Source organism: Chenopodium quinoa, unplaced genomic scaffold (assembly GCF_001683475.1).
Source record: "Chenopodium quinoa cultivar QQ74 unplaced genomic scaffold, ASM168347v1, whole genome shotgun sequence".
In the NCBI taxonomy this organism is placed as follows: Eukaryota; Viridiplantae; Streptophyta; class Magnoliopsida; order Caryophyllales; family Amaranthaceae; genus Chenopodium; species Chenopodium quinoa.
The window spans coordinates 9,755,587-9,827,275 of record NW_018744239.1 but is presented as its reverse complement, the minus strand read 5'-3'; the positions used below and the strand labels follow the sequence as shown (position 1 = coordinate 9,827,275).

The window sequence follows — 71,689 nt, the reverse complement described above, 5'->3', positions numbered from 1 at the left end:
AATCTCGTATTTGTACTAATTTTGGCTCAAGAACCCAGATTTCGACCCAAAAATAGTGAATTTTAGGGGGAATCGATGTTCAAAATCGTTTTTAAAACTCTTAGGGGCTGTCCAGAAGCTAAAATCCACCCAGAAACATTTTTTGAGGGGTTTTTCGTTTTTGACGAAAAAAATTTAAATCTTTAAACCTTGATTTTTTATGGCATGTTAATGTTAGATTATGTGTATGGTTACATCATTAATCTACTGCAATAATAACCCTTATTAAGCAAGTTTATGAAGTCATATTTGGTGCTTAATTTGGTGAGTTCATTTTTCACATAAACTTGTAATTTCACATTTTTGCAAATTAATTGCTTCAAGTGTGAATGTTTATGATGAATTTGTAATTTTGAAGTCACTAAAAATGATAAAGATTCAATCTTTAATTGTTTATTGGGTTGGAACTTTACTTTCTAAATTCCATGCTAAACTAATTTTGGATTTAATCATTTTGAGTTGATTTAAGTCTAAAAAGTTCAAAACTTGTTATTGAAATTTAATGAATCTTCATATTGGAAGATGTAATTTTTCAAGTTTGCAGAAGTTATTGTTGGAAATTTTTCATTGGATGATTGTGTTTATTTTTCCAACCCCTTTAATTTTGTCAAATCTCATATTAATTTATGTATGGTTAAATTAATTGCGAGATAGCCCTTCAATTTTGTAGCACCAAGATGAACCAAAAATAATTTAAAGAATGGTTCTTAAATTGATTTAGGCTTGTGCACTAAAATTGAATTTAATTAAGTTGGACTCAATTTATTTTAATTTTTGCTCAAAATTGGTTCTAAAATAAATTTAGAATTAATCTTAATATCACACATAAATCGGGATTAAATCCCGAGCTAAGAGAATGCAAATCGAGGCAAAGACCACCCAAGCACACCTTTCGGCTAGCTGGGCTGCTCACGCAGCCCACATGTGGCTGCCAAGGTGCATGTGTGGGCTGCTCATGCCTCGAAGGTGCGCTAATGTGTGGTATGCTCGAGCTTGGTGCTGCGATGTGGGTGCGTGGAGTGCGGTAGTGGGCAGCACAACCCCGCACACTCTAGGGCCTTTAAGGCCATGTCTTGCTTGCATGCAACCACGCTGATGCGACCAGCATTACACAATGCTGTCAGCCACTCCCAAGTGCTTTGCACAGCAAGGGGTGTGCGAGGGGTAGCAGCCACGCATGGCAGCCATGCTTTGGTGCCTAGCGCACCGAGCCTCGGGATTTGGTACTAGGCACTTGGGCATCGTTGGGCTATGTGTTTTGTGATTTTTTTCCATTTTAATTATTTTATTATTTTAACGAGGCTAGGGCTCGGTTTTGCCGGCACTTGCAAAATAATTTGGCAAAATTGGGTTAACCGGCTTAATTAATTGGATTAATAAAGTTGGATGCGGAATTTAGTAGGAGCTTTGTTAATTACTTGAGCTAATTTTATTGCGTTTAATCACATAATCGGTTAACAACTTTGACTAGTTTTAAGTAGGTGCGTTAATAGGATTAACCACCTAAGTTAGTTACTAGTTTGAGCGTGTTATGCATTGTTACTTGTTTTACATTGTGAAATACATGGACCATTCACATATAGTGAATGCATGAATGGAATGTGTATTGTATCACAAGTTTCGTGAAAATGGCAACAAGTGGCGCCCGATTAGGATAGTAAATACGGACTGCGATCCTTATGTATTTTTGTAAATCTAAATACGGTCTGTGTACCGTTGCGTAATTTTGTACCTTAATATTTAGATTATTCCTTGTCAAAATTACTAGTAGTTTTATAATTGGTGGAGATGTCTCGAAGACGGCGTTTCTAAGAAGACAAGCCAAGAGGATGGAACGAAGACCCTTGAAGACTCAAGAAGTCATGCTAGTTGCCAAATGCATATTTTTCTTATGTTTTCTATATATATAATTATGTTTATATATGAATGAATGGTATGTTAGATGCACGTTTAGGATTTCAAATGTTGCGATGATTTATTAAGTTCACTTAAATCAACCATCATAGAAACCCTAGGTCCCTATTAAATTGAGCAAAATTTGCCATTCCAAGAACAACACTTACCGAACTAATGCGCATAGTGATGGGTTATGCCAAAGAAAGGCATCACTATTTCCCTAGGAACGTAAGGTATACTAGGTATACAAGTTGATCTTGGTTAAGATCAACAATATCAGTAAGGAGCCCTTAGATGTCGTGGAAATATAGATAAAACGTCAAGGAAGCATTAGATGCGACGTTTTATCGAACCAAGAGTAGCTTAGAGCTATTAGCAATTGGATTGCTTACCCTAAAATATTAAGTGTTAAGACAATCCAAAGCATGCTTAATCACTTTTTGATTTTTGGGATTTTAGAATCGTTTTATTCTCGCCTAAAAGGAAAAAATATTAATGCGTGGATAAAACGCTCAATAAGATTGAAAATTTGCATGTATGCTTTAAATTTCAAACTTATTGGTTTTATGAATGGTTTTTCATTGTAAATTATTTCAATTGTAGAATCATGTCTGCAACTAATAACAACAACTCTATGTGCCCGGAACTCCGCGACAAGTTGGCTTTTAGCCTAAACTTGGTCAACTTCAAGGAATGGGAAGAGGAACTCCGGAAAACTCTTTGGAATTGTTCCATGGAGTACATTCTTGATACTCCCATTCCAAGCTTCTTCTCTAAGGGAATCATGAGTGATGAAACTCATGATGCATCGTCTTTCGATTGCAAGAAAGTCTCACGACTAATGGCTAATTCCATCCCGGAAGAATGGAAGGAAAAGTTCTCCTCCTATTTTCCGGACATGTTCCTCAAAGCACTTGGAGACATTGTCAATTTGAGAGTCACCAAGAGTCTCAATGGCAACTATGATGGACTCGTGTTTGATGTGACTAGGTCACTCTCAAACATGAAGATAAAGCCACCGGAAGAGGTTTGCCTTGCTAAGGAGAGGTACCGGCTTTGGTCAAGGGTTTACAATACCAAATTGAGACCCGGTATGCCCCTCCAACCTCATGTGATTAGAATGACTAGGCTCTTCAAGCACATGGAGCTTCTCGGAATCCCGTTAGAGGATGAAATGGCGGGTCATATCTTGCTTGCCTTACTCCACTCGGGCTATGATGCACTTAGGTTGCATATTTAGCTGCGGCAAAGGAGTCACACTCTTTAAGAGATATGGTGCAGCTACTTTGACAAGCCACCTCCTATGGAGCAACCAAAAGGCCCTTGAGAGCAAAGAAGGAGTTTAAGAACAAAGCGAAGATGTGATGCTTCTATTGTGGTGGGCAAGGTCACTACAAGAGGGAATGCAAGATCTTCCAAAGGGATGAGGAGGAAAGGAATGTTTCATCTACCTCAAGTATCTTCATTAACACTTTTGTATAAAGCTATTCATAGGTATTGGATACCATGTTTAACTCACTTTATGCTCCCATTTTCAGGGACCAAGTGAGAAGGGCTTCACAAGTGGATGTGCAACTACGAGCGGAAAATGAAAATGGTCTTTCCGTTGTGCTTGTAGGCACATTATTTCTCTTTGGCTTGTAATGAACTAATTCTTGTTTATTATTTTTTGAACATATTTTGATCTATGGCGTTGGACGCCGGGTTATTTGATCACATGACTATAACAATGGTTGTTTTTGAATGTCTTGCTTGTATGTTCTATTAGATTACAATTTTTATATGTGACTAGACAAATGTTAATGATACCACCAAAAGAGCTAAGACCATTGAGTCGAATCAAACCTACTTGTGGCATTGTTGTCTTGGCCACATTAACATCAAACGCATCAAGAAACTTCTTCATGAAGGTATTCTTGACTCATTCGACTTAGAGTTGTTTGAAAATTGCGAAGGATGTTTATTAGGCAAGATGATAAAGCAACCATTCTCCAAGTTAGGAGAAAGGGCTAGTGACTTATTGGGCCTTATACATACGGATGTATGTGGACCAATGAGTACACCCGCAAGGCATGGTTATCGATATTTCATCACCTTCACAAACGACTATAGTAGATATGTATATGTCTACCTTATGTCGAACAAATCTGAATCTTTTGAGAAATTCAAAGAGTTTCACAGTGAAGTGGAAAATCAACTAGGAAAAAAAATCAAAGCGCTTCGATCGGATTGAGGTGACGACTATTTGAGCAACGAATTCAAAGATCATCTGAAAGAAAATGGTATTCTTTCATAATTGACACCTACCGGAACTCCACAATGGAACGGAGTGTCCGAGAGGAGGAATCGAACCTTGTTAGACATGGTCTGATCAATGATGGGTCTTAGTGATCTTCCTATCTCTTTCTGGGGACACGCACTTCTAACCGCGGCACTAACCCTGAACCGAGCTCCGTCAAAAGCTATCGAAAATACTCCATATGAATTATGGACGAAGAAAGCGACACGGTTGTCTTTTCTTAAGATTTGGGGTTGCAAAACATATTTCAAGAGATTAATTTCTGACAAACTTCACCCAAAATCAGACAAGTGTTTCTTTGTAGGATACCCAAAAGAAACTAAGGGGTATTACTTCTACAACAAATCCGAGAACAAAGTGTTTGTTGCTCATGATGGTGTCTTTTTGGAGAAGGAACACCTTTCCAAAATGACAAGTGGGAGAAAAATCGAACTCGATGAAGTCCGAGAGGACGAGCAACAAAGTCAACCTGACAAAACTGACAATCAAAGTGCTTTAGAAGTAGCTGTTGACATTGGTCAAAGTCAAACCGACAATGCAAATGCTCAACCTATTACCCTGCGTAGGTCGCAACGGCCAAGATCTCAACCAGAAAGATACCTTGGTGTTGTCTAAACCAAAGATCAAGACATCCTAATTATGGATGGAGATGAGCCAGCGACGTACAAACAAGCTATGACGAGCCCTGACTCTGCAAAATGGCAAGAGGCCATGATATCCGAGATGGACTCCATGTTTGAAAATCAAGTCTGGGACTTGGTTGATTTGCCCGAAGGTTATACACCTATCGGTTGCAAATGGATTTTCAAGTTGAAAACCGACAAAGATGGAAATGTATCTATATACAAAGCTAGATTGGTGGCAAAAGGTTAGAAGAAAATTCACGGCGTTGATTATGATGAAACCTTTTCGCTAGTCGCCATGCTTAAATCCGTCCGGATTATCCTAGGAATTGTCGTATATTATGATTATGAAATATGGAAAATCGATGTCAAAACCGCCTTCCTTAATGGGATTTTGGAAGAAACTGTGTACATGACACAGCCGGAAGGTTTTGTTGATCCAAGCAATGCTGGGAAGGTATGCAAGCAATGCTGGGATAGATCTAAAAGGATGATTGGATTGAGCCAAAATACTTATATTGATAAGGTATTGGCACGATCCAACATGGAAGGGGCCAAGAGAGGGAACCTACCCATGTCACATGGCATAACTCTCAGCAAGAAGCAGTTTCCACATACACCTGATGAGCGAGAGAGGATGAATCAGATTCGATATGCTTCGCTTATTGGATTGATCATGTATGCCATGATATGTACTAGGCCGGATGTATCGTATGCCTTGAGTGTTATGAGCCGATACCAATCAGACCTAGGAGAGGCGCATTGGACTGCGAAAAATAATATCCTAAAGTACCTAAAAAGGAATGAGGATAAATTCCTGGTCTATGGTGGAAATAATGATTTGGTTGTTGAAGGTTATACCGACACAAGCTTCCAGACTGACAGAGATGACTCCAAGTCGCAGTCAGGGTACATATTCTGTCTAAATGGAGGAGCATTTAGTTGGAAGAGTGCTAAGCAAAGAACAACTGCAGATTCTAAAACTAAAGTCGAATACTTGGCAGCTTTAGAAGCAGCTAAGGAGGCAGTTTGGATTCGTAAGTTCATTGGTGAACTTAATGTTGTACCCTCAATCAAGGGTCCGATAGACCTCTATTGTGATAACAATGGAGCTATTGCTCAGGCCAGATGCCAAGGGAACATCATAAGGTCAAACCTGTCAAGAGGCGATTTCATGATAAGGGAATGGAAGTCCGAGGGTGAAATCAGAATTTGTAAGATTGGAACGGACGACAATGTAGCTGATCCACTCACTAAACCTTTGCCTCAAGTGAAACGCAACAAGCACGTTGAGGCAATGGGAATTAGACACGTTGGAGATTGGCTTTGATTTCCCTATTCATGTGTTTTAATTAAATTTGAGGTTTTTAATGTAAAACACTATGTTGAACCATTCGTTTTTGGAGTAATTTAATTTTTCTGCAAAATTACTATTGCTCCATTTCTATTTAATTGTGGTTTAGAATTAAATAATGAGTCCATTCGATTTCTGAGAATACTCAAAACAGGGTATCAAGAACATGTCTTGGATAAAGAAACACCTGTTAAGTGAACATTGAATATTTCAATCGAAAATTATCCCTAATCGAGGTCATTTAAATGATGGACGATTAATGACCACTTGAGATTATTGTGTAGTATGATTTATAGCACCGTTTCTTGTGCTACAAGGACGTGATTGTCATAAATCATTTGCACATGTATTGGTTTGGAACTATACCGGATCGACCTATGAGAATACTTTAAGAGATTTAAAATCTTCATAAGTATATTTCTCATTATAGCTATCGAAATCTTTTTCCTCGACCATGAGTATTGTAAGTTCTCTTGTTTGAGTACTAGTCCATTTTGATGTTGTCAAACTTTTGCCGTAAATGGGGATTATAACGGCAACAGTCGGGCAGCTAGGTCCTTTTAGTAAGGGAAGCTAACAATACAGGGAATGTTCCCCTATTAATAATAGGGAACATGTCTTTGTTGTTTACAAGGCCTCTCGAAGAGCGAGACTGTGAAAATGCATGGTCGTGCTCAGATGGATTTTAGAAATCATCTGCTTATTGACAGTCGAACTTGAAAATCGAGAAACACTTTTGGGCGTAATAAGGATGACGAAGAATCTTACCTTATAGTTCATGAAGAGACATTAAGTGACATAGGAAATGGGCTATACACTAACTGCATGCACACTTGTCCGGAAGGACAAGTGGGATATTGAATGAATGGTGTCCTTCCAACAAGTGTATTATTCCGATAGAGGGTTCAGAATTATTAGAAAGCTAATTATTCAGTGAGGTCAAGTGATCGGAATGTCTAGGTGGAGGTCGCTTCCGATCTGTAATATTAATATATAATTAATATTACAGCTTAATCTTAACTGAACCCTTCGGGTCACACCCCAATCAAGTAACCGATCCGAGGCGACGAATCAATCCGTAGGATTAGATGAGTCAATAGAGTATTACGAATAAAGACGTCGGATATCGAGCTTAGAGCGTCAAAATCGAGTGTCGTAAGTCGAGTCGAATTTAGATTTCGACGAGACGAGAAATCAAGCAAACGACAAGTTCTGGCTGGGTTGTAGCCTCGCATTGGCCTAGCCATGAGAGTACTAGGCTAGCATAGGGAACCAATCGCATCGCATGGCTATACCGCAAGCCAAGTATGCATGTGCGTGCTAGGCTCGCTGGCGAGCATGCTTACGGGGTTGGTGCGCCTAGTCGCACGCACGCTAGCTCCAACATGCATGGCAGGGATAGTCAAGGCCTTAGCAAAGGCATCAAGGCCTTGGCAAAGGCATCAAGGTCTTGGCAAAGGCATCAGGCAGCTAGCGCTGCAAGGGCGAGCATCACCCCTCGCAAGCAACGCACCAGGTGCTAGCGTAGCACGCTGGGCATCGCTAGCGAGGAATGCACCCAGCAGGAGCCTGTTAGCAAGCGTGGAATGCGTGTTAGGCTGCTCGTACTCATTGCTGAGCTAGGAGCGCCCAGCATACGCAACGCAGCAGCAGCAGCAGCCCGCATAGCATGCGTGGCCTGCATGCTGTGCGCATGCATATGCGGGCTTGCTGGCAAACCCAGCCATGGTGCTAGGCGCCAGCGAGGTAGCCTTGGCAGCCAAGGCAGGCTACCAGCCAGCTCATGCGTGGCAAGCTCACACATGGTGGGCACCCGATTTTTGGTGGATTACTTGGGGAACAAGGGGAGTTTGGTCCCCCCCCCCCTTATGGTCCTCACCAAACCCCCTTGCTCACCTCTTAACACTTGGCGTTTGTTGATTCACTTGAATTTTCAATTTGATTTTGAATTAAAATAAATTGAATAAAGTGCATTTTTACCAACTCTCCCACATTAATGGGAGATTGGAATTCAAGGCTCCCTTCCTTATAAATACCAATCATTTGGGATTGGGAAGGGACACTTGAGTTGTGAATTTTAAGGGATCTCCAAGAAGAGAATACTTTAATTCTAATACTCTAAGTTTCTTGGTTTAGCCCTGACCCTAACCTTCGGGGTAGGCGCCGTTCGAGTCGGGTCTCGAGGGTGAGAGCCGTGGGAGGCTTGCGCATTTGCGGAGCTAACGCTTTCAAGTACGAGCTCCTAGAAAGAGTGAAGCACGCGTCAAGGGTAAGATCGTCTTTCCTTCTTTCTCTCTCCTTGTTAATTAATTAATATGCATGTTTAGTTACATTAATTTGTGTGCGGATTTTGGGAGGGTTTCATTCCGCGTAGTGTCGGACACTATGAATCCCAACACATTGGTTTTTCAATCCAATATGCCTCATATTTGTGAACATTACTTTCATACAACGATACTTCACAAGGACTAACATTATAGCGTGAAACTACTTGTTCAAGTCTATGTTGTCGCATCAATCGGGAAGGACAATAAAAAGTCAATTTTGAAAGGCTAGGAACACAAAAATATAGAGTCTCATTCGTCCCAACCATCTTAGTAAGCCTCCACCAAGGGACCACCCACCTAATGGAAAATTCCCTCCTTGAAAAGAACAGCTTCCAGTCATCATAAGACATGTTTGCAGAGTAGTTTTTCTTCCAACGAACAAGATCATTGGGACCATATTTTTCAATATCGTCGGGGGCTTCAAAAAGTCCTAATCGTTCCATCAACCAAATCTGCAAAAAAAAGAAAAAAAAAGAAAAAAAGAGTAAAAAAAACGCAGATGGTTAGTATCGCATTAAAAAATAATTATTTTTTATTCAAAGATCAAGAATTTTATTTTTTTTACCTGCAATAGTACCAGAGAGCCCTTCATGACGAATTTCCAGTCAGATTTTACTTCATCAAGATATAGGCATAGGGGATCTCCTAGATTCAACATGTTCAAGCACAGAAACTAGACTAACATATCCTACTCTACCGTTTGCAAATAAAAGCTTGTTAAACATAAAAAAAAATATAAGCCCTTCTACGGTATGCATGATATGATTCAGAGATAGGGTGATTAAAGTATAAATTTGCAAGCTTTTCCAGATCCACTTCTCTACCACATACTATTTTATTTAAATCCGCGCCTGTCAGATTTAGATGACGCTCAAAATCATGGTAGTAGTACTCACGCAAAGTGGGAATTGCAACAAGGACTCTAGCAGGGAAGCCAAAAATAGCACCAAATTCTTACAGCAGAGGACAGATTTCATCATAGTCAAACTTGAAAAAATGTGTTTCTGGACTCCAATATTCCAAGGCTGCTCTCAGAAAATCATGTTCAATTGCTACATGCCTTAATTCTAATAAACCTCTGACAAAGATAATTCTAGCTCTCTTTTCTCTGCGTTGGTCAAGGAATACGACTAGTCACGCATTGTATTATCAAAATTTTGCGACATTATTATTAAAATATAAAATTCTAGTTATTTTGCATTTGTAATTATGCATATCACGGATTATTGGTCGTAATTTATAGCCAAAAAGAGCCGGAATCGAGGAAATTTTATCCTGTTGCACGCGCAAAATCACCGCAACACGGAAAAATTACCGCGTGATGGTAAAATCTGCCGTGTCACGGAAATCCTTATGTGACGCGGCGCTAAAATCGACTCAAGTTTTATCCTTGGCCTTCTTATTCCGGATTTTCTTTTGCTTTTCTTATCCTCCGTTCTCCTTGACCGTTTTAAATTGAAACTCTTTTTTCTCTAGCGTTTTATCCCAATAAAACTCTACTTTTATTTTTAATTTTTAGGGAAGTTGTAAAACTTGTCCCATTTCTTTTTTATTTTTAATTTTTTGGGAAGTTGTAAAGCTTGTCTCATTTCTTTTTTATTCTTTATTATTTTTGGGGAGGTTGTAAATATTGTCCCATTTCTTTTTTATTCTTTTTTATTTTCGGGGAAGTTGTAAAATATGTCCCATTTCCTTATTCTTTTTGGGGAAGTTGTAAAACTCATTACATCTTTTCCGTTTTTTCTTTTTCGCGAGAAGGTCGGTACCCTCCACTTATGAAAAGTCACGGAATTTTTTCTCACATCGTTAACCATACACAATCACACACAAATATTCACAAGCACACACTACATACACATTAAACAAATAAATTAGTGTCCAATGCATAAAGTGTGAATAAAATCTACAAAGTGAGTCTTGATACAATAGTAATGTCAAGTGTCATCAACAAGTATATAATGAAACCCCTCGGTCAAAAATCTCCAGATCCAGAAGAACTAGGTACAAGCTCCGGATCAAGGTCTCTGCTGATAAGGAAAAGGTGTGCCGAAAAGTCCCTCCACCATCCGAGTACAAGGAGTCATGTCCCTACTCGGCTTCATAGCTCCTGTAGAAGTCAACGTCGAGGCAGGCCCTGACCAACCGGTGAACTGCATATGCTGAGATGGCTGACTCCAAGGCATAAGCATCGTCGAAGGAGGCATCGTCCCAAACACCAGAACTGAGTGTAAACCCTGATCCATAGGTGAAATGGTTGGCCTAAGCATAGGCTGTGAAGGCTAAAACGGCTGAGAAGGTTGCGGCTACTGCCACTGAACTTAAGAATGCCGCCGGATCTATGGGGATTATCGGCGATGGCTAGGCTCTCCCTTGCCCGAGCCTCCATGCCTCGGACGCGAATGAGACCTCTGCCGCTCCTATGAGACAAAAATGAGAAAATGATCAGTAGTGCAAAAATACAAACATGAAGATGACAAGTGAACATACCTCATAGACGCCATCCGGACTACTCTGACAGCTCGCACTGATAACTTGCTATTTGATATGATTTTAGGGTGTTTTTGAACCTAGTTTACTTTATTAAATTTGTGTTTTGGTTCACTTTTACTCTATTATTATGCAATTTTTGTGTATCCTATGCTTCACGGGTTGTTAGTGTTTTTGTCTAGATTCTAGGTTCAAAGACAACCAAATGAAGCCCATGGTTACAAAACCGAGGTTAGAAGCAAGAAGATGGTAGAAAGAAGCCAAGAAAAGGAGCAATATAGAAGAAAAGATGGAAAAAAAAGGGGCTTAGAAGACCCTGCACGGCCGTGCCAAACCTTGCACGTCCGTGCAGGGGTGCTCTAGAAAGTTGCAACATTCTGCCAAGGCCTGTACGGCCGTGCTTAAGTTGGCACGTCCGTGCAGAAGAGGCTGCACGCCCGTGCCTTAACTGGCACGTCCGTGCAATATTTCAAGCCTAAGCAGTAGCTTCTGTCATGCCCTACACGGCCGTGCATAAGGCAGCACGTCCGTGCAGCTTGGTCTGCACGTTCGTGCCAAACCTGGCACGTCCGTGCAGACCTGCAGTCAAGACCGACTCTTGTTTTCTCCATCCTTTTTATTTGGGGGTCTTATAAATACCCCCTTTTGGCTCATTTGTAGGAACAGGCAATGTTTTTAGAGCTATTTCTTAGTTTTGTAAGCATAGAACATTAAATCCTCAAATCATTAGTTAGTTCTTAATTATTAGCTTGGAATTATTCAAATTCAATCATTGTGGAAGACAAAGTCCACCATTGTTGCTCACTTTGAAGCTTCATAGTAACAATTTCTTACTTATCTTTTCTACTTCTCTTTACTTTGTTGTTAATTATTTGCTAATTCTTGCATGTTTAGATTGTTAATTAGCTTAATCCTTAGTTTGAACTTGTTCACGAATTGCTTGAAATCTTTATTTGCTTTAACCTCCATGGATTGTGAGTAATCTAATTTCTAGGGTTTGGGCAAAACCCTCAATGTAGTCACTAATTACTTGTTGCATGTAATAATTGGGTAATTATTGGGTGTTAATTAGTTGAGCTTAAGTGGTTTAATTGCTTAGTTCTTGTATATGGCCATTGCTAGAACTATTTATCCAAGCTTCCTCAACGAAGGATCGAGAGATGAACTTGAGTTAGCTCCCTTATGCTTGATTGACCCGAAATGCCATGAGAATAGGAATTACCGGTCAAGGGAATGTTTTTGTCATCGTGATTATGCTTTAACACTTGTTTTATGCTATGTAACCACGAGAGTAGGTTGTATTCATGATTCAAGTAATCCCTCTAGATTGAGAGAGTAGTTGGGTGCCTTAGATGACTTCCCCTAATTTATACCATTAATTTACCTTGATTGTTGCATGCTAATTGTGATTTGTGATGAAGTTGAGTGGTATAACCCGAGCCCTAGATTCCTCTAAATATTGTTAATTTCCTCTAAGATTTAGTTGAATTGAACTAGTAAAAGTTACTCAAAACCAACCCAATTTAGAATTCATTTAGCTTATTTAAACGGTAGTACTCGGTGGTTGATTCAACGCCACTCTTGGGTTCGACCCTTTCTTACCCTTACTATTGTTAGTGAGACCAAGATAGGAATTATTATCTTTGGTAGGCTCGACGACGGCCTATCACGCACCACGTCGTACCTTGATGATGCAATACTTCATAGCATCAACAAGCTTCATCATGCCCATCACATCCGGACGCGTAACCTGGAAACAAAAACATTAAGTCAGTAACAAGGAATAGAGTCAAAGTTGTATCCGAAAACTTACCAGATCCAACTCTTCGGGACAAGACTCTAGGGCCTGTCTGTAGCCCTCCAGCATGTCAGCGATATACTCCTCGACCATACCGATCGGCCCCGGGTAACGGACCGACTGAGATGGAATCTCGAGTCTCCCCCTACGACGAGCAGTCACCTAAAACATGATTGAATAATCAAGTTATCGACAGTTCAAAAAGTGACCACAACAAGAAAATATTCCCAAAACTCAAACCTGAGGAATACGTGGTGGTGGAGCCAAGTAAGGAAAAAACTCCTCAGAATAGTCGGCATCCGTACGCACAAGCTCTCGCCAAGAGATCTGAAGACGATCCCCGCTATGCACGAGTGACTCCAACATATCCGCGTGCAACTCGACGAAGGTGGAAGCACCGGCACCACAAAACGATCAGTGTTATGCTGACGAGTCACCCACTCCCCCAGATACCAAACAAGACGTGAAGTGCCAAAGAAGACAGCACGGTACGTAAAAAGTTCCAAAGCCTCTGGAGGACCATCAAGGTTGGTCCAAGGACGATACCGAATCTCGATCAGAACCTGAAAAGGCAAGAGAAACAGGGTGGATACTAAGGTACGGTGTCATGATAAGGAAAATAGACTGTAAAGTCGATCCTTATACCAACAATGGAGGTACCCCGACGCAATAACCCTCGGAGGCTCGCCATTGACTCCACACGAGACTCGCCCTGTTGGCGCTAGCTGAGGTTAATAGGGAAACCGCGAGCCACTCCCCAATGCCGCCAAGGAGCTAATCCCGGAAAATACTCGTAGAACCACAGTTGCAACAAGAGTTATCTATGAGTTCATGAGCCAAAAAAGTAAAATCAAAACACGAGAAAAAGGTTATCACCTCTACGACTCTCCAAAGACCGCAGACAGTGACCGAAGTCTGATCGCTCAACTGCCGACAGCCCTGACGCAGTGACAAAAGCAAATCAGCGTATCCCAGGCCGGCCCAACTATAGGAGCCAATCTCAGCAATCCTGACCAAAGACGGCAAGTAACGAAGAAGTACGCAAGAACTCTTATCAGGAGAAAGAGTCCCAGAGATGAAGATCAAAACAAAAACCACACTCGCTGCTCGGGTGTCGTCCCTGCAATATCAAAGCGACAGGCTAGAACGAATGCCCTAGCCCCGTCGGCTGACTCTGAGCGCCACCCCGAGGCACCGGCTAAGTCCTGATAACATAAACAGTGGGGCCTAACAAAGCCTCCACATCACTCAAAGCCCAAGTAAGGTCAGGTCTCCGCTCAACACGTTAATCAGTGAAACGCAGGCAGCTAAAAGTACTGAAGTTTAGGGGGGTCACTGTCATCTCCCCCCAAGCAAAATGAAAAGTATTGATAGTATCCCAGAAATACTCCAACAGGGCTCGAACAGTAATCAAACCGCAGCCTTGGGGGCTGCGAAATCCAGAAACCGCTGAGTAGAAATCACCTAGACCTGTGGACTCCCACAAAGTGTTAGTAGCATGATCTCTTGTGATGCGACTGTATGACCGGGAAATCAAATCTTTAGCCCCCGAACCATGATGGCGAAGCACAACGTCAACTAATCCAGCGAGCAGACAGTGAGAGACATGGTTCTCACGACAGAAAACCAACTCCTCCGGTGTCCACTAAGGTGGAGTCCACCTACTCCGGCTCGTAGAAGGTCGGGACTCAGACTGTGAAACCTCGTCCTAGTCCTCCTCCTCCTCAGGTGCTGAAGGAGTGTCCTCTCAGTAGGCTTGACGCTGGCCACGAGCAGAAACGTCCTTGTCTCGTCGTCTAGGCATGCTATTTGGTTCAAAAAGAAGTAAAAATCTAAATATTTAGCATCATTTCCTAAGTAATTTAGTCATTTGCTCAAAACAGCTTAAAGCTACATTTTTCGTTATACACTAAAATTTTACCTCATGGCTAAAAATTAGCAAAATAATGGAATCATTTCTAGTACTTAGTTTCTCCATGACAAACTAATACTATAGTTTGCCTAGCCACATAATACTATGTTCTCCATGACAATGTAGTACATGTATAAAAACAGAGCATGTTTCAAAATGGCACAAAAACAACAAATCTGCACATCAAAGCATGTTTTACAAGATCTACAGTAATTACGTTATCATTTTAAGTGCAAAACAACAAGAACAACATGAAGAACACCATTCACAAACAAGTGGTGCCCAAAAATGGTGATTTGTTCATTTCTTCACCAAATTAAGCAAACTTGGTCTCAAATTGCTCACAAATCAACATACATGAATATATTAGCAAAATCATAGCTAGAATTTCAACATAAAAGCTCAAAATCGAAAATCCCTAATTAGATTTTCTAGGCTTTTTCGCACAAAAATCGCCATTTTCAGCAAGAAATCAACACAAAGTGAGAAAAACTTACATGGATTTATGAAAAGATGCGAAAATGAGAAGCTTTGCAAGAAATTTGAGCAAATTTGGTGAAGATTTGAGTGAGAAATGCTTGAAAAATAGTAGCGGCAATACGGAGAGCTCGAACAACAAAAAAATGAAGGAAAAATGAAATCGTCGGGCTTGGTTCGAATTTGAACCAAAGCCAGACTTTCCGTGTCACGGAAAATATACCGTGTGACGGAAAAAACTCGCATGTCACGAAAATATTCCACGTAGCACGGCAAACCTGCATATCCTGCAATTGTTCAACGAATATTCCTGAGGTTCTTTGACCAAGTTTGAACGAGGTTTCGCAATATTTTGGCTGAAAACTCACGGGAAATTCTAATTGACATTTAAATGGTATCAAAATTACCATTTTTCCCCCAACAAATATCAAAGTCAAATTTTCATCATTTAAAGCACTTGATACGGTCGAATATACTCGACTTGAAGGTCTCAACATCAACAAAACATATTGCAACCACTGTTCGGATACAATCGGACAATCATTGACAACATTTATCAAACACCTAGTGACCATCTCCCAAGGCGTGGAAGGTTCACGTTACAAGGTTCTCGAGACACGAAGACTTGTAATTTCTCATCATCAGACAAACTTTTCCCGAGGCGTGGATAATTGTCGGTCGTTGCATACTTCTCATGGCGTAGAAGTCGACGATTTTGTCCTAAGGCGTGGACACTTAGTGTTATTCCCGGAGTATGGAATTTCACTTGTGAGCTACTCAAGTCGTAGGCGCTCCCGATAGAGTTCCCAAGGCGAGGAAACTATCGCATCATCAAACAAGTTTTTCCCAAAGCGTGGAAAATTGTCGGTCGTTGCACACTTCTCGAGGCGTAGAAGTCAGCGATTTTGATCCCGGGCGAGGAAATTATCTCATTGTCAGACAAGCTTTTCCCGAGGCGTGGAAAATTTTCATCTAATATCGTCTAACAGCATTCGCAAGGCGTGGAAAAATATCATAACAATCTTCATCCGATGAATTTCTCGAGGCGTAGAAAACTACCAAAATGTGTTTGTTTTCATGTATTGGTGTCAGATACGCATTCTATCTCTTCATTCTTTTATCTGTGGAACTAACACTTTTCTGCAAGTATCGGCGTATACAGAGTGATTTAGGATCGCAGAACGTCTTAAATCATTCTTCGTCCATATCGTCTACTTTGACCATCATTTTTGAAACTGACGTTTCTACAAACTCAGTCAAAGTGGGGGCTTCTGTAGCCATCTTAAAATGTCTCCCCAAAACCAAACCCGGTGATGAACAACCTTTCACCGCCATTATTGTTCGGGTCGAGTATTTAATCTCGGGAGTGCTTAAAAGTCCACATTTAATCAAACATAAGCCTGCAAATCAGTTAAACAACAGTCCAAACATTTATGCAAACTCAGTCCAACTCTCATTTCAGCCCAAAGCCTTTTGAATTCATTTCATGTTGAGCCCGATTAATAAAATAACAAAACCCTAAACCTGAAATAAGCCCGGAACAGCTGAAACAACGCCTAAATTTCATGTACTTAATGATTAAGAAATAGGGTTAAAATGAATTTGGACGAAAATCTGGAAAACAGATTTGTCGTGTCACTACAAAAATGTCACGCAACGGCAAAACCTGCCGTATCACATCAAACTGCGCCGTGTCACGGCAAATCCTGCCGTGACGCGGCAATTTCTATGGTTCCCTCCGCGGCGCATTTTATTTTTAGGGTTTCGTGCATCACCCTGTTCATTTCCTTTATAAATACGAGGCTGATTTCTCAGTTTTGGGGCACCAAATTATTCTCTCTTCTCTCTCTTATGCTCTAGCCTAAACACTAGCCTACTGTATTCTTCCACCATACATACCCTAAGCACTCCCCAGAGTTCGTACTTTACCCAAAGTTCCACACTTAAACCAAGGCGTGAAAGGTAAAACTGTTTGAGGGTTTGGCCTCAAATCAACAACTTTAATTTAATTTAATTTTCATTATTGTTTATTATTTTCCTTGAAGTTACTAACGAGTTTATTATTTTATAGTTGCAAGAAAACGTAATCAAAGTAAGGAATCATGTTCCTTTTGTTCCTTTAATATTTCTAACGATTTTTATTATGTTTTTCATGTACTAATCGTTATTATTATTGTTGAATTGCTTCCAATGTTAATGATGATTTTATGATCACCACATTGCATGTTTAAAGGAATATGTAATTGAATATAATGCCTAATAAGATAATTTGGTCGACCGGTTTAGGTTCCTTTTTAATCTTGTTGTTTAATCAAGTGATCACAATATTTTAGATTTATGTGTTGCATTAACATTCAACCAATTTAGCCTATAATAGTTTAGAGCAAATTGAATCTTTGTTCGCATGCCTTTGAGATTGCAAGAATACTTTTCACAATAAGAATCGAGTAGAGCCCAATACGAGCGAACGTGACTCCATGATTCGCTTCGTACCATCATCCCGATCCTCCTTTCGTGGTTCCGAACCATATGGAGTTAGTAATCTCCTGGATTATGAATGGGGTGTAACCTTCACGGGGCAATCGGTGTCCCTTAATCGTGGTTGCCTTAAATGATCTGTGAACGGTTTACAAGTTCCTTAAAAACTTGTTGGCGGCTCCCTACTTTATTTGTCCCTAATCGTTGTCCCTAATTGTATATGTCAATTCCCACTTTCTATGAGTGCCAAGCATATTCACAACATGCTTAACGTAGGCGCGCTTCAAATGACGCCTACACTACTTATGATAGGGATTCTCATGTTTCTAATTTTGATGCAAATTGTTAAAATTTTTCTTCTCACTTTTGCATGAATTCCCTTAATGTGCGTAATGCTCCTTCTGATGAATACAACATGCATGTCAACCCCTCCCCCTCTTATGCTCATTTTCATGAGGCTTGTGCTAATTTTGATGATATACAATTTGATTTTGATCATGAACCTCAACCCAATAACATTGATGCCCAAATTCTTGCCCAATTATAACTTCTCTCCTAACAAGTCCATAAACTTCAAGAAGAACAAAAATTAAGAGAAGTGAGACTTACCCAAGTGATGAGTAAGTGACATGATGTTTATGATAGTGAAGCACCTCACTTGGAGTTTGAGAGTGTTTTTGAGGATGAAATGGGCCAAGGTTGTGAAAGTGGGGAGATTACTACTTGTGGAGATTGTGTGTTTGAGAATAATGAGAGTCATGAGCTTTTACCTAGTGTATCCATGGTTGATTCTTGTGCCTCCAATGCAAATAATGATCTCATTCTTTCTCTCATCAAGCTACATTGCCCTTCTCCCCATTTTCACCCTCTTTGAGAGCAACCCCACCCTATGGTGTGAGTGAGGCATCTTCTACGGTGGTTGAGGATATTTGTGAGGACGGTGAGAAATTTGAGGAAGAGAATACCTTAGATCAAGGGTCGTCTTTGGTTGAGAGTGGTTGTGAGTTGAAGCAAGGTGATGTGAGAGAGGCTTTTTGTGAGGCCATTTGCCCTATTCCTCATTCTCATACTCCCTTTTTCTTGGAATCTTGACCTCATCCCTTCTTATCCCATCTCTCTCCCTTACTTTCTCAAACCTTCCCCTCCCCTTGAGGAGCCTCGTCTCCATTAATTTCGATGTGCCTCACACCTTCCCTATTGAGGATGTGAATATTCTTGCCACCCAAAAATATTTTCATGAGGAGAGTTTGCTTTTATCTTTCTCTTTCTCCCCCTCTTCTTCTTATTTTCTTGTTTTTGATTTTATTCTTCCCCTCTCTTGGAATTCCTCTCCTCTTTTCCTATTTATGCGTGCACTAACCTTGTTGCATGCCCCCCTCCCCTCATTTGCATACTTATTTTCCTATGAAATGTGTGGTAGTGCATTTGACAAACTCTTGAGATCATTGCAATATTATTTACTAGATTGGTCTCGCTTGGACGTTAAACAAGCATTTCTCAGGAAGTAACCCGTGTTTTATTGCTTTCTTTTTATTTTCTTTTCGTATAGTTTTTGTCTCATGGACGTGTTTGTGTTTCTTGCTAGGTACACAGTTCGATATACTTTTGCGTATTTGCTTGGGTCAAGAATCAAGGAAGATCTACTCTTTGGATTTTAAGACATAATTTTCGAGATTGTGGCTCATATGTGGTTATTTTGGGTCTTTTTGAATGCTTATGCAATTTTTCTCAAATCCGGTAATATCCTTATTTTTCCCTCTCTCTAACTTTTTGTGGTTTGAGGACCATGTGTTGGTTGGTTGAATATCACTTTCTTTTCCCCTCTTATGATTTCTTTGGTTTATGTTTTAGCATGTTGTCTCATTCAAGCTTGTGGGAGGGTATTCTATCATGTTTGGTGGGATGTTGATTCATATATACCATGCACATTTGTATATGCATTTCCAAGTTCTTTATTTTGAAAAACTCCAAAAAGATTTTCAAATCCATCAAGGCAAATTTGCAATGTGTTTTGTTTTGTTCTTGCTTTGGACATAATACTTTTGGACTTGTGTTCTTGAATGCTTTTCTTCCTAAATGGTAGGGGTTTGCACGCTTTGAGATGTCTTGGGTTGATTCTTGGATAGAGTATGCTAAGGTAGTTGGTTAAGAACTTTAGGATCATGAAGCTCTAGTCTACTTGCTTGTGGTAAGAAGGTGTTGCTTCCTATAGTTAATTTGAAGCTAATAGTGAGTTTTTGCTACAACCATGTGAGGTTACATTTTTCTAGCCTTCTACCTATATTGCATGATCATCACATGGATCCTTGGCTATCGCTTACTTTATATAGAACTAGTATTTTATTTCCCGATATCGCGACTGAACCATTTGGGAAGGACAAAGGCATTTTTTCAGGGTGCTTTATTTTCCTTTTCTAGGATTAGATTTTATATTTTTGGTTTTGGGTTTACATTTGCCTCCTTGCTAATCATTTGGGCCTTTTACCTTCTTTTCTAGCCATATCTCTAGCTCTCTAGCCATTTGTTTCATTTTTTTTTCCATTCTTGGTTTTTGTGAAGCAATTGGTCCTTAGTTTGTTAGAGCTTATGGGAGTGTAAGTGCGTTTTTTGGTTCTCTTGCTAAGCAAGCATGTGTTGTATGTAATATGTGAATAAAGGCAAATGCAAGTTGAAAAAGCCGTCCATAGTCAAAAGAGGCGAGGACAAAGAAATTACAAATGCTTTGAAAAAAAAATGAAAAGCACACAAATATTTTGATGTAGTTATGATTTCCCTAGTTTGGAGCATTGAGGACAATGCTCCATTTAAGCTTGGGGAACGCATGTCTACGTTTTTTGTATATATGTTTGTGACTTTGCTTTGAATAAGCTTGGGGGTGTTGGTATTTTTGTTTGAGTTTGGTGAAATCTTGATTATGATGTTGAGTATTGATCACCCTTTGCTTCACAAATTAGGTGTACCACCAAATTTCAAATTTTAGCCTACCTTTATCTTTTTTGCCCTTACGTTACAATCCTTCAAAGACCTTTTGACCCTTATGGTTAAGTCACAAGTTGGTGGAGGGAGATAGGAGTCAAGCCTATGGAGTGGGTTTGCATAGTCAAGATGTTGAGGAGCCCTAAATCTCTTCTTTTCTGGTTCCTTCGAGGAATCATTGAGATGCTCACTAGAGGTGGATTTGAAACTAATAGGGAGAACGCGGTAAGATTTTTAGGGATGAAGGTGAATTGTGTCTTATTAGTTCTCTATGCTTAGCATTTCTTATGTTGCAATCAACCTTGGACATCCTTGAGCGTGCACTCCTCTATTGTTTAGAAAGACTTGTATTCATGGGTGCTTGTTTATTTGTAAAAGTCCATTAATGAGCATTTGTTTTCTTTCTTTCTCTTTTTGATTTTCTTTTTCATGTTTTGCCTTGTTTGTTTGGTTTGTGAGAGTTGTGGGTTAACCTCTTGGGAAACCCTTACGAGAGCATACTCGTCCTCTAGGGCGATCTAGGGGTTTGAATTGCTAAAATTGACTGTGATTCCTACAAAAGTGTGTTAGTGTACATTCTTACGCTTTAGTGTGCTAGTCTTGCTTGAATAAATCATTCTCCTTTTCTCTTTAATTGCTAAAATCATTCTTACCCTTTAGTGCGCGGTCTTCTAGGTGTTTTTCGCTCCTAATTTTCGGTTTCTCTCCTTTTTCTTCTTGTATTTTAAATAGGGGTTGATCCTATTTTTGAGGAAGACATTTTTTGGACAGTTTTTTACACATTTTCTCTCTCCTCTAATTAGATTTAGGGTTAGATTAGGAGTTTCTCTCTCTAGTTTAGGAGTAGTTTTAGAGAGAGAAAGCTTGGGATTTCAATGGAGAATTGAGGGCTTGAAGAAGCAATTATGTGGATTCTCTTCTCAACTATTCAATGAGCATCTCTAACTTTCTCTCACCTTTATTGCTTTTTTTAATTCTTGTTTTTACTTAATTCTTTGTTGATTAGAGAAGATAATTAGATTTCTTGTTTGATTCTTGCTTTAATTCTCATTTTACCTTGTTTTCCTTGTTTTCTTTACTATGATTGCTTAGATTTTGTTCTAGGGAAATGAATGAATGTTATGTTAATGAATTGAATGATTGATTGTGATTTGTCTGCAATTGATTCTTGATTATTGTGTGTGGATGATGTTTACATTGCTTAGAGTCTTTTTTGCTAATTGATTCTAGGTTTCTAATTGTGCTTTCAATCACTTGTGCGGAAGTGAGTTGATTGAGAGCTGATTTTTCCATACCTATGTTAGGCTAGTTGCACAAGAGTGAATTAGCTTAGTAGGATAATTAGCATGCTTAATTGCGCGGGAGGGATTTAAGTGTGTTGATTGTTCCTAATTGAGATCATGATCATCTAATTGCAATTTGTTGTTGAATTCATTAATGTAATTGGATTCTCCTTTCCCTAGTATTTTGATGATTGTTTAAAGTAGTGTTTTAGTTGTTCCTCTCTCTACCTCACATTCCTTCCTACTAGTTTAATTAGCTCATATTAATACACTTAGTCCTTGTGGTTCGACTTCGAACTTGCCTCTATGATTTCTTAGTGGTTAGTTAGGAATTTATAAATATTATTTGATAGTAGACGGTTAGTCGACGACCTAACCATCACCTACTTATCAGGCTGAGGGGCGGTGGTGCAGGTGGGGTGTGTGCGCGGAGGGGGGGGGGAGGTTGAAGGGAAGGAAATAGATTAGTGTAGGCATCGTAGGAGTTGGATTTATCACAAGTGAATGTGCTTGGCTATTGTAACATGTGTAAACACCTTTTAATGGGAAATAAATAATCAAGTGTTCCTAATTAATGACATGAATTGGATGTTCATTTTATTCGATGGGATGTTCATTCTCAAAAAATTAAAAGTTCACTTTCATTTACCTTATCTAGGGGTGAAAGTAATTTGGATAAAAACCGAAAACCGATCCAAACCGAACCGAAATAGCAATTCGGATCGGTTTTTTTCGGTTTTCGGTTTGGATCGGTTTCAAAAAATCAAAACCGAAATATTTCGGTTTGGATTCGGTTTTGGGCTTCCAAAAACCGAAAACCGAAAATCCAAACCGAAATTTATGAAGCCCAAATATCCCAGCCCATTTCTCCTACCCTACTTATATATACTAAAGCCCTAAAATACTCCTCTCTTATCCCAGTCTTTTTTTCCCCTCTTCTGCGGCACATTCCTCACCAAACCCTAATCCTCCAAAATTTCCCCATTTTCTCCCTCACCACCTCAGTAGCTCCGACCACCACCTTCCTCAGTTCGCTCACCACATATCCGGTCAACGTCTATCACCATCAGTTCGCTTGTGTTCGTGGCTTCTTGCTCCCGCAGTTCTCGTTTCTCACCGCCGCTTGTGTTCGTGGTTTTGTGCTCCCTAAAATTACCACCAGTTCACCGCCGCGGCGCCGCTCGTGTTCGCGTTCCCTCACTATCTCCTCTCACTCAGTCATTCAAGGGTAAGAATTCTCCTTTTTTGCTTCTCTTCTTCTTATTAATTTCACTTTCGTTCTGTTAATTTCACTTATCTTTTCCTGCTTTTCTTCTTCTTAGATGTGTACTCATTTCCCACTTCTCTTTTCAAGTTTTCATTCAATAGTTCTGTTCTGTTTGAATTCGTTAATTTTTTGTTCGATCTGTTCGAAATTGGCTAATATGATGACATTGATATGCTATAATGTTTAAATTGGCGACATTGATGTTTTGTTTGTTTGATTATATTGATTTCCTTTTCTTTATTTATATATATTATGTAACATGTTTATTTTTTTTATTGTTAGATATCGTTGAGCTTGATTGTTTGAAGCTGCCATGTTGAAGAAATGAAGAAGTTGCTGCCTGCCATGTTGATTCTAGCTGCTGTCAATCTACCATATTGATTTTAGTTGATGTTATTATGGTTTTAGCTGCATGTAGACTCATTGTAGACTGTTATTCCATTTTAAGACTTTTATCGTGTTTGTAATTTTATTCTAGTGGCTGTACAAATTTTTTTATTATGATTTTCCCTTAATTTGGCAAATTTTTGGCTTAAAGACCAACTATTGTAATTCACCAATTTAGGCCTACAAAAGGGCCAAAACAAACTTCCGATTAAAAGCCCAATTTTAAGGCCCAAATCAACAGCCCAAAAAAATTCGGTTTGGATTGGATCCATTTTTCAAAACCGAATTATTTCGGTTTGGATTGGATTGGATTGAATCCAAATTCGGTTTGGATTCGGTTCCAAGAATCAGAAACCGAAATAATTCGGTTTGGATTCGGTTTGGGGTATAATCCAAACCGAATACCGAACTTTCACCCCTAACCTTATCAAAGTAATAGGTTTTTATTTTTGTATTCATGTTATATGATGTTCATCCTCCATAATTAAATGTTTATTTTAATTTAATGTTACATGATGTTCATTCTTACAAAATTAACAATTCATTTTCATTTCCAACTAAAATGTATTTTTGTGTTTCTCATTTTTTGAGAATGTCCATTTTTATGTTAAAGGATGTTCAATTGACATGTTTCATTCACATTGACAAATTGAAGCTGAAAATAAAAATTGTAAAAGCACAATTGGAAAAATTGCAAAAAATATAAAGGCATATCAGATTATGTTAATATGATATTTCTCTTAATAATTACAAAATGTTCATATATATTAAATGGATTGTTCATACGTATTATATGTAATGTACATCAATGATATTTAATGTAAATAGGTATAATATAAAGACCTTGAGTATTTTGAACAATTTTAAAAGATAGTATCAAAAGACAAAAGAATACCAAAAGAACGACTACATAGCATGAAAATACAAAATGTTCAACAAAAGGCAGACAAAGATAACGGATGCAGTGCAAGTAAAGGAAACTGCTCAATTGAAGTTGCTAAATAAATTATTATATTCATTGTATGTTAATTTCAATTTTTAAAATAATTATTTCTTCTTATTATGAGTTTCTTTTCCATTTAAAATTATGTTCATTATTATTTGATGATATATTCATTTCAATTTTCAGATATTCATTTTCAGTTTCAACAAAAGACAGTCAAAGATAACGGATGCAGTGTAAGTAAAGGAAACTGCTCAATTGAAGTTGCTAAATAAATTATTATATTCATTGTATGTTAATTTCAATTTTTAAAATAATTATTTCTTCTTATTATGAGTTTCTTTTCCATTTAAAATTATGTTCATTATTATTTGATGATATATTCATTTCAATTTTCAGATATTCAGTTTCAGTTTCAAAACTAGATTAGTACCCGCGTGTTGCACGGTGGTCGTAAGTAATTTTTTCATATTTCTTTTATATCTTTTGTAGTTAATAACTTTTTAACATGACTTGTCTTTTTTTTTTTTTGTATTTGTAAAAATAAAGTTTGTTACATAAATATATATATATAAAAAAAAACGTGTACATTCTTTTTTTTAAATGGTTATAGTTAAATGCTACATCATAATATTTACTATGCTATTGAAAATATACTAAAATGATGGTTAGACAAAATATATTTAATATTGCATTATCTAATGAGCTTATACATTTAGAATGGAAGCACAACAATATTGATGTCAAAGTCAAGTTTCGGATTTTTAGTTTTATACTTGATCCCAGCCGTTTTCTAGCAAGTTAAATGAAAAGGCAAAAAAAGTAAAAAATAAAAATTAAGACATCATATATAAATTTGGAGGAAAATTTTTTTAATAAGAGTTTGACACATAAGACATTATAGAAATTGATGACATCAGCATGTTTTGTTTTAGTAATAGTTAATAGATATATTTAATCACAAAATATTTTTTTTTGTATTAAATGTTTATATTTCAAAACGAGGGACCAACTAAATTTGGCTCGATGCCTTGTCGGGAGATTACGCAAATTTTTAGCTGGTCTCAAGTCCAGGCGATTCTGGCTGGTCCCTCATTTTGAAATTGAACATATAATATAATAAAAATGAACATTTTCTTGCTATAGGATATTTATTCTTACAAAATTAAATGTTCATTTTCATAATATCAGATGTTCATTCTTATAATATTAATGTTCAAAATTTGGCAAAATGTTCATTCTTGTAATATCAGATGTTCATTCTTATAATATCTTATATTCATTCTTATAATATCAGATGTTCATTCTTTTAAGGCTAAATTAGAAAATAACACCTGTTAAAAGACCTAATTTTGTTTTTAACACCTTAAGATTTCGAAGTTTAATTATAACACCTGTTAAAAAATAAAAATTTTGCTTTCACCACCAGATAACAGAAACTGTGACGGAATTTTTTGGTGGGGCCCACATAGTCGTTTACCCTCCAAATTCCATCCCCTTCAATTCGAATTTATCTTCTCTGTCATTTATTACCACCCAACTAATTTTGCTTCATTGAATTTCGTCTGCAAATCTTGAACAACCAAAATTACTGCGAACATTCAAACCCTATACTGATTATTGTGATTGAGAAATTGAGTTGGAAGAGGAGGTGTCAATATTGGAGCGAAACAAGTCAGCGAGATTCCGTCAGCCATTTCCAACATCCAAAAAGCTTGGACTTTTTCGTGGATTCTGACAGCAACAGGAGTAAGATTCCGATACAAGTACCTTTCGAACCCTTTAAGGTAGTTTTCAACAAGTACTGTGTGCTGCATTATGCCATTTGTGTGGGTGTAGTAGGGTAATTTGGGAAAAAAAATTAGGAACCCTAAGAACAGTAAAATGGGTTAATTTGTAATTAAAGTTAAATTTGATTAAATTAAGTATGATTTAGTGTAATGTGTGAATTATTTAGTTTAAATCATTGATTTTATTGACTGTTGACTGGTTTGTCATTGTGTTGGTTTAAATATGTTTGATTTTGTTGATTAAAGTATTGCGGTTGACTGTGTAATGGGGTTAGCTATGTTGGGTTTTATTGATTTGCTTTGCATTTGTTTATTAGGTAGAAAAATGGCCGACAACGAAGATGGATTAATTGATATAGTATTTAGAGTAGGGGGTGCTTTTGTTACTAAACAAGTGTCAAAATCAAAGCATTTGCTTTGTTGGTGTGGTGGGCTATGTTATTGGAGGAGGGATGTGGTAGTGGATAAGATAGATTTGCATTATTTGAGGGTAGCTGCTGTGCATGGGTTTGTGAACTTTAATGTCCATGTCCCACCTAACTACAGACTTTGGTATAAAGAAAGAGGTAGGACCTTTAACACAGGGAGAAGGGAGTTAGTAAATGAAGAGGAAGTGAAGGGGCTGCTGGAGACAGTGAATGGGGAAGGGTATGTTGAAGTATTTGTGACTGCTAATGAAACATTAAGGCCCATACATGAGATCCAGGCCCAGTCCACTCCAGTAAAGGCTGAGAGAAAGGGGAAGAAAAGTTCAGGTAAGCCTGTTGTAGTTAGGAAGAGCCCAAGAATTGACAAAAATGAGCCTAAGGTGAGGGAGGGTGAAGAATCTCCTAAACCTAGATCTAGACAGGGGATAGAAAGGGTTGAAGGGGTTTCTGCTGAGATTAAGGGGGTTCCTGGTAAAGGGAAGTTGTTGAGTAAGGGGAAACAAAAGGGTAAAGATAAGCTTGAAAGGGGTTCTGGCAGTGTGAAGGTGTTGGATAAGGGAAAGGGAAAAAAAATTTGTAGGCAAAGGATTGATTTTTGAGGATAGTAGTGAGGGCAGTGAGACTGGGAGGGAAGATGATTTTTCTTCAAGTGATGGGAGTGAGATTGACATAACTTGGGAGCCTGGAGAGGAGGAGTATGACAGTGGGGATGAGAGGTGGTTTGTGCAGAATTCTGAAGAAATTTTAGCTAAGGTAACAAGAAGTCTTGGGAAGCAGTTTGATGTACATGATGAGGGGGTTTCCAAGGATCCAAAGGCAAGGTTGACAGATAACTTGGATGTGAATGAGGTACAACTACAAGAAGAAATTGAGGGAGAATCAGATGACCTAAGGAGCTTGGATGGTTCATCTGATGAAGAGGACAAAAGTCCATGGTTTAATGACAAATCTGACTTCTCAAAGCCTGTTGTACTTGTTCATAGGCTTAGGTTTAGCAATGCTACAGTGTTGAGGAAAGCTTTAAGAGTGCATGCCATACAGAATAGGTATGAGTACTATTTTTTACACAATGATAGTACTAGGATTACTATTCAGTGTAGGAATAGGTGTGGGTGCAAGTTTGACACAAAGACAAGTAGGATGCCTTTGTGTATATGCAGGGGTGGAGTGAAGTGTAGTTTCAAGATCCATGCTACTAAGTTAAAAAGACAACAGACTTGGCAAATAAAAACCATGAAGTTGGAGCATAAATGTGTGAGAAGCAGGGAGAACAAGAAGGTCACAGCAGAGTTCATTGCTGAGAGGTATCTTGAGGATTTCAGAACTAACCCATCATGGAAGGTTAAGCAAATCAAGGATAGGGTGCTTCATGACTTGGGGGTAGAAGTGACCTACTACAGGGCTTGGATGGCAAGATGTAGAGCTAAGTTGATCATTTTTGGTTCAGCAAGAGAGCAATATGCTAGGGTATGGGATTATGGGAAGGATGTAATGAAATACAACCCTGGGTCTGGTTGTAATGTTGTGATTGATGGCATTGAAAAGCCTGAGCCTCCCTTGTTTATGAGGATGTTTATTTGTTTAAGGCCTTTGAAGGATGGGTTCTTGAAGGGTTGTAGGCCAATTATAGGGGTGGATGGCTGCCACTTGAAAGGAGGTTATCCAGGCCATATTTTAGTTGCAGTCTCCAAGGATGGGAACAACAGCATTTACCCCATTGCTTGGGCAACTTGTGAGGTTGAAAATAGGGAGACTTGGGTCTGGTTTCTGGAATCCTTGATGCAATGCATTGGAAGTGCAGATGGGGCAGGCTTCACCTTCATGTCAGACAGGCAGAAGGTAATATTGTTTTGATTATTGTAGTCTTATTTTCTGTCCTGTTCTTTATTTTTTGAAGTGTGACAAGTAATTGTTGATGATGTTAAACAGGGACTGGTTGAAGCTCTGTCTGAAGTTGTGCCTAATGCAGAGACTAGGTTCTGTGTTAGGCACATTTGGGCAAATTTTAAGTTGAAGTTCACTGGATCAGTTTTCAAAGAGCTCTTTTGGAGTGCTACAAGAGCAACAACATTTGTAAGTCTCTAGGTGACCTTAAATTATTTTGAATAAGTAAATGCATGATATTGTTCATGTTCATGTACCTACTTCATGTAATAATGTTCCTGTTGTGTATAAAAGCAAAATAAGAGCAACAACAGTTGTGTATGTTATTCTTTCATGATAATGTTCCTGTTGTGGTTGTAGGTTGAGTTTCAGATAGCCACGCAACAGATTAGGGAGCTTGATGAGGATGCTTACAATTATTTGGAGAACATCCCCACTCATCACTGGTGCAGACATGCATTCAGTGACAGTTGCAGGTCCAACATGTTACTAAACAACATGTGTGAGACTTTCAACTCTGTTATCAGAGATGCAAGAGACAAACCTATCCTCACCCAAATGGAATGGATGAGGAGGTACATGATGAGGAGAATAATGAGAAGTGGGAGGACTCCAAGGAAATCACAACCAACATCACTCCATATGTGCATAAGCTATTTCAGAGGATGAGCTATGTGGCTAGGAATTGCATAATTGAAGCTGCCAGGGATGACACTTATGAAGTGCAGCTGAATGATGACCAGGTTCTAGTTGACTTGCCAAATTGGTCTTGTTCCTGCAATCACTGGCAATTAACAGGCATCCCATGTATTCATGCATTTGCATGCATAATGGATCAGAGGGTTGATGCTGAGCAGTTTGTCCACCCCTATTACACTATGGACACTTACAGAGCAGCATATGAGCCTGCAATTCAACCTATGCCAGGCCCAAAGCATTGGGAGAGAGTGAACATGAGAGAGCCTCATCCACCAGCATTCAAACAGCAGCCTGGAAGACCTAAACAGAAGAAGAGGAAGCTGGAACCTGGGGAGGGAACATCTGCAACAGGAGGGGAGCAGGGAAGAAAGAGGAGGAAAAGTCAGTGTAGGATTTGTGGTGGATTTGGCCACTATCCCAAGACTTGCAAGGGTCCACATGAACCTGAACCAACTGAGCAGAGAACTGCAGGAAGGCCTCCTTTAAATTCACCTTGGGTAGTTGAGCAAAGGAAGAAGAGGGAGATCAAAGCTGCTAAGAAGGTATGCTGTTGGATTTGTAACTTTTCTTTTAAAATTTGTGATGAAATTGGATGTTGATACTTGTTTATTGGTATTTGTGTTTAATAAACAGAGTGCAATAGGGGTTGGTCCAAACAGCATTGGGAATAGGACTTTTCCCCAAGAGCAACCTGGCTGTGAACCATTGAGTAAGAGGAAAGGTTCACACAGTCAACAAGGGCAGCCACAAGCCAAGCATCACACCACCCCCTCTTCCAGCCAACCTGAACCCAATGCTACTGGAGTGCAGACAAGGAGGGCTAAGCTGCTGACTTCCAGACAAGGAGGGCTGACACAATGATGTTTGAATTGTTTTTCTGAACTTTAGTTGTTGGTTGTATTTTCAGAACAATCAGTTGCAATATTTGTAGCTTTACTTTTGGGTATAGGACAAGGATCTTGTTTTGTTAAATTAATACTTTGCTTTAAGGCTTTACCAGCCAATTTTGTTAGGCACTGCAACAACAAATTTGATCAACAACTTAAATGCAATATCAACTACTTAGGTACTTACTTAATTCTTTGCTTTCATAATTGTGTACATTAGTTTGCTTGCAATAGTGGTTCACTGCCACTTATAAATCATTACATTACCATATTACTGTTTCATGCAATTACTAGCATTACAAGTTATACTTAATGCATTACAAACCCCCTAATAAGAAGGATCACTAATATGACCAAACTAATCCCAACAGCAAGACTAAGAACAGAGTGATCTGATCTAGCATCCCTTCCATGCATCTCTCTGTTCATCTTGTTCCTGTCAGAGTTTAAAGCCTTGCATTTCATTTTCAGCCTGTCCACTTCATTCAGCAAACACCTCAACTGTCCACCAAGATCATCAACTTCCCTCTTGTAATCACTAATTTCCCCCTTCAACAGTTTCTTATCTAGCAACAAATTGTTGATCACCTCTGTTTGCCAGGCTGTCCCATCTTGTTCATCCACCCATTCAAATGCTTTACAACCTCTACTCTCAGTTACAGGATCGTAGAACTTGCATGTTCTGAACTTACGACCAGGGTTCTCCCTTGTCCAACTGGTAAGCTTTGCAAAGGGAACACCACATTTGCACTTCTTCTCCTTTGAAGGTGAGAAACTTGTAGAAGACATTTCCTGCACCAATTTTCCATCCATAATAAGCAAAACCATTCGTACTATGAAAAAAATACAATTGAACCAAGGGAATTAAACAGTCACTCCTACAAATCAAAACCCCCAAATTATTTCTACAATGAACCCTAATTTCATTTTCTCGCAAATTACAGCACAATTAACACACAATGAACCCTAACTATTTACGAATTACATGACTATTGCCAGATACGACCTGAATTATGCATTTAAGTCAACAACATATAGATTAATTTACGCCTTATTTTTGAAAGATAAATTAGGGTTTCTAAAGTGCTATTGACGCAATTACCTGATTTGATATCTACATCCCCCAAACAATGATGGTAAAATCAAACAATTTCGCCAATTTGTTAGTCAGAATTCGCAAAATGTGAAGCAATTTTGTGTAATCAGCTCAACAATTCTACATTAGTGAAGGATGTCGTAACTATATATAGCAGTTTGGAAAAAATAGCCGTTATTGTGGGCCCAGCTAACAGATCCTCTAACGTTGTTCCAATTTAGGTGGTGAAAGCAAAATTTTTATTTTTTAACAGGTGTTATAATTAAACTTCGAAATCTTAAGGTGTTAAAAACAAAATTAGGTCTTTTAACAGGTGTTTTTTTCTAATTTAGCCTTCTTTTAATATATATATTAAAGTTCAGATGTTCATTCTTAATGTTCACAATTTGGCAAAATGTTCATTCTTGTAATATCAGATGTTCATTCTTATAATATCATATGTTCATTGTTATAATATTAATGTTCACAATTTTCATACTATCAAATGTAATTAATTAACCAAAATTGAAAATGTAGATATAATCAATCAAAATTGCAACGAAATTTGGCAAAATTCCTCCATAATAATCAAATAAAATTGCTACAAAAAGTCTAGCTTGTAATTAATGTTGATAATTTAGAGTGTCGGAGTGGAGCGTTCGCCCTACGGAATCGCGCTCGCGCCAGCTAGGCGCGACCCGCGACAAAACCGCGCATAAACCGCGAAGAGTTTCTGGAAATCTGGCAATTCTTTGGAGGAGCACCCGCTCCTCCAGGTGGCGCACCCGCGCCACTATTAGGCGCGGCCCGCGCCTAAATCGCGTCAACTTTCTGGAAAATCAAAAAGTTGGGATTCCAGAAGAGGAGCGCCCGCTCCACCTTGAGGAGCACCCGCTCCTCCCGGTGGAGCGCCCGCGCCTCTTGCCGTTTTGCGGTTTTATGCGACGGTTGATTCTATTTTATATAGAATTGGTTTTTTCGAAAGAAGAGATACAGAACATTATTCTCTATTCTTCTCCCCAAGAATTCTCCATATTTTCTCAAAATTTTCTTGCAAACTATTTTGAGAAAACTTCTTGATTTTAGTCTTCTTTGTGATTCATTCATCGATTTTCGATTCTTTGTGCTAAGAACGGAAAGAGCTGTCAATTGTATCTCAAAGGGAATTTCCGGATTAACCCAAGCACCGTGTGGGGGAAATTAATCCCTTTAGTAAAGTATTCATACGCCTTTGACAGTGTATCAAGATCGAAGTCTTAAGGGGCAATTTGATTCTCATGTTCATGTGTGGTTCTTCGGCTTGGAGTTTAGGCAAGTGTAATTAATCTTCTCACTAGTGTTTTCTTTTGAAATTTCTGTAATTTCTTAGATTGTAATACTTGATTGGAACACCAATGTTGTGTTTGTTTAATTACATTACTTTGTTTTGTAATTATATATTTAGGTTTTATTTCCCACACATTTTATTAAGTATTTCTTGATATTATAAGTGATTTCTAGTTTGAAGTTCACTGTAAACCTAACAATTAAACAATTATGCTACTAGTACAAAGAAAATTGCAAAAATACCGTTTCTTCTGAGGTTGTTTTTCATATTCTTTAGATGTTGCTCTACTTTCATCTCAAATATCCATGTTTATGCATGTCATTTTGATCTCTAAGCTTTTGTAGTTTGATAAATTATGGTGGTTTTGAGAGGAAATAGAGAGAAAATGATGGTTAGAGAGATAAAGTGATGGGTGGAGAGAGAAAATGGGTATGACAGCTTTTAAAAATGAAAAATGGTTTTTTTTAAAAAAAATTCTTTTAAAAGAGGTTTGTATTTGATTTGACAACATGTGACTTGCTGACGTCACGCGTGCGTCTCATTGTTGTTGAAGCAATGAACGGTGTCATTTCGAGCGAGGGACTATATTTATATAGCTGGTCTTGAGACCAGCTAATTACTAATTGGGGAGATTAGCCAAAAATTTGCGATTAACAAGAGCAAGATTTGGGCCTGAAGGCACTATCCATTACATCAAGCTCATAGAAATCAACTCCAAAGCCTAAATCACCCAAAAAAAAAAAAAAAAAAAAAAAAAAAAAAAAAAAACCCTTTTATAAATGAACCAAAACTCAGAATTAGGGTTTCGTCTGCGCTCACCATTCTCGCGAGTTCGCTCGTCTTCTTCGCCTCTTCACCACCGTCAGCAAATCTCCAAAGCTCGCAATCATGGGGTTAGTCTCTCTCTCTTTCTCTCTCCTCTCCAAAATGGTGTTGAATTTAATCGCACCTTTAATCCATTTTCTTGCTTTATTGTGCTTCAAAATTCTCTTTTTGTTCAGCTGTTAATTTGGGGATTTATATTTTCTACATTCATTTCGTAATTGGTTTTATTCATTTCATAATTGTTTTTTTGTTACATTTATGATGCTCATATGGAAAAAATTATTGGGGTTTTATTATTTTCAGATTTGCTGTATTCAAGTACATTGGAACATTATTGTGTTTGTGTTAGATTGAAGTAGTAGTAATTGAAATTAGGTGAAGATTGATTGGGAGATTATTGGGTTAATTACCTGAGTTTGACAAGAAATTTGAATGGAATTGTAATGTGAAATGGATTATATGTCTGGTTACTGCGATAAGATTGACAGTTGAGGTTGCAATAGTTTATTGTACTCGCGGTGTATTGATATTATCATAAAATTGGAGCTTTGGTTGAGAAATTTATTAAATTTGATAGGCGTAAGATTTATGGAAATTAAAGTAATGTGTTTGTTGAAAACGGAGCTGTTATCGAGTGAATCATCTAATATGGAAAATAAAGTCATGTGTTTGTTGTAAACGGAGTTGTTATTGAGTGAATCTTCAAATATGGAAATTAAAGTAATGTGTTTGATGAAAACGGTGTTAATGGAGTGAATCTTCGCGGTGTACTGATATTGGAGTTTTGGTTTTGCGATTCATTAAATTTGATAGGCGTGAGATTTATGGAATTTAAAGTAATGTGTTTGTTGAAAACAGAGCTGTTATCGAGTGAATCATCAAATTTGATAGGTGTGAGATGTGTCGAAATTAGGGTAATGATTGTTTATTTGGGTCGGATTTGATGTAATGCTTGGGGAGTATAATTGTGTTGCTTTTTTCTTAATTTCAATGGCGTTTTCTTTCTTTTTAACATTGGTGAAATTGTTTTTGTGCAGTAAGACACATGGAATGGGAGCTGCGCGTAAGCTGAAGTCCCACCGCCGAAGGCAAAGGTGGGCTGACAAGTCTTACAAGAAGTCCCATCTTGGAAATGAATGGAAGAAGCCATTCGCCGGATCTTCTCACGCTAAGGGCATTGTTTTGGAAAAGATGTAGGATTATGTCAGCTCTCTACTTCTTTTGATTGTATATGCTTTTTTGTATGAGAAATTAACCAAAGAGTTTATGATGCAGTGGTATTGAAGCTAAACAGCCCAATTCTGCTATCAGAAAGTGTGCTCGTGTGCAGTTGATTAAGAATGGAAAGAAGATCGCTGCTTTCGTTCCCAATGATGGTTGTTTGAACTTCATTGAGGAAAATGTAAGTTCTTTTTATGAAAATGTCTGCAACCATATTGCACTTACTAGTTCATAAACTGCTTCTTGGTGAATTTGCTGTCACTTGGTGCCTTTTGAGACAAATTTAGTGGTAGCTGCTAGTTATTTTGACTATGAAATCATAGTGAGTTGTAGTGTAGGAGCATGATTTTTTTTTTTTTTCTTGTTTCTGCTTTCTGCAACTGCTTATGCATTAAGGAGGTAGAGATGATAGTTCGAAAAACTATATGTGGCAGTGTTGGTTGTGTGGCTGATTTGTATGCTGGAAACAGAACAAAGATAAGGTTGATTGTGGGGAAAACTGGTTTTGAATCAGAATTCTATTATTGGGGCCTTTGGGGGATTAGTGTCTTAAATAACAAAAACTCTAAACAACTCCAGTCATTAGTTTTTTTTAGAAATGATGCCATTTGTTTTCTGCTGAAAACTATTTGTAAAAATACTGGCATCTGATTACTGAAGGCTTAACGTTAATAATGCTTTCCTTGTATTATGAACTTTTGCTCCCAGTTTGTCAAGAAACATGTAAAAACATGATAGTGTGCACTCTTTTGGTGCTGGTTTATCTGATGCTTCTGCCAGTACTCCTGCATTCACTCTTGTGCAGTACATGGTGCAGCTATATTTTATGAATTAATACCAACTGTACAAATGTTGCGTCGAAGAGTATATAGCTTGAGAAAATAATATCAGTCGGACACTGTTAGTTTTTGATCCTTTCTAAGCTGTTCTAAGATATTGCTACTTCATACTACTTATCAAAGAACGATGACTCGTTTCCATTTTATGAAAGAATTTACCTGATTGGTAGAAGAATTCAAGGTCTTCTGTTACATAAGGCTTTGGAATCCTTATTTTACCTGTTTGTCTATATTCATGACCGGATTGTAATGGAATTTGACATTTTGTATAGCATTATCGCTTCGGATGCTCTGTCATTCCTTCCATTCTTATGGAGTTGTGGTTTGTGCAGGATGAGGTGTTAATTGCTGGATTTGGTCGTAAAGGACATGCCGTGGGAGATATTCCTGGAGTCCGATTTAAGGTTGTCAAGGTTGCTGGTGTCTCACTTCTAGCCCTCTTCAAGGAAAAGAAGGAAAAACCCAGGTCTTAGGTTAAGGTTGTTAGTTTAGTCTGAAATTTTGCTTACTCAAATGAAACTTGTACCCTCTTTAAATGGAAATTGAGTGTCCTTAAAAGAGGATACCCTCCCTACTTTGTTTTTGTGTTCTATTCGTGTGTATTCAAGATGGTTTTCTATATTCTTAGTTATTGCTTATACTCCATTGGTTTATTTACTTCTCTTACCCATGTAATGAAGATATAGTCGCCGGAATTCATGTCAACAAGATCACCATTTTTTAAAACATAAAAAAGTCTTTTGGTATGCCGAAAATTGCTTTAAAACACGAGAATTAACCATTCACTCATTCTCAGAGATTTGTTGATCATCTCTATGTATAAAATCTTACCGTTTGATTTTTTTTTTTTTTTTTTTGTTGACGAGACTATTTAAAACATTTGTCTAGAACTTAAAGATTAACTGAGGGTGGCTAAGTGAGCTGTGGCTTGTGGCTTGTGGCTTGCCCCAATTGTAATGTTATATGGGCATAGTAATTGGACCAACGCTGTATTATTGCCTACCTTATAGGCATTATTTTTGGGAAGCATCAAATTTCATATGTAAATTTGAGATAATTGTTGTAATTAAAACTTTGGCATTAGCCTGTTAATATAATTATGTCCCTTGGTTTTGTGATAGGTATAATTTCAAAAACTGACCTGTCTCTATGACCAACCAAAATCAAAGTGGAGTATGTTTGGGAAAATAGGCTCTTACATTTAGGCTCTGTTCTTTTGTGATTCTGGGCAGAGCAGAGCAGGAGTCAGCAGAGCAGAGCAGATTTCAGCAAAGCAGAGCAGAGCAAATTTCATTATTATTGCCACATTATTTATTATCTCAAAAACAGACAAATTCATGCAACCTACAATAAATTAGTGGGAAGCCGAGATATAATCTGGCCCCTACTCCTCTAGCTATAGCAAAGCCTACCCTACTGAAGATATGAGCTGCAGCACGAGCCCCAATGTCTTGCATCGCCGGGAACCTCTGAACTCGCTTCAGCAACGCAACAGACTCCTTCTCTAATTCCCAAGCGAAGAAAAGGAGAAGGGAATGAAACCATATCCAATCAGCCGACAACTAGCTTCATACTTCACCCGCTTCCGATGAGCCGCATCAGCCACAACCCGTCCAGGAACAAAGTCAGATAACCTTGTCTGTGTCAAAGGAGAAGACCCTATTAAGTCCACACATACATCGCGACCACGATCCCAGGAATAAAGTAACACATCTGCCGGTCGGAGGGCCCCGTCATTTCCTCCAGACAACCCTATGTCAACCTCCTTTCTTGCTGAAATCCCATATCTGTAGCAAATATCAACAAGGGTATCCCGGACAACATTATGCCGATGTTTAATACCCACAATACCAGCATACGACACCGCATGATCACCGAAAATATCCCCAGTAAAAACCCAAGAACAGGCAGAGCACGGCGTCGAGATAGAGAACAATGGAATACCCATCCGGTAGCACAACACACAACGGTAGGCCTTTGCGTTCATCGTCTGATCCAACCCATAAATAGGGACCGCTCGAAGCCAAGAAGAGGTGTGATCTCCCTGCTGCGATTTCCACAATGTTGTTTGCCGAGGAGACAAAGAAAAGGCGGATTCTGCATAAGCGATAACCTTTGTAAAATATATATCTGCCAATTTCTTCATGAGTTTTTGGGGCAGCAACCTAACTAGGATCTCATAATGTCAGACTCCACCGTTCTATTAAACAAGCTCAACGCATCCTCAAAGGCTCGACCAAGGCCAACAACGCCAGCATGCCGTAGAAGCCTTGTTTACAACCAGCAGACTGTAACTGGGAAGCAAGAAAAGCATAATGACGAACATCACCTGCAGAATAAACACTAAGCCCGCCATACGCAAAAGGCAAGGTGGCAAGCCGCCACTGGCAACCACCAAACCCAGGCCCTGAAGCAGTAACAATACGCTCTAAGGAAGATCGAAGAGCCGTGTCAAATGTGCGCTGAGTCGTCTCAAAAGTACTAGGAGGACAAGTACGCAATGCAAAGTAGAGTTTAGAACCTCCGGTACAAGCCCTAAGCAACAACAGCTCGCATTGAGGATCATCAAGCTTAGCAACCCTATCCATAAGCGCAATGGTCTTGGTCACTCTCTACATCACAAGATCACCTCCAAAACCGGAATCGGAACTAGCGGGACCACCAAGCAACTTAACACCACGCAAGAGTTGAGCAATATTAGGTGGAAAGACACCCATAAGCCTGCTTCGAGGATCTTCTGAAGGCCATAAAACTTTAGTTTTTCCACATTACGATGTAACCCAAAACGAGGCCCTTCCTCCATAATCAATTGCAGAACCTTCCCCCACCAACGTGTCACCAACAACAGTGTCGTCATCCAAATACCAAGCCTGAAGACATACATTAAAAGTGTCTCTGATTTACATACCAGGGGTCGTAAAACCAAAGCAAAAAGCAGAGGACCAAGGGGATCACTCTGTTGCACCCCCGAAACGACCATAAGGTGTGGTTCCCGTAATACAATCTAGCTGGATTAGAGTAGTAGAATTCAACCCATCGCGAAAGGCACGGAGAACGACGACAAACTTCACGTAACATGACCGCACGATCAACTAGATTCAAGGCATTTTGAAAATCCACCAATAACATAGAAAGGCCAACATCGGAAACACGATCCTCAATCAACCGATTCACAGCATGAAGAATCGTCTCACCTCCCAAAGAAAACCCAACACCAAATTGGAGACCATCAAAGTAACTTCCTAAAGACTGGCCAATCATAACAACACCGACCTTCGAAACCAGACGCCGCCAAACAGTATCCATAGCTATAGGACGAATACCACCACTAGGCTTGACAAGTGGTGTAAGAGGAGCACTAGCATTATACTCTCCTAGTTCCATAGGACACTTTCCAGCTAGAAAGAGATTAACCACCAGGGTAATAGAGTCAACTAACTCATCTGATACAGCCACAGCAGCACCACTCAAGCAATTCATAAGGTGCTGATCACGTAAACCGGGACCACATGATGTGCCACGTGGAAAACTCTTAATCCGATCCAAATTAACAGCAGAAGTAGTAACGAGATGAAGGCCATCAATAGGTATATCAAGCAAGGATGGAGCTGGAGAAGTAGGGTGTTTAGACTGTAAATCCGCGAGAGTGGCGTCATTATAAGGAGCAACGCCTGAAGAAGAAAGAACCTCGACTGTAGTAGTGTAATGGTTGTCACAAATCTTCCTACGACATTGCTTGACATTACGCTCCTCCAAATCAAGGTCCTCATCACCAACCACTGAAAAAGTAAGAGAATCCTCTGCTAAAGTATCCCTCACAAGCTGCAAAATACAACCTGGTGCACTCCAAGAACAAATAGCACGGGAAATACTCTCTTCTTGATGTCGACGTTTTACCGAAGACCTAGACTCAGAGCTGCTCCGCGAGTGAAAGGTTTTAAGGGTGCAAAGAAGTAACACCAACAAAGAGACCCAACTAGAAATGTCATCAGCCCTAGAGATCACCTTATCAAGGGCACCTTTCAGAACCCGAGAAAACCCCAAGCGGCACTTGGGAGGTATAGACTTCATAGTACGAAACCCCTTGGAGAACAAACAATCAAGAAGAGCCACGTCAAAACCACAATGTTGATCTTGCACCAAACCACCTATGCGCCCAAGCTGAGCCGGAGAAGAGGGACCTTGAAGCCTGGAGAATCCATGAAGCACAAAACGAACAATACCATACACAATATCACTCGAACTATGACGACACTTAGTACGATGCGTATGCATTTTGTAGCAAACCCCACATAACCAAATCCCCATATATACGCGAAAAAGTAACTTCAGCCTCAGTATAAACCGCCAAATTAGAAGTAAGAGCATGCCGTGTGATATCCCGCGCACCAATACAAAAATGACGATCACAAAGATGCTTGATAAGAGAACTTTAGTAAGACCATTGCCACTTCCATCTTGACAACCACTAAGACCCACAAAGGGACAATGAAACTTCACTCGAGTAACCGACATATCTACACACGTCGCAAACACGCTGCCACCACACAAAACCAAAAAAAACTAGCCAAAAACCAGAACAACTAGCCAAAAATCAGACCAAAACGGAACTTAACCACCACCAAAACGCCGAGCAACTGCCTCAATCACGCCGAAAAACTGACCCACACCACCTGAAACCAGAAACTCCCGCCGAAACCTGTTGCAAACTGCCTGAAACTAGTCCTTAAACCGCCTGCCAAACGCCTGAGAATAACCTAATAAAAGCCAGATGATCGCACTACAAAAACCGCCGCAATTATGCACCAATGATGCCGGAAAACCGCATGAAATTCGCCCAAAAACCTGCCTAAAAATCGCCTAACTGCTAACCCAACACTAGATCTGACAAACCGCCGAAGAAAGACACACCAATTAATTAAGCCTGAACTACACCTAATTAAGCCCGAAACTGCACCAAATAGACGATGAAACTGCACCAAAAAACTGCCGAAAAAAGGAACGTGGAAACCGGTCGCCGACACCTGACCAGAACGCAGAGAACCGATTGCAGGTTAGTGACGGAAAAGCCACCGAAAAAGGACCGAGGAAACCCACCCTGTTGCCCAGCCCTAATCACCCCTAAACGAGGCATTATTATTATAATCATTAAATATTATTATTAAATATTAATTATTATTACATATTAATTATTAAATATTAATTATTTATTAGGAAAAATTCATGGGAATAATCCCACCTTTGCGCCATTCGTTTTTAATAATCTCACCTTTGGATTATTTTTTAATAATCCGACCTTTACCCCCCATTCATTTTTATTGATCCCAACCGGTCAAGTGACCTATTATACCAAGTTACCTGACACTTGGCAACCTGTGATTGGTCAAAAAATAAATTAAAAAAAATCAAAAAAAAAAAAACTCCCAGCCACCCCTGTTCCTCTTTCCCCTGCCCTTACCCTCTTTCTCACCTCCATGAATTCCGACATATACTCCCAGCCACCTTCACCGCCCTTCCCCAACCATCCTGTTGCCTTTCCCAACTTCCCTAGCTACCCCAACCACGACCACCCACCTCACCTCCACCCAAAACTCAATCACCCCTCTACTCAACCCCAACCACCGCTCCTTTACCACCTTTCTACCCCACTTGAAACACCCGAAAACCACCTGTAATCATAAACCGCTGCTTTACCACCTATTTCTCATCTCTTTGCTAAGTGTTTCGGGTTTCTAGGGTTTCGATGTGGGTGGATTAATTGTTGTTGCTGGCTGATGTTAAGGTGGAGAGAGAGAGCAGCGGCAGGGGTTTGGAAGTGGCGGTAATGGGGTTGCTGCTGTCTTGAGGTTGTGCGTGAGAAGGTGTGGCTGATTGGTGGTTGTTTGTTGCAGGTTGGTGGCTAATTGGTTGCGCAGGGTAGAGGTGCGTGGGCTGAGAGAAGAGGTGCGGTGTTTTGTGTGGTGGCTGCATTGGTTGGAGTTGCGAGGATTTTCGAGTGTTGGCCGGAAAGAGAGGGAAGGGGGACGAGTTGGCCGAAAAAGGGGAATTGAGGCTACCGGAATCCATGGGGGACTTGGTTGCTGTCGGTGGTGGGGGTTGCTGCTAGGGGAGGGGAATAGGGAGTAGGTGGCTGGGTGGTGGTGGGGATGGTGGCTAAATTATTTAGGTTTTTTAATTTTTTTTTTTGACCAATTATGTAATGACACGTGTATTTTAAACCAAAAAAAATAAATTACCTCTTCAACCGGTTTCAGGTCAAATGGGACCAATAAAAATTAAAGGCACCCAAAGGTCGAATTATTAAAAAATAATCGAAAGGTTGGATTATTAAAAACGAACGGCCTAAAGGTGGGATTATTCCCATGAATTTTTCCTATTTATTATTATTATTATTATTATTATTTTATTATTATTATTAAAAATTGATAATTATTATTTTTGAATATTAGTTATTATCTTTAAAATATTAATTTTTATTATAAAATAACAATTATTATTATTATTTTTATTAATAATAATTATTATTCCTATTTTTATTACTATTATTACTATTATTAAATATTAATTATTATTATAATTATTAAATATTAATTATTTATTATTATTATTATTATTAAATATTAATTATTATTATTATAATAATTCAATATTAATTATTATTTTTAAGTTGAGCAGAGCAGGACTCATCAGAGCAACTCTAAAGAACAGGGCCTAACTCGAATTGATTTTTGTTTTTCTATTTGACGCCATAAAATTTAACCCACGAATCTAAGATTAGAATTTTATTTTTTTTTAGGAAAAATCTAAGATTAGAATTTGATCCACAACACCTAATATGAATCCAATAGGTTTAACTTTGAATTGAACCCCTATTTGAAAAAAAAAGTCCAATTATGACGATAACAATTGCAATCGATCCAATCGATAAATCGGATTATAAGTTGAAGTGGAGGAAAAGAAAAGTGACCTGTATTATACTCCTTGTATATATTGTGAATGTCACAATAATATTCATTTTGATTTGCAAGCTCCATAAATCATACTACCTCCATTTTTTTTTACTTGACACGTTTTTACTTTTAACACTTCACGAATCCTTCTTTGACTGACTTATGTAATTTATAGTAACGATAAAACATAGTCATGAGAGCCGTCTCAAAATATAGTTTCATAATATCAATCTTATATAATTTTACTAATTAATAATTAGATATACTTCCTTCGTTCTAGTAATATTGCAACAAGGATGAAATTACGCATCCCAAAAGCAAATATTATATGTTACATATCTATAACTGTATTGTATCAGAGTAGAAATTATCAAAAATTAAATTGCAAAAGTATTTGAAGAGACAAATCTTACAACACCTCCACATGACTATATTTTACTTAATGTATAAATCATAATATTTGGTCAAATATGAGTGACGAATAATGCAAAAGTTCAATTGTTGCAATAATTGAAGAAGTATTAATAATTGAAATAGTGCATTGGCAAACGTGCCAAAAAATTGGTCAACCAAAATAATGGAGGAAGTATTTGGTAAGATCATTAAGAAAATGGCATTTAAATTTGAATTGGACCCACAAGAAACATATCAAAAAATGGCCCAAATTTGATACACATTTGAACCAAACTCAACCCGTGTTGGATATAATATTAGAAAAAGTCATTCAAAATTCGAATCATTACAAATGGAACCCAAAATTGATTAGAATCAAAATTGATTTAAATTGAAATGATAGATCATTTAACTTCCCCTAAGTAGGAATTTGCAAACCTTTTGAATTTAAATTTCTTGGAATATAGGAAAATAGCACGCGATGCAAGCGATAGTTTAAAAAACTACTTTGTATATATTTTAATTATTTATTATGTTTTATCACACACATATATATAACGAAAAAAATGGTACAGACAAAATATTACAGAGCATATGAAAATAAAAACATTTAAATCGCGAATGTTAAAAAATGAAGGTATATAGTTGGGTTTGGTATCTGACTAATAGTGTAGATGATATGAATTTGATTGACAATATTTCATCGTCAACATATGAACAACAATATTAATGCGTAGTATAAAACAATATCAAATTTATTAATAATCATTAATTAGATTAATAATCATAAATTAATTAATAATTTAAAAAGATAATTTTGATTGTATAATATAATAAATTGATTGTAAATATAGAATTATGTACTGATTGATTGTATAGATATAAAATAAATAATGTAATTGTAAGCGTCGTGGGAGTTAGCCTACCTTAGCACTTTTGAATATGTTTGACAATTCTACGAAGATGTGGAATTGATATTGGATAAAAAGGGACAATAGACAAGTAGGAAACCCGCCAATGAGTTTGTAAAGAACTTGCCAATCGTTTTTGAAATTTAATGAAAGGAACAAAGACAACCACAATTATTAATCTAGGAGATTGCTAACCAATAATAATCCTAAAACACAATTGGATATCCAGCGATGAAGGTACGAAATTGAATCAGAAAGTCAATTCCGCCCATATTAGCATCTACTCGGTTCTTCAAGAAAGAAAAACTGAAAAATCTTTCGTGGTACAAACTATAGACTAAGACCCTGTTCACTTTACCTTAAAAAAATAATGTTCAGTTCACTAAATATAATTTCAATTCAGCAAAAAAAAATTTCAATTCAATAAAAATTAGTAACTTTAAAGAAGAAATAATATCAGTAAAAATAATTTCAGTTCAACAAAATTAATTTCAATTCAGTCAAATATTTCAGTTCAGTAAAAATAATTTCAATTTAGCAAAAATAAGACCCTAATATAATACTCGTAAAATAAATTCCATTTCACAAGGAATTTTTTTTTTTTTTTTTTTTTTTTTTTTGGTTTTTTTAAAGCAACTCCAATGGTTGTAGGCTTGTACCTAGAGACTTACTTGCAATATTAAATAATCTCTAGCTACTAATTTAACCATTAGAGCTAGAAAATGCAATTAGGTTGCCAAGCTAATTTGCTTGGAAAAAAACTTGTTAAAATAAAACAAATTAGAATAAATAAAATGAAATTTATCAATTTTTTTTTTTTTTTTTTTTGGTTTTTTTAAAGCAACTCCAATGGTTGTAGGCTTGTACCTAGAGACTTACTTGCAATATTAAATAATCTCTAGCTACTAATTTAACCATTAGAGCTAGAAAATGCAATTAGGTTGGGCAAGCAAATTAGCTTTGCCAAGCTAATTTGCTTGGAAAAAAACTTGTTAAAATAAAACAAATTAGAATAAATAAAATGAAATTTATCAACGTAAATTAAGGACTAAGGAGGTGTGGTCCATTTAGATAATAAGCTATTAGCTAACTATTGGAGCTAAAATAACAATTAGCTTAAAATCTTATATGGCATGGCAAACTAATTCGACAATTAGCTTGTCATTGGAGATCTCTTTCCGAACCGTTAACTTGCTGTGAATCATTCACTCTCATTCCTTTCCCCCCCCCTGTCATTTGCAAGCTTACTAGCACTGCTTCTACCTCCATTTCAATGACTCCTCCATAACAACGTCCTCACTCATCTGAATAACAACAATGGACATCCTATTCGCGCAGATCCAAGCCGATCTCCGGTCCAACGACGCCCTCCGTCAATCAGGCGCCCTTCTCCAAGCCCTCCAACAATCCGCCGCTGGCCGCGACACTTCCGTTATCGCCAAAACCTCCGTCGAAGAAATCGTCTCTTCCCCCGCTTCCGCCGTCTGTAAAAAACTCGCATTCGATCTCATCCGCTCCACCCCTCGCCTTACTCCCGACCTTTGGGACTCCGTCATTTCCGGCATCAAATCCGACCTCGACTTCCCTGACCCCGACGTCTCCGCTGCTGCTGTCTCCTTCCTCTCCGCCATCCCTTCCCATCTTCTCGCTTCCCTTATCACTCTCTCGCACCAGCACATCACTGCTTGCTTTGATTCTCCGAGCAGCAATCTCCGCTTCTCGATCACCGAAACTCTAGGGTGTATTCTTGCTAGAGACGATCTTGTTGTTCTTTGTGAGAATAATGTCAATTTGCTTGATCGTGTTTCCAATTGGTGGAGGAGAATTGGGGTTAATATGTTGGATTCTTCTGATGCTGTTGCTAAGGTCGCGTTTGAATCTGTTGGGAGATTGTTTAAGGAGTTTGAATCCAAGAAGATGAGTCGTTTGGCGGGGGATAAGCTCGTCGATAGCGAGAATTCGGTAGCGATTCGGTCTAATTGGGTGTCTTCAATGGTTGATTTTGTGTGGAAAAGGCGGAATTCGCTTATGTCTAGGGCTTTTGTTCTTCCTGTTGAGAGCTTTCGTGCTACCGTGTTTCCGTTGGTTTACGGTGTTAAAGCTGTGGCTTCTGGATCCGTTGAGGCAATTCGCAAGCTTTCGTCGAAGGGGGGTGGAGTGGCGGATGGGGCGGCGTTGCTGGTTACTGGGAATGCTGAGAAGTTTGTGGGTGTATCAGATGTGGTTATGCATTTGTCCCCATTTCTTGAGTCTTTGGATCCTGCACTGATCTTTGAAGTGGCGATCAATATGCTGTATTTGGCTGATGTTCCTGGTGGCAAGCCTGAGTGGGCTTCGGGTTCTATTATCGCCATTCTCACGCTATGGGATCGACAGGAATTTTCGTCTGCTCGGGAGAGTATCGTTCGAGCTGTTGTTACTAATCTTCATCTCCTTGATCTAACTATGCAGGTTCATAGCTGTTTTTTTACTCAAAAATTGTTTATATAGTGGAGTCGGTTTTGTTTATGTTCACTTATTGAATGTTTTTGGTAGATTATGATTGAGCAAAATTATGTTTTCGGATGAAAAGGTGCTATTCCTGTTTGTGGTTAACATCTGTATCAAGAGTAGTATTAGTTTATTATCAGTAGATTGTTTGTGCATTCTCTCCAAGTCCCCATTAATCAGTTTAGTAAGAATATGTTGGGAAAGCCGATTAAGTAGAAGCTGTTACTTTCATACTGATTTAAGAAAGGCAACGGACTTTTCTGGATAATGTAGTGTTGTACTAATTACTTTGTATTGATTTATTTGATAAAAAAAAACCTGTGTTGCCCTTTGATTATGCAAGCACTGGAAGTGTCTGACTCTGCGGCTTCTCTGCAACAGGTCTCATTGTTTAAGAGGTTGCTTCTTATGGTGAGAAACTTGAGGGCAGAATCAGATCGCATGCACGCTTTAGCATGCATTTGTCGTACAGCTCTTTGTGTTGATCTCTTTGCCAAGGAAAGTGTTCGCAGAGGTCAGAAGCCGCTAGCTGGAACTGACATTGCTTCTTTATTTGAAGATGTGAGGATTAAAGAAGATCTTAATAGTGTCACTAGTAAAAGCTTGTTCAGAGAAGAATTGGTGGCTTCACTAGTAGAAAGCTGCTTCCAGTTGTCTCTGCCTCTTCCAGAACAAAAGAATTCAGGAATGGAGAGCCGAGTCATTGGTGCCCTTGCTTATGGTACTGGCTATGGGGCTTTAAATTGGACTGAGCCTGCTTTGGAAGTTGTAGAAGTGTGTAGACCCTGTGTTAAGTGGGACTGTGATGGTAGAACTTATGCAATTGATTGCTATCTCAAGTTACTTGTCAGACTTTGCCATATATATGATACAAGAGGTGGTGTAAAACGAGTGAAAGATGGTGCTTCACAAGATCAGATTCTGAATGAGACTAGGCTGCAAAACCTTCAGCGTGAGCTTGTCAATGATCTGCGTGAGGTTGGTGCTCTTGTCTCAAAACTTTTTTTGGCTGTCAAAGATGGTAGGATCATAGGCTTTGCATTTGGCTTGGTCAATACCTACTATTGCTTTCATGCCTTTAATTTTTGGTTTAATGTTTTGTTTCTTCTTAACTTGTGAAGGGGTATCACTGGAACCCATACCTCAATCTCTATATGTTGGAGATATTTAGAAATTATCTTTCTTTCTTGTTTTGGTGGGTAGGTGGGTTGGTTTGAGCAAACCTGGAATCAAGAAAATGAGTCTAGTGTCTTTTATGCTGCCCCCACCTTGTTTTTAGGGAGTTGACATTAAATAGATGATGTAAGGAGCTGTACAAAAATCCACGATTCTGGTAATGCAAAAGCCATTGATAATTGAAGTTATTAGTGGCAACAACAATATTTTTTTGTTTCGGTATTTATCTGTATTCATGTCCCTTCTTCCTTTGGCCGTAGTTAATTGTTATCTAAACAAAGGAAAATGAACCCCTTTCTCCCTTTCCACTTCCATACCCTTCCCTCCTTTTCCCTTCAAATATTTCTAACTAGACACTACTAGTTTTGATATACGCATAAATGTCTTGAGGAGTTTTGTCCATATTTTCCTTGGTAAGTTATAGGTTATGAATATTTGATGAAGACTGCCAATATTTTTTTTAACTTGATTAATTTTGGTGGATTATAATATTCTTTAGAATTCTTATTAGTTACTGCACCCTATCCTAAATGATAGTTACACTTAGCTACATAGGCTAAGGAGGGTAGGATAGAGAATTTAAAAGCTGGAGTATGTGTTGTATGTAGGGTATTTGTAAAAGAGAGTAAGAAGGAATTGTTTTAAAGCGGGGTATTGTAAGAAAAAAGTTTGTCAAAATAGGAAAAAAGCACAAGTGTAACCTAGAAAAAGGAAAGCGCGGAAATAGAAAATGTAACCAACAAAAGGGAACAAAGGTTGTATCCTACTTCCTCCATTCCTTTTTAATTGACACATTTTTTTTTATCACATTTGCCAACGCACAAGTTCAACAATTAATATCTTTAATTATCAATAAGCAAAATTTATTAAAAGTTGATATTATGAAATTACACATTGTGACTATTCTAACAATCTAACAAGAACTCACATGATTATGTTTTATCATAACTAAAAATCATAAAAACTAGTCAAATTAGAGTTTGCGAATAGTGTCAAAAGTCAAAATGTGTCAACTAAATAAAAATGGAGGAAGTATTAAGTTTAAGAGTTTAAGATTATTGTTTTTCATATAATCCTAAAAATGCCATAGCCTTGTGGTTGTTTTCTAGGTCTTGGGGACATTCAGAAACCCTCTATAATATATAGCATTGTTTAGCTCTATTCAATTTATCGTGTATAAGTATAACTATTAATCCTTTGATTCAAATTTATACAATCACAGTTCATTATCTTGGAATTAGATTTTATGATTTTAATCCCCTTCTCTGAGGAGTTGAGTTAAGTCTAATGCACGCGTTTGCATACAAATCAAAATGGGAGTTGTTTTTGTTCAAGGAGTTCATATTCAGGTCCGACTCACTAGATGGATAAAGATCATGTGATGTCCTTTAGTGCCATTTTCTCAAAATTATATAGGCTTGTTGCAGCCCATTTATGTAATTTTCTTATTGTCATACGCAGCTGTATTTGAGACGTGTACACATTTTTTAGTTTTCTAGTTATTCGTTTCTATAATTTGGTTATAGACCCTACAGTGAGAAGTCTGAGAACCATAAAGATTTGCTTTCTAGAGTATTTATTTTGTTGTATACCAAAGAGCTATTATGTGTAAATAAATCGTAAAGTTAGTGGACTAGATGTGGTTTACAGAATTACCTCCCTTACTGTTTTCATTTTGTAGGTGAATACACCTAGAATATCTGTCCGTCTCATTTGGTCTCTAGCTGAGCACATTGATCTTGAAGGTTTAGATCCCCTTTTGGCTGATGACCCTGATGATCCGCTGAACATTATTGTGACTAATATCCATAAAGTTTTGCTCAATATGGATTCATCTGCAATGACAACAAACAGGCTGCAAGATGTCCAGGCAGTTCTTCTGAGTGCTCAGCGATTGGGGTCTCGAAATTCAAGGGCTGGTCAGTTGCTGAGTAAAGAGCTTGAAGAATTCCGAAATAATGGCTCGGCAGATTCTGTCAATAAGCATCAGTGTCGTTTGATATTGCAGAGGATTAAGTATGCCACCTTGCATCCAGATGACAGGTAAATTTTTCTGTCTGTCCTTGTAAATACGGAAATATTCTTCCTATTAAGGGCATAATCCTCCCTCCTGGTCGTTTCTGTCAAGTTCATTGACCTATACTTACCTGTGTTTCTCTTTCACTCTCTTTTTTGAAGTTGAGTCTATAATCTGAACTTTTTGCTGAGTATATTAATTGAAATATATGCTGTTAGTTTGTTCATAATTGGGAGGTCTTAAATATTTGTTGCGAGTTGCTACTAAAGTATAGAGCTTTGTTATTTGTAATTTCAACATTCTCAATTCGTCAAACGCTCTGACCTTGGATCATTGACCTAAATATTGATTATTTCAACGACTTTTTTCCCTTAACTGGCTAACTCACATTCCAAATTCTCTATCTTAGTGTTTGTGTTTTAACCTGTAATTGAAATTAAGTATCTAAGCGTATCCAAACTTACTAGAGCTTATTGTAGCTGTGAACTGAACTTGAGTAGCCTCTAATGGCCCTCTATTGGAGTTTGGAGCACATTTGAACTTTGTTTCCTAAGACTTATTTAAAGGTGATAAGAACGTAGTCTTACTATACTCGAGTAATTTTATAAGGCGTCTCTTGAATTATTTGTCATTCATGCCTCCGTACACCATATTTATTGAAATACATCATAGAGAAATAAATATACTATATAATAGCCTTGGTAGTCTCATCCTTAAACAATTATGTAGATGACAGTTTAGTTGAATAAAATTGTCTCTATGTTGTGTTTCAGCTCTTGCACTTATCTGTGGAAGTGTAGGGATCCCTAGTTTTACACTTCCATGAAAATTTTTGTTCATAGAGTTATATGTTAAATGTATTTCACCAAGTCAATGATAAAAATTGGATAAGGCATTAATGAAGAGAAGATTTGATTTTAACTTGCCCCAACGGTATATCTTTATTTGTTTCAGTACTTGCAGCGTATCTCGCATGCTAAGTGGTATATCTTTATTTGCAATTTCATGCTAAGTGGTAGAATTATTATTATTATTATTATTAATTTTTTTTTTTTTGGGGGGAGGGGGGGGGGGTAATTATTGCAAACCGTTTGCTGTAGAATAAATATTGATAAAAGTAAGCTCAAACATATTACTTGGTGGTTTTCTTTTCTCAGATGGGCTGGGGTAAGTGAAGCCAAAGGAGACTATCCTTTTAGCCACCACAAGTTGACCGTTCAGTTCTATGAAGTAGCTGCAGCTCAGGACAGAAAGCTGGAAGGGTTGGTACATAAAGCAATTATAGAGCTTTGGAGGCCTGATCCCAGTGAATTGACACTCATGCTGTCAAGTAAAATAGATTCATCTCTACTTAAGATTCCACCAAGAGCATTTACGTTGACCGGCAGTAGTGATCCATGCTATGTTGAAGCTTATCATTTGGCAGATCCCAGTGATGGGAGGATCACTTTGCATCTGAAGGTTGATTTTTCCCGCATGAATTTTCTGACTTCCTATGTGGCCTATCAAAAAGCTAAGCGATTGATTCTTTCAGGTTATAAATCTAACTGACATTGAACTTAACCGAGCTGATATTCGAGTTGGCCTGACGGGGGCATTATATTTCATGGATGGTTCACCACAAGCAGTGCGGCAGTTGCGTAACCTTGTTTCACAGGTTCTCTTGCCAAACCTTGTTCAATATGTGACTTCAAAATCTTCTACTTATATCCAAATCTTATCTTGTGACTATAGAATAGATGTGTCGGGAAGAGACTATGTTGTTTCAGTTCTGTTTGACCTAATTGTTTAATGCTGTAATGTCAAGTGCTTTTTAAAAATTGCTGGTTTGTTTTCTTTTTAATCTAGACAAATAACTATTCAAATTTTTTATAATAATTCTTTTTTAATTTAAAAAGTATCACAACACTTTTTGCAGTCCCTGTTTACGATACTGAGCTATTTTCATTAATTATGAAGGTTATCTATTCTTGAAAGATTGGGTGGGGTATAGCAACTAATTGTAGGCAGTACAACAATTTTAAAAACCAGATGGAGATGAATTGGTGGATTGAACAATGAATAGCATAGGGAAATAATGGAGGTAGACTGAAAGACATCCCGAATGATGCTAGTCCTGGTCATTTTCTGGACAGTGTACTTAATTTAGTTGTTTTCAATTGTGTTGCTAAACGGGACTGTGCTGCTGGTTATCGTGAATTTGTCTGTTTGTTTGTGTTTTCATACATTTATCTTTTATCTTGTTGGCTTGTTTGTGTTTGCTTCACTATTTACTTTTACTCTGTCATCATGTAGGATCCTGTACCTTGTAGCATTACTGTAGGAGCTTCTCATTTTGAGAGATGTGCCCTTTGGCTACAAGTACTGTATTATCCGTTCTATGGCACTGGTCCTCTACATTATGAAGGTGATTATGCTGAAGAAGATCCCCAAATTGTACGACAAAAAAAGAGTTCCAAGCCAGAGCTAGGAGAACCTGTGATCTTGAGGTGCCAGCCTTATAAAATTCCATTGACTGAGCTGCTTCTACCACACAAAATCTCTCCTGTGGAATACTTTCGGTTATGGCCAAGCTTACCAGCTATTGTGGAGTACACGGGCACATATACTTATGAGGGAAGTGGTTTTATGGCTACTGCTGCTAAGCAATATGACTCTTCACCATTTTTGAGCGGATTGAAGGCTCTGGAATCCAAGCCTTTCCATAAAGTTTGCTCCCACATTATCCGCACAGTTGCTGGATTCCAGGTATGAGAGACATTATGACCTGCTTACTAACTCAATATTTCTTCTGCTTACTTTTCCACTCTCATTTATGGCTATTTGTCCATTTGGCATCTGTTTCTTGTGGATTGGGCTTGTATAGAACTAGATGTTTAAAGCTTTACCTATCATTTTAGCTTAGGGATAATACATAGGCTAACTTGAGGTTAAACAAATCACTTTGCTAACATGAGGTTTTTTTTAATTTTTATCCTCTAGGAAAAGTGAAAATGTTCATTATAAGCCTTTAAAGTTTGTGAACATGATACAATACACCCCCCCCCCAACACTATGGGTCTATCAACTTGTAACATTGGGTCAGCAATTTGTTTTTGCCATAACCCTGGGGCTTAACAAAGATAAGTGCTCACCTCAGTTTTAGGATACGAATTGCAAGTACCTCGCGCTGGATATTATGTTCTACTCGATTAGTGGCAATCATACCATAATTTTTTTCTTCATATTTTTCGCTAAATTTATCAAATAGCTGTAGTTTCCGGTTTATTAATTGCAGCATATATTTTGGTGGTCAAACTTTTCTTTGACTGTTTGCTTTAACTATGTAATAAAAAAATTATTATCTTGTGAGATCTTGTTAGCTTTGTTTTCATGTGTGTTATAAAAGTAAAAACTTTTTATTATGTTTACTTACACAGAATTAGATATTTTAGTGGCAGGAGTGTGCTTTAGAGCTTGTGAAATAGGCATATTGCAAGTAAATAAGATCAGGAGAAGTATTAAAATTTTTATATTATTTTCCCATATTTTTTTTGGTATTATTTCTTGGTGAAAATCTCTTGTAGACTCAAATGCAAATTCGAGCAGAAGGAAAGTATTCCTTATTTTCTACCCTCCCTTCCCCTCCCCCTCCCCCTCCCCCTCTCTAGGAGTGTTGAGATTGAAGGAAATGGAGGGGGAAAGGAAGGGAAGGGAAATGGAGGGATAGAGTATCTTTCATTTGGATAATAAATGAGGGATGAAGGGAATTGGAGGGGAGAGGGATTAAATTGTAAGAAAATGATCTCTCCTACAATGGAGAGATTTGGAAGGAAAACTCTCTTTCTCTCTCTTTTTTTTTTTTTTTTTTTTTTTTTTTCGCTCTCCTTCTTTTCCTTCTGTTTTCATTACCCAAACAAACTGTAGAGGTTCTCTTTTGTTCTATTGTAAAGATGTTCTCAAATTATAATTGTATGTGGAACATATTGGATTTTAGTACAAATTACTAATTTTTACTTTATTTTATACTATAAAAGATCTGTTTGCTAAATTTTCTGAAGCAGAAGGAAAATATTACAATAGTTGACAAATTGGTAACCATGAATTTTGTAAGCCTTTTTTTTATTACTGTAAATGCAAATCTGTAAACCCAAGGTTGTGAGAATAACAGTCTGCAGTATCTATTATAACATCAATCAATCAATCCATCAAAGCTTAATTCCATAAGTGGGGGCGGCTACATGAACCAAAAGTGATTATTCCGTATAGTCATCCACACTTGGAACTTAGAGTTCACTAATTCGAGTCCCTTCCAAACCCTCCCTCATTGTATTTAACCTCACCCTTGGAAATAAGAGTTTGAATTTATGCTCCTCTCAGGAAGTAATCTGTCCAAAAACATTTCATTATTATATTTATATTTTTCTGTTGTAGCTATGTCTGCTGAAATACATATCTTTTGGAGAAGTAAGTCGTACTTAATGCTATATTGGAACTTAATAATTCAATTACATTTATTTATTTATTTAATTATGGGATTATAAGTATGTGTTCAATCAATTACCAATCTTTTATATTGTACTTGTTATTTACAAGGCTGAGCATGCTCAAATATAAACTACGGAGTAGTTCGATTTTAGGTCTTATTTGGTTTAATGTAAGTAATAGAAAAGAAGAGAAAGGAAGGGAGTGGGAAAAGAAAGTAAATAGATTTTCCGATGTTTGGGTAATGAAAGGAAATGAAAGGGAATTGGATTTACCCCTTTCACATTTCTTTTTCTTATTGAATTCCTAGCTGCTTGAATACTCTTCAACCAATTTCAATGGGCTGTAAAACATAAAGTTGATGGAAGGACTTTCTAGAACCAGTAGCCTTTGGAAGTTCCTAAGTTGCCTGTTAGTTTTACAATTATTACTACTGAAACGTTCTTTACATGAGGTTAGAGCTCTTAGACTTGAAGGGAATGGGAAAGCCTTGTAATATACTTCAAACTTGAGACTGCTTAGCCCTGTGAATCTTGACCACAAGATGAAACCTTGGTTTTTAAACTGCTTTACAGGACGTTAGGCCTGAACAATATGGCAGTTGCACCCGTTCAATTTTATTTTACCTCATACCCACCAGTTTGATGCTCTTGACACTCTTAAATTACAATTAGATCTTACTTTGTTGTATACTTGTGCATTTGTGCGTGCTTTGTTTTATTTATTTGTTTATTTATTAATCATAGTTTTGGGTTGGGGGTATAGGGAGGTGTTCTGTCCTCATTTATTTCTTGAGCTTCCATATAGTTCCTCTTTTCATTTCACATTTTTTGATATTATCAGAGTCCTCCGTGCTTACCATCTTTCTATTGTAACAGCTATGCTTTGCTGCTAAAACATGGCATGGGGGCTTTTTGTGGATGATGATATTTGGTGCTAGTGAAGTGAGCAGAAATGTTGACTTGGGTGATGAAACAACTACCATGATGTGTAAATTTGTAGTACGAGCATCTGATGCCTCGATCACAAAGGAAATTGAATCAGACTTGCAAGGTTGGCTAGATGACCTTACAGAGGGAGGCTGTGAATACATGCCTGAAGATGAGGTTAAAACTGCTGCTGCTGAAAGCCTAAGAGTATCAATGGAGCGAATAGCACTTCTGAAGGCTGCCAAGCCACGCCCCAAAACTGAGCTTGAAAGTGAAGAGGACGAAGGAAGTAGTGGGGAAGAGTTGGAGGATGAGGAGAAGAAGAAAAAGAGAAAGGAAAAGAAAGAAAAGAAAAAAGCTGAGGAGGAAGAAAAAAGTAAAGGACCTTCCACTTTGTCAAAACTAACAGCAGAAGAGGTGGAGCATCTTGCTCTTCAAGCTGCAGTTCTTCAGGAGTGGCATGTATTGTGCAAGGATAGAGACACGAAAGTTTATTAATGTTTCCTGAAAATGTAGGAATACTCTTCTAATTCAATTAGTCGTATAAATTTAGTTTAGGTTGCAAAGTCTTTTGGCTTTTTTATCCTCTCAAATTGTTCACACCGTTGCATGGTGGTGTTATACTGTTACATAGGATTTGCATAGTAGTGTTGTAACATAGGCTTTCAATTTTTCATTTCCATTTTTTGTGTCATGTATTTTCTGATTTCATTCTTGATTCATTACACATTTTGTATCGGCTGGAAGTGTTACTACGAGAACTTTTTTCTATTTGTCATCATCTATAGGTGTTCATTTTCAGCTGATTGCTCCATATCTATTATCTAGTTTAATAATTGTTTACTAACTCTACCTTAAAACTACTTGTGATTTGAATGTTACAGTGTAGAAAATTTGTCAATTTAGATCTTGTTAGATTTATCTTGATATATACTTTTAAGAAATTAATTTTTTTTAACCTTTTTATTTTTGAGAAATACTCACTCTGATTTATTTATTTATTTATTATTCTTTTTTTATGAACAAAAATGCCCCCTCCGACTCAAAATAATTGACATGGTTCTTATTTTTGCTGTTCTTGTATAATTTATGCATGACCAAAGTAGTAAGGGGCAACTAATATTATTTTCTTTCTATGACCTACTAATTTAGGACTTATTACATAAAGAAATAACAGGTCAAAAAATAGAAAAGAAAATAAAAATATAGCATCCCCCAGCAACTTCCCTAATTCTCTATCAATGGTCCCATTCTCCCATCGCATGTTTAAATGTAAGTTGGTAAGCCTTATTTGCGTTGTTCGCACTTGTTGTAATAACTTAAAGGTAAATGTTGTTAATGGCCTTAGTTGGTGTTGTGTAAGGGTTTCTAATGCCTGTAGTAACTTTTGTTACTTTAGGCTTCGTTCACTTCACCTTATTTTTGCTGAACTGAAATTATTTTTATTGAACTAAAACTATTTTTACTGATTTTCTATTATATTTCTTCTTTTAAATTATTGAATTATACTGAACTGAACTTATTTTTACTGAACTGAAATTATATTTACTAAACTGTACTGAAAGACGAAATACCTATCTCTTGCAGGTTATTTGCATCTTGGATTTCTAACTTGGGCTTTTATATGAATTGGTCCAACTTCCTTCTTCTTGATATCCAAGTATTGACAACAATGAAATTAGTATCCAAACGAACTGAACCCATAATCACCGAATTAAATTTAATTAAATCGACCTTGGGCTTAAATATACGATCATAAAATACGACCCGACTCCAATATCTTCGTAGAGGCTCAATAAGCTCGGGAATTAACATAAATATACAAATTCCTATAAAATAATACCAACTCTACAAAAACACTAGAAAACGTATATTAGTAATAAAAATAGCTCCACAGAGCTCTAATAAGCACAAATATGACCGTGGGACGGGGAATAAAAAACATATAAAATAGACTTATCAAACTCCTCCAAGCCAAACTTTTGCTTGTCCCTAAGCAAAGCAATGAATAAATAAATCAAAACTTCACCCCAAATATATTTCAGACCAATAATACGATTCAAGGAAAATCCGATAAACATGTATCAAAGTCAATCAATCATATCCATCTAACTACCAATCTTCTCTAACAATTGTCAAGTAGAGCAAACCACAAGTGTATATGAAATTCAAGACTAGTGCTCACACACTCTTCACTCTTTTATGTGGCAGATATAAGATGTATCCGATCACTCTCCATCCAACCCCTTTAATGTGAACAATGCCCCCCAAACTCAAAACACTCGTGTGTTTAAAAAGACATGCACTCAACCTAGTAGTCGACTCGAAATATATCAAATCATTCTTTGCATTGATAAACAACTAATTTCACATTCATACAACTCTATGCACAAAGGTCGGAAGGTCTTTAAGGCTTGTAATGTAAGGTTAGGGTAAAAGGTAGGATAAATTTGGGAAAATGTGAGAGTAAAGCCATGCTTAAGGGAGTCAAATCCTAATAAATAAAACCAAGATAAAAAATAAATAATGACCAAAACATCTCCAACACAACTCAACCGTACCAAAAATTCACCAAACATCCAATTCAATCACACTAGTAGAAATTTTGATATAGGCACCCCCCCTTTAGCACCGGTTCTTGAAAACCGGTGCCAAAAGAAATGGGCGGGATTGGAAAATTCAGAGTTGGCACCGGTTCCAACCAAAACCGGTGCCAACTAATCTAATTAGCACCGGTTCAAACCGGGGCCAACCAAAAAAAAAAAACCCCCGAAGAAAGCAATAGAGTTGGCACTGGTTTGAACCGGTGCCATAAAAAAAAACCGGGCTTCTCGTATTTCTTCTTCTTCTTTTCTTTCCCCCTAATTTTTCAACTTGTTTTTTTCCCTCAGCTCGTTCTCACCTTCTCTTCCAGGCCACCACCTCCGAATTCTCACCTTCTCCATTGAAGCCGTTTTTGAGCTCTCTCACTCCATTGAAGCAGCTGCATGCACCTCCTTCTCTCTCCATATCTCTCCTCCATTGAACTCGTGCTCTCTATTCTCCATTGAAGCGCATTCTGAGTTTTCTCACCTCCATTGAAGCAGCTTCGAGGTAAGATTTGGGCCATTGTGGTCTTCTTAAGTGGATTGCTAAACATCGCCCGCAAATCTCCACATAAACCCCACAAAATTCACTTGATTTGACAATATTGCCCTTGACCTAAAAAAAAACACTCACACTCTCATCACTCACACTCTCATCGCTCATCTTCTTTCAACATCTCTTAAAAAAAAATTCAAACTACGGCAATGTCGAGGCGGCAAGGCAAGGAATTGGCGGCGGCGGCGGAGGGAAGGAGGTCTCAAGGAGGCAAGGTACAATTTCTTAAAAAAAAAAATTGAAAACCGCCGTGACGGAGGTGGGGGCCTTGGCTGGACGCCCAGCCAGTGGTGGTGGCGCCAGCTGCAGACGCTGCAACCAGTGGGCTGGCGCCTGGGCTGAACGCCATAGCCACGGTTGTGGCGTTTTTTTAAAGCACAACAGCCGTGGCTATGGCGTCCAGCCCAGGCGCCAGCCCACTGGTTGCGGCGTCTGCAGCTGGCGCCACCACCACTGGCTGGGCGTCCAGCCAAGGCGCCCCCCCCCTTTTTTTTTGTATATGTCTATTAATTTTTTTTTTTAATTTTTTTTTGTGTAATATCTTTTTCAATTGTTTTTATATTTTGTTGTTTATTTTTATAAATTTTTTCAATTTTTTTGTATTTTTTCTATGTTATATTTTGTTTACAATTATTGGTGTGTTTTATTTGTACATTTTTATTTTTATTCTCTATTTCAATTTGTTAGTACATTTTTTTGTTCATTTGATATTGTTTTTGGTTAGTTAATTTATTTTAATTTTTATTATTGATTTATAAAGTCTTAAAAGGACGCTAGACAAAAATCAATATAAGTTCAGTAAATTATCAAATAAAGCGACTACACCTAATTGAAAACCAAAACTAAATTGGGAATGAATTATTTATGTTTATATATATTCTTATGTGTTGGTTTTATTTCCTTTCTTAGTGTATTTTTTATTCTATTATTTTTATTTAAGTGTTTTGTTAATTTATTTATTATGTTAATTTGTTAGTATGTTTTTAGTTTATTTGATTTGGGTATTAGTAGCTATTTTTCGTATAATTTTTTGTATGTTTATATATTTTTAAATTTTTTGTAGAATTCACTGGGTCGTCATGGTGCGGGGAAGAATGTAGAGCTTCTTAGTAAAGCTATTTAGTGGAGAGGTCGGGGCATAGACATGTTAGATCCCGTGGTATTTCGGCCTCGGCTCGTAGAGAACGGATCCACCGTCGGGATGAGGATGACGATGACGATGATGATGCTGAGGAGGGTGACCAGGAGGAGGAGCAGGAGGAGGGCGCATATGAGGATGAGGATGTGGACGATGGGAGTGGACCGTATGATGATTACGGTCCATTCAGTCAGAGGGTTGATGACATGTACGAGACACATATGGTGGAGGTGTGTAAGGGTAGGGGTGGTAGGTTTGTTAGTAGATCTGGCACATCATTTGCGTCCACTGTATCTGGGGCAAGCAGGAAACGGTCGAGGGCCGTTAATGATTCTTGGGTTGTTAGGAGTGAGGTGTCCGGTGGGCCTGTTGACGGGAGTGTGATTCCTAGCTTTCTAGGACACATAGCTGCCCGTATTTGGGAGGACCAGGAGAGGCCTTCAGTTACGGGGTTGTTGAAATGTCATACCCGGAAAAAGACTTGTAGCTTTTTGCGTACATGGGCTGAGGCTTGGCCGGCGGAGAGCAAGATGTTCGAGCGACTGGAGGGCACTGGGGTGAATCACGTTCCTGCCACCATTTCTTTCACAACTAGTTTCGCAGCAGGACTTAAGCCGCTCAGCTGTCGATGACCCTCTTCATATACTATCATCTCATAGTTGTGATACCCCCATTTAGAGTAACCAATCACTTCCCAACCGTCACGACTCCGTAGTTGTCGGACCTTTACTCTGAACTCACACCCACAACCTTTCCGCTTTGTATCAAACCGAGTGGCTGTACGAAAATCTCTTTCTTCTCTTTTGCGATAACGGTCACATCTCAAAATGCGATCCATTCTACCATCCCGTTGAGATTTATGAGTTACTACTACCAAGCAAAATCCAGCTGCAATTGCAACCTGTTTTGCCCAATCAATCGCTTGTTGAGCTTCTTCGAATGGACCATCATGTCCAAATATCCCACTGTAATCATTTCCGTCACCACCATAATCCTGCATCAATTATATATTATAATAAATACATTTAACGGATAATACATTTAATTTCTATATTTACACAGAATTAACAAAAAAAAACATAATTATGTATAATATTATTCATACACATACACATACAAATTTTAAACACAATCATTTATAAAAGTCACATAAACAATTTCCAATTTTTTTTTAATAAAATTTCAAATTGTCAAACTTAATTTTAGAAAAAAACCTTTCTCAACAATCAAACTTAATTTTTAAAAAAACCCAATTCGAATTTTCAAACTAAAATTAAAAAAATACCATTTCGAATTTTCAAACTTAATTTTAAAAAAATCTATTTCGAATTTTCAAAATTAATTTTAAAAAAAAAAACCCATTTCGAATTTTTAAAAAAAATCATTTTCGATTTTTAAAAAAAAAATTAAAAAAAATAAAAAAACAACAAAATCAAAAAAGAAAAAAAGAAAAAAAAAAACAAAAAAAAATATAAGGTGGCGTCTGCCAGGGCCGCCACAGCCACTGGACTGGCGCCTGGAAGGGCCGCCTCAGCCAGTAGAGTGGCGCCTGGCCAGGACGCCAGTCTGGTGGTCTGGGCGTCTGGGCTGGACGCCACTGTGGTGGTTATGGCGTCTGGCTTGGACGTCCAGGCTACGGTTAGGGCGTCCATCCTAGGCGCCGGAGCCACTCCTACGGTTAACCGTGAATTTTAACGGTGACTTACCTCGTTTTCCGTCGACGACGACATACCTCCGGCGTCCCCCGCATCTCCGGCCTGCCCTCCGGTCTCCCCCGGCGAGCCATTACGGCTCCACATTTTTTAAATCGAGATTTGTTCAATTTTAGAAAATGGGCATAATGGTCACATCATGTCATATTTGTGGGACTTTATATGGTATTTGCGGGCGATGTTTAACAAATCCCCTTCTTAATCTACCGAATTTCTTCGCAACCTAGGGTTTGTCGTTGATTTGGTTTTCAATTTTGTAATTTTAGGGTTCTGGTTTTATTTCTATTTTTTGTCAAACAAAATAAGTAGGAGAAGGAGATAGTAGGTCCTACCCGTCGCCCCTCACCCTTCGCCGGCCACCCTCCGTTCCCCTCAGCTGTCCTTCGTGCGTCGGCTACCGACCACCAGGTATTTTTTCTGATATTTTTCCTTAACACTAGACATCCTATTCTAACTATTGATCGGATTTTAATGGTTTATCAGTTATCACCTCCTTCATCTTCTTAATAACTGCAACCATTTGTAATTAGGGTGGAATTTCTCTTTCTTCAACAAGATTTCATTGCAAAAAATGGAGTCTGGGAATTATAAATCATGGGAAGAAGAAATTTACTGGAAGAATTTTCATTTTGCTCGTTTCTCTCTCATTTTACCCAATAATTTTCATCATCGTCTCGTAAGTATTCCTTAGTTAATTAAATTACTGCACATTATTTATTTAATATTAAGAGTATTTATTTTATTCCATTTCTTTACTTTGATCTTGTAAAATAAACTACAATTAAATTGCCAATGTACTAGTATTTTTATTGCTGATTTTTCTTCATTTTGGTTTCACCATTAGTTTATTATGATTATAAATGTGTTATTCCTCTTTTTTTCTCAAGGGTTTGTGAGTTGACTATGGTCAAGGTTTTTTTTTAAGGGTTCTACTCTCATCTAGAGCCTTCCTCTATGAATTCTCCTCTGCTTTTTAATAGAAAAATTGGATGTATTTATAGTTTCTCGTTGTGTGAACTAATTATGGTTTAGTTGGTGACTTGTATTTGTGCTTCCGCTGACTGATTAGGTTCTTTCCAGTGACTCATGTTCAACTTTCAATCCCTGGCAACTCAAGACACCAGATTGGTAGAATGCTTGTTGTTGATGCCTTGTAAGTATTTTCTTTGGAGTTATTGCTATGTAATTTTGTCACCTCTTCATAGCCATATTTGGAGACTATATCCAGGCCATGCTTTGCCCTGATTCAAATGTAGGGTGCCTCATCAATAATTAGATTCTTGTGTGTATTGATTTATTTTCGGTTGGCTACATAATTTTCTCCCTTGTTTGTATTAATTTATTTAAGCGAACACCTCTTTTCATGCTATGTTTGAGAATAACATGGTTATTACTTTGCTGCGACTGGATTTTCTTAGGTATGACTTACAACACTCTGGAGTTTATGACATCATTGGAAAACATGAAGATTCAGCAACTTGCATTGAGTATTTTCCAGAAACAGGTGAGTAGTATTTGGTAGAGCAATTGATGTGATAAAAATTAGTTTAGGAGGCAAATGCTTTGTGGTATGGTTTTATGATAATTTAGGCGTTATGTGTTAAGTCAGTAGAACCAAAAAGTTTTCATAATTCCTGTCTTGGTTTGTAATAGTTAAATTTTGTACTTGTCACGGCTAGTGTAAATATATACTCCGTACCTACACAAATGGATGCCAAGAGAATATCTTATAAATAAACCTGATGATTGAGAGTATCACATTTGTATGCCAAAGGATATTTGTAACATTGATGATAAAAAGTAGTCCGGTCCAAACATCCTTTTCAACTGAAAAAATAGGAAGCCTGACGTATGATTGGGTGAAAAGATTGATGCTATTTGTTCAAGATTAAAAGAACCCAATGCCTTATGTCCCACCATTCTACTACTAGTATAAATTGTTTGGTTTATGACTAATTAATTATGTATGTATGTAACAAGCAAAGTTCGATTTCATAGTTTGGTTAGAAATGGATAATCTGCATCCTGAGGCTCAAAATGCGCTAAGCTAGCTGTTAAAGCATGATCGATTTTATGCTGTTTCTAAGCCTCTAGATGCAGATGATCTGTTTCTTGCCAGGGCTCTATTATTTCACTTAGCTTGCTCGTCTTATGTTTACTTTCTGGTATATACGAGTGATCATGAGTCTGTTTGAGGTTTATATGCTTGTTTCGATATATATATATAACACGTTGTTTTCAGCATGATCACAAGTCCTGGAGGTTTCTTAGCTTGCCAAGACTGAGGTCATTATGATCAAGAGTCTTTAAGGTATATGCTTCTTTCAGCTATGTTATTTTACGAAGGCCTAAAATAAATAGAATTCTGTAATATTATTCTAGATTGAATTGTGTAATAAGTATTCAAATGCAATATTGTTTTAACTTATAGTTTTACACCAATGATATCTTTTGTTCTTCATATTGTCCTGTCTTGGATAAAGTTATCAGATTATGTATAATTTTATAATAACCACATTAAAGTGAGCAGCTTAATATATAGAAAACTTCCTGTAAATCTAAAATCATGCTCTTTACAACATCTCTGCTTCTCTTAAATGGTATGAATATTGGATCACTTAGGTCTGTAGTGCCAATTGATTTATGAATGACACCTCATTCTAGCTTATTACAAACTCTTTCCCTTGTCAAATTATTGCCTATAAGCTCATCAACAACTCTCTTCCCTACCCTAACCCTTTCCTTCTCAAGCTCAACAATTCTCCCCCTTTCCTTTGCTAAACAGTTTGATAGAAAAACTATGGTAAGCAGTTTCATTGGAGTCGGTCAAGTTGATGCAATGTTGATATTAAGCAGTAGCAGTAGCAGTAGCAGAAGCAGAAGCAGAATAGCAATAGCAGAACAGCAAGCAGAACACAAAGTAGCAGAAGCAGAAGCAGTAGCAGAATAGTAGTAGCAGAAGCAGAACAACAGTAGCAGTAGCAGAAGCAGAACAGTAGTAGTTCTGATATCCTGGCTGTGATAGTTCTTGGAGTTATCGGAGGTGTTCTGGGCAGCTTTTATAATTATCTTATTGACATGCACTATCGTTGACAACGTTGTTTAATCCCTTATTTTGATTATGCTTGTGAATGTAACATCACCAGGCCAGCAAAACAGCAGCAACAGCCATCACCACGCAGGCACAGCACCAGGCCTTCTCATATGGTCTGCCATCAACGAATTTATATGTTGTTTTTTTTTCAATTTTGTAAAGTGTAATATTACAAGTTATTGAACAAAATATATGTGTTTATGTATATTAGTATTATATATAAGTATTTGGTACAATTTAAGTGAAAAAAATGCAAAAAAAAACAAATTTTTTATTTTTTTATTTTTTTGGGGTATTTTTGGCACCGGTTTTGACCAGAACCGGTGCCAAAATTTTATAATTTTTTTTGACACTTTTGGCACCGGTTCAAAGAAAGAATCGGTGCTTAAAGTGGAGTTTTTTGCATCGGTTCTTTCTTTGAACCGGTGCCAATAGTATTGAAAATAATAATAAAAAAACGCGCCATGGTAGTTGGCACCGGTTAACCAGTGCCAAAGCATGTAGTTGGCACCGGTTAATTGGTGCCAAATGCTTTAGTTGGCACCGGTTCAAAACCGGTGCCAAATTTTCATGGATTTGGCATCCCTCAAATACCCAATGGTTCAAAACCGGTGCCAAAGGGGGGGTTTGAACCGGTGCCTTTTTATCTTTTTCGTCTAGTGTCATAACAAAATTCCCCTAACACTTACAACTTTACTCATAAAATTATGATAATAAAGAACTTAAGTGAATCAAACAAACTTTGAATTTTTTTTCTTTTGAATTTGATCTTTATTATTTTGAATTTTTTTCCTTTGAGCAACCTTCATTAGAACACTTGCACATTGAAACAATTTTTTTTTTTGCTTTTGCTCTTTTTTTTCTTTTTATCTCACATGGAATTTTTTCACTTTTGAACACTTTTTTTAATTTATTCCAATTTACAAAAATAAGAAAAAATAAATAACTTCTCAAATCCACCCACATTGTGCAAATGAATACGCACACTACAAACTCCCTCACCTCACTCACTAATAGCTCCCCCAAGCCAAGCTTGGGACTAGTAACCAATGGGGCAAAACAAGCTTATAATGTGGCTAATAAACAACAAAAAGTCAAGGCAACAACATGGGTAGCAAGAAGGGAACAAATGTATCTAATATCGTCTGAAGGCCAACTAAAAGAACAAATGCCTTCGTCCTCCTCATTGTGCATAATAATCAGTCATACAAACATTACTCAAAGTTATAAACCAATACTCAACTTCATTGACATACCAAGAACTAACACACATTCCTAACCAAATCAACTAGTCAAGCATTATATTCACAAGCAGTTGGGCAAAATTGACTCATGTTAAGACATCAAAGCAATCAAACATCAAATCATGGCTAACCTATCCACAATACTCATTATCATATACCAAGAATCAAAACAATTTTCATATATGGGGCACAGGAAAGCATGATTTATAGTTCAATGGAACGTATTTTTGGATTTTTTTTTTTTTTTGAAAGCACTAAATCTTACTACTAGTCTAAACACACTAAAAAAACTAAATAAATAAATGAGAGAGAGTGAAAGATATATCATGCGTACACGAGAACCTCCCCCCAGGCTAAATCAGACAATGTCCTCATTGTCTTAAAGGGAAGCTAGTAGTCAAGGTGACTACTCCTCATCATCATCACCAAAATAATGTCACCAAAGCCTCGAATATTGCTATGCATCTCTTTGGAACAAATTTGGGCAAGAATGAAACAAAGTGTTAGTGGGAAAAAGATAAAAATTGAGTCATGTGCACTATTATGATCATAACTTTTGATGTATAAATTATAATGCAGTGATTCTAATTTGGTTGGAAAGTAGACTTGAAGATCTTTCCAACGATAGGTCACACACAAAAATCCGATAAGTATCGAGAAAGTTATGGCCTGTTGAACTTGAGCAGTTTTGTTGATCCGTACGCGCTCCCGATCGGGCGAGCTCTACCCGATCGAATACGAGTGCAGTTCAGCGAATTCAATTATTTTCTAGCTCAAAATATGCACAAAAACAAACTCCCACAAGCATAAGTTACACTCTTCTTACCTCTCTAAGAACAAAAAAAAACGAAAACACACAAAAATTAGGAAAGACTAAAATAAAAAAACAATAAAATACGGGTTGCCTCCCGCAAAGCGCTAGTTTATCAAGGTCCCGCTCGACCGTACTCCATCCCTCCTCAATCAGAAGAATTTAACGCCTTGAGTTACTTATCAAACGCTCCTGCAAACATTTCATTAAGCACTAGATAGGGCTTGATTGCAAGCATAGTTAACTTTACATAGAAAATATCAGGAGCACATAAAGAGAACTCAAGGTAGTAGGAAAAATCAAAAGAAAGAGATGAAAATATACCACCACCTTCTACTTCCTCCGCTAAAAATTTAGAATTAATAGAACGAACATGGAGGTAGTCTTCGTCTTTATCATCCAATAATGACTTGAATAGTTTACCCTCATGAATAACCTCATCATTAACAAAGGAATTTTCAACCATCGTTTCTACAACTAATGATTTTTCAACCACAAATTCTATAACCGATGGTTCTTCTTCCTCAATCAAATTCATACTGATTAGGGGATTTTGCTCCCACCAATCGGAATGCGCCACGTGGGCCAATCAGGTCCTGCCAAGTGTCCCCCAGTTGGACCTCTCAGGGCTTGCCACGTGGCACACGCTTATTCGTCCACCCTGGACTTATTATGTCATGACACGTGGCATACTCCATGCCTAATGGAGAAGCCGGTCACCTAGGCCCAACTTCCGAGGGAAGCCCAATCAGCCCAAGGTTAACCTAAACCTAGATTGGCACGTTTCCCGAGGTTATAAATACCTCCCTTAATCCTCATTAAGGGAGATTACGCAGTTTACATACACTAAACACTCTCACCTAGAGAGACCCAATCACTTTAATTTCCGCATTAATTACTCCTTAATCAAGTACTAACTTGACCGTCGGAGGCGGATTTCCAATCATCCGGAGCATCCGTTTGTTTTGCAGGTACAGGCGTCCGGTTCCAGTCTCAGAATTGTAACTCTCCCGCAGGACATCAGAAAACCCCGAAACATTTTGGCGCCGTCTGTGGGGAGAGTACTTCTGAGATGGCATCCACGTCTGTACCGACTCCTGAAGAGAGGCGTCCCCTAGACGACCCTCAAGTTCAGTCGGACCATGATACTGAGGAAGAATTTAAAGTTGAAGCTCACACAGCTTCAGACGGGACCCTAAGGGCCCGGCGCACCCGTCCTACCGAAAGGAGGGAACGAGAGGCTGGTCCTAGTCGGTCAGCCGGCCCACCGCCTGAGACTCAGCAGGCGGCCGAAGGATCTGCTCCTATTACTAGGACAGAACTCATGACTCTCATGAGTACTTTCAAGGGAAAGATCCAAGAGCTTGTCAATAAAAAGGCGACTGCTCCACCAAAGGAACAGTCGGCCAGATCAAACAACTCCCAGTTGAAGTTACATGCGCCTCGCATGAAATTACTGGGTAAAACCGGCAATATACCAGCCTCCGAGCATCCGTCCAGGCGGCCAACTACTGCAGGCGTCATACGGCCGAATGCAAAGAGTCAGACGGTCAAGCTTCTCCACCTAAGAGCCTTAGGTGGCAACCTACTACAAAGTTAATCTTAGCATTTTATATTATCAAGTGGCATAAGTAGTATCATAACTACCAGCCCACATCGCTATATACATAGCCGGCTCCCATGATGCTTGTCACGAACAGCTTCCTCGGTCGGTTGTTCTACATGTCTAGGAAGCCTACTGTTTTTCCTTTGATAAAGGCCCGACTGTGAGTGCAGTAGTGGCATGCCAACGTCGAGCCTTTGAGCTTTTAGGCGGCAACCATAAGAGCAGCCCTCATTCTCGCATAAACAGCCGGCTCTATATGATGTTTTATCAAGGTACAGTCGCAAGGTTTTTGCTCAAAATATAATGCCAAGTATACTTGATACAAATGAGTTTGGTTCCAGCTTGTTCTTCCAAAAGCAAACAACCAAAATACTCGCACATATAAAAATCTCTCGGCCTGCCGAGTGGAGTAGCGCTTGGCTCGTAGTAATATAATTGGTCATGAGAGTGAATGCTTTAACTTGTTCATGTGCTAGTCTCTTATTGTGAAAGCTGGGCATTGGCGTCTCGCCCAAGGAAGCAGGCGGCCAGATGACAGCCGGCCTAGTCCTAGCCACGAAGCATGACAAATCAGCTAGCCATGCTAATGTAGGCGACACCTAAACAGCCAGCCCAATCCGAGCCACCAAACAGCCGGATTGATCACTTCAAGAACAAGCAACTCAAAAGGCCGAGACGAATGAGTTCGTGTGTATGTAAAAAATAGGCAGCTAGGCAGCTGTATTTATGTATGGGAAGCATTGAAACCGGCTGTTTAGCCATCAAGTAAATCCAACAAACCACTTGTCTTTCATGAAAGCAGGCGGCATCCACAGCGAACGCATCAAGCAATGCGTGAGGTGATATGGGTCTTCATGTTTTGTAATGAGGGCCGAGTCTTGAATCACTTTGGTCTAAATAATGCCCAACACGATCAAAACATAATTAAAACAAGCGGCAAGCTGATCATACGGCATCATGTGGCCGAATAAAATTTTGAAAGTTAGCTCCATTGAGAAGAGCAGCTCGGCATCCTTACCAAAGCACCATGTAAGCTCAAAATGAGTGCCTTTTGAAATTTCATAGTATCATGGGTAAACATCAAGAATCAAACGACACATTGCTATTGTTTGTAAAGAAACAGCCACCATGTGTATGCACGCAACAGCAAGTCCCTTGTATGTCTATAGACAGCCGGCAGTTCTGAGGGAGGAGTCAAAGTGACCCCTTCCCATTTTACAGTTGACAATTCTACATTCTCTCCTGCTCCTATTAAAGGAGAGGAGGCGGGCCCCTCCGGGAGAGGGGAGGAGTCGTCCTCTTCGGACTCGTTAGAGGACGAATCCGAGTCTAGCTCTTCTGGCCATGCTTCTATGGACACAGAAGAGAAAAACAGTCGCCTACAAGAGGCGAGGCTTTCTCACGCAGTTGAGAAGAGGGACGATTGGGCGGAGCCATCTGCCTCTCACCGAGAGCAAAATACCCCCTACTACTGCACGGTACCTCGGGGCCGGATCACGGCCATGCAAGAGAAAATGGGGAGATTTATCGCAAACCACACAATGGGCCCCGACTTTTTAGTGTTCGCGCCGGATCCAGAAGACACAGTCGTCTGGCCGGCTGGTACCAGTTATGATGGCGCCTGCTTTGGCTGCTACGAGGCGGCCATCAAGGCTGGGCTGCGCTTCCCACTACATCCGGCTGTTCAGCGGATCTTGGATGGGTATGAGTTGGGGTTATGGCAGTTAGCCCCGAACTCCTGGGTCAACGTTCTCGGCTATGTGGCCGGGTGCGAACTGCACGAGGTGGAGCCGAACTTCAAGGCTTTCGCCCACATGAACTACCTCAGCCGGACCCCTAAGGCAGGCGGTACCGGGTGGTATCAATTGACGAGCCACAGGGGCTACCTCATGACGAGAGGTAAAGAAAACAAATGGAAGGACTGGCGAAGCACCTTCCTTATCATTGAGAGTTCAGACACAGAGCTGAACAAGCGCTTCAACAGGTGGAACAGGAATCCGCCCCTTCTTGCAGGCGGCCGCAGCATGCCGCCTGTTCCCCCCAAGGCTAAGAAAGAGATCCTAGATAAAGGACTCTTCAAAGTAGAGTCGAAGGTGAACTCTACTTCAGGGGTACGAGAGCAAGTACCCCTGCATTGCGTCCCGAGCTTCAAATGACTCTACGACGAGTACTTTTTGGCCGCCTGTGGCCTCAGCAGTCGGTGCTCAAGAGGTAGCCGGCCTGTCGAATACTCTGTTGTTCCGTGCATTTCTTGTTATGACTTTTATTAACTTTGCTATTTGTTTTTGCAGCGGACGCCATGAGCAAAATTACCGCCTCCAAGACTGCGGCGGCCATGTTGCGGGCCTCCATCATGCAACAGTCTTCAACCGACTTCCCCAACAAGGGGGCACCCTTGGTGGGCTTCTAACCTTTCACCCTCTTTTTGGAGTTGTGTTTATGCATATACTGACTCTTTTCTTCTTTTTTAGACGGGCGCTCCAAGAGCTTCTTCTTCCCAACAGCCGGACCCCAAGGCCCGGAGGACGACTGTTGCGAGCTCTCCTGGTTCTGCCAGGAAACATGCGGCGACTGAGAAACAACCGGCCACTTCTTCTAAAACTCCAGCTGGGCCACCTAGAAGTATGAAATTGTCCTTGTAAATTTTAGACTTGCTCCCTCCTTTACTAGGTCTAATCCGTTTGTTTATGCTTGATGCAGCCGGCCCTCAGGAGCCTGACTTGGTCGAAGTGGCCAAGTCTATGATCAAGGCTGTACCTCCAGCTGAAAGGGAGGCGGTCAGGGGTGTCGGCACCCTTGACCTAGACGGGATTGCAGGGGTCCTTGCTGAGGTATACTTAGCATATTTTTGAGTATTTGAATTCCAGGACGCCTGTTTTCTTTTTTGTTTGGAAACTGACGCCTGTTCCCCTTTTTACTTAGGCCCTGCTCCGAGTGAACGGCCTTCGCAAGCCGCTTGACCGGAAGAACAAAGAGGTAAAAGCTGCAAAAGCTATGGCCGCCTCTGACTGTGATAAGGCAATGTTTCAAATTGCCCAAAATGAAGTTCTGACAATTGATATTCTTTATTATCAGGCGCAGGCTACCGCCGCTATCCGGGCTCAGTTAGAGGCGGCCCAGAAGAGGAATAGCGAGCTGGAGGCGACCATCAACAACCTCAAGACCGAGCTGAGACCTCTTCGCCAAAAGATGTCCTCATACGAAACCTTGGAGAAATCCTTGGCGAGCGTAAAGGAACGCCTGGTGACCCAGGAGAAGAGTCTTACTCAGGAGCTCTCGGAAAAGGCTGAGCAAGAAAAGAAAGAGTTGGTCCGGGAGATGATGGAAGACTCTGCTTAAATCCAGCGCATGACTTGGGGCCGCCTCTTCCCCAAAAAACGTACCGCCAGTGTTCTGATAGATATAATCAAGAGATCCTGGCGGCTGCTGAGGAAGAGGCGTTGGAGGAGGAGGAGCAGCCGGTAGTGGCGCTTGTGCCGCTTGGGGGTAATGCATCGAAGAAGGATGCAGCTGAAGCTGAGTCCAGCAAAAAGAGTGCTGACTAGGCGGCAGCTGCTAATATTGAAGATCTGCCCCCTTCATAAGCTTTATGTCTTCTTTCCCCGGCCTGCGTGCCGTTTGTTTGTATTTACCCGGCCAAGGGGCCGGGGCTCTGAATATTTTGCCGGTCTTTAATGACCGGCTTCCTTTTAATGAATATTTTTGTTTTGCTTCAAATTTGTTTAAGTATTGAATATTCTGATATCCAATTGTACACTATACCGACTGTTTTACATGGCCGATAGTTGCAGACAGGTACGGATAGTTAGTCACGCCGCCTATGCCCCTGGATGACTGGTTGTCTGTTTCCAGGCTAGACGATCAGTCGGCCATTTATCCAATCGGTATTCGAACCATTTTAAAGACTGGATCCCCTTTAGGCAGGCGGTGCTGTCATTTGTAAAATTAACCAAGTAGGAAAGTGGTTTCCTACTTGTCATGTTTTTAGGCTAGAGACTTTAGGCCGTCTAGGCCGACTGTTCCCCGCCATATTTAATCTAGTGTGAACAGGTGCTGTATGAACACCTTTTTAGTTTCATACTAAATTTTTAA

At 38.6% G+C, this 71,689-nt stretch overlaps 4 protein-coding genes and 1 long non-coding RNA gene across 9 annotated transcripts; 4 read left to right on the top strand and 1 right to left on the bottom strand.

The window, feature by feature from the left end:
- The first annotated feature begins 26,661 nt into the window (after window positions 1–26,661).
- On the top strand, window positions 26,662–30,208 carry LOC110694375. Its single transcript, XM_021871546.1, has 6 exons — window positions 26,662–27,301; window positions 27,345–28,603; window positions 28,694–28,837; window positions 29,009–29,124; window positions 29,178–29,889; window positions 29,981–30,208. Exons 1-6 carry the CDS (start codon window positions 26,662–26,664, stop codon window positions 30,206–30,208), a joined length of 3,099 nt encoding a protein of 1,032 aa, XP_021727238.1.
- Window positions 30,209–30,231: 23 nt separating this feature from the next.
- On the bottom strand, window positions 30,232–31,062 carry LOC110694374. Its single transcript, XM_021871545.1, has 2 exons — window positions 30,589–31,062; window positions 30,232–30,363 (listed from the first exon to the last, which is right to left on the bottom strand). The coding sequence occupies exons 1-2, from the start codon at window positions 31,060–31,062 to the stop codon at window positions 30,232–30,234; spliced, it is 606 nt and encodes a 201-aa protein (XP_021727237.1).
- A 2,325-nt stretch (window positions 31,063–33,387) lies between these two features.
- On the top strand, window positions 33,388–36,178 carry LOC110694478 (40S ribosomal protein S23). The gene is made up of 4 exons (XM_021871652.1): window positions 33,388–33,529; window positions 34,499–34,654; window positions 34,737–34,863; window positions 35,854–36,178. The coding sequence occupies exons 1-4, from the start codon at window positions 33,525–33,527 to the stop codon at window positions 35,992–35,994; spliced, it is 429 nt and encodes a 142-aa protein (XP_021727344.1). The 5' UTR covers window positions 33,388–33,524; the 3' UTR covers window positions 35,995–36,178.
- An 8,787-nt stretch (window positions 36,179–44,965) lies between these two features.
- Window positions 44,966–55,654, top strand: LOC110694477 (protein TPLATE-like). The gene is made up of 7 exons (XM_021871651.1): window positions 44,966–46,226; window positions 46,647–47,243; window positions 49,123–49,484; window positions 50,616–50,919; window positions 50,993–51,115; window positions 51,754–52,206; window positions 54,801–55,654. Exons 1-7 carry the CDS (start codon window positions 45,093–45,095, stop codon window positions 55,347–55,349), a joined length of 3,522 nt encoding a protein of 1,173 aa, XP_021727343.1. The 5' UTR covers window positions 44,966–45,092; the 3' UTR covers window positions 55,350–55,654.
- Window positions 55,655–61,001: 5,347 nt separating this feature from the next.
- Window positions 61,002–64,143, top strand: LOC110694475. Of its 5 annotated transcripts, XR_002505880.1 has the most exons (6): window positions 61,005–61,250; window positions 61,373–61,518; window positions 61,912–61,995; window positions 62,261–62,346; window positions 63,085–63,153; window positions 63,628–64,143. It is a non-coding gene; the product is annotated as an uncharacterized LOC110694475 (long non-coding RNA). The 5 variants fall into 5 exon arrangements; XR_002505878.1 differs by having other exon boundaries at window positions 61,002–61,250; window positions 62,261–63,153; XR_002505879.1 differs by having other exon boundaries at window positions 63,085–64,143.
- The last annotated feature ends 7,546 nt before the right edge of the window (window positions 64,144–71,689 follow it).

Excerpts from the sequence above, each read along its gene's own strand:
- LOC110694374 (XM_021871545.1), bottom strand. The coding sequence starts at position 31,062 with ATGGTTTTGCTTATTATGGATGGAAAATTGGTGCAGGAAATGTCTTCT. Across the intron at positions 30,364-30,588 it reads TTGCTGTTGGGATTAGTTTG|TGCCTAACAAAATTGGCTGG; the intron begins GTCATATTAGTG and ends TTGTTGTTGCAG.
- LOC110694375 (XM_021871546.1), top strand. The coding sequence starts at position 26,662 with ATGGCCGACAACGAAGATGGATTAATTGATATAGTATTTAGAGTAGGG. Across the intron at positions 28,838-29,008 it reads CTACAAGAGCAACAACATTT|GTTGAGTTTCAGATAGCCAC; the intron begins GTAAGTCTCTAG and ends TTGTGGTTGTAG. Across the intron at positions 29,125-29,177 it reads GCATTCAGTGACAGTTGCAG|ATGCAAGAGACAAACCTATC; the intron begins GTCCAACATGTT and ends CTGTTATCAGAG.
- LOC110694477 (XM_021871651.1), top strand. The coding sequence starts at position 45,093 with ATGGACATCCTATTCGCGCAGATCCAAGCCGATCTCCGGTCCAACGAC. Across the intron at positions 46,227-46,646 it reads TCCTTGATCTAACTATGCAG|GTCTCATTGTTTAAGAGGTT; the intron begins GTTCATAGCTGT and ends TCTCTGCAACAG. Across the intron at positions 52,207-54,800 it reads GCACAGTTGCTGGATTCCAG|CTATGCTTTGCTGCTAAAAC; the intron begins GTATGAGAGACA and ends CTATTGTAACAG.
- LOC110694478 (XM_021871652.1), top strand. Across the intron at positions 34,655-34,736 it reads GGCATTGTTTTGGAAAAGAT|TGGTATTGAAGCTAAACAGC; the intron begins GTAGGATTATGT and ends TTTATGATGCAG. Across the intron at positions 34,864-35,853 it reads TGAACTTCATTGAGGAAAAT|GATGAGGTGTTAATTGCTGG; the intron begins GTAAGTTCTTTT and ends TGGTTTGTGCAG.